General features: G+C 46.0%; 1 protein-coding gene across 2 annotated transcripts; it reads right to left on the bottom strand.

Moving 5' to 3' along the window:
* Positions 1-29,228: 29,228 nt before the first annotated feature.
* LOC132761864 (cytochrome P450 2C19-like) lies at positions 29,229-58,387 on the bottom strand. 2 transcript variants are annotated; one of them, XM_067463154.1, is made up of 9 exons: positions 58,130-58,387; positions 53,175-53,337; positions 49,223-49,372; positions 47,877-48,037; positions 43,653-43,829; positions 41,334-41,475; positions 39,522-39,709; positions 33,317-33,458; positions 29,229-29,541 (listed from the first exon to the last, which is right to left on the bottom strand). In XM_067463154.1, the coding sequence occupies exons 1-9, from the start codon at positions 58,310-58,312 to the stop codon at positions 29,360-29,362; spliced, it is 1,488 nt and encodes a 495-aa protein (XP_067319255.1). In that variant the 5' UTR covers positions 58,313-58,387; the 3' UTR covers positions 29,229-29,359. The 2 variants fall into 2 exon arrangements, with proteins under 2 accessions (XP_067319255.1, XP_067319256.1); XM_067463155.1 differs by lacking the exon at positions 43,653-43,829.
* Between the last annotated feature and the right edge of the window lie 4,167 nt (positions 58,388-62,554).

Here is a 62,554-nt window from a genome sequence, read left to right on the forward strand (position 1 = left end):
CCTCATCCCCACCAGACGCGTTTGAGACGCTGGTGGGACTGAGAGCAGGGCCCCCCCCAATAGATCTTAAATTACGAGGTGGAATGTAGAGAGAGATACGTTCGGATGAGTAAGCTGGGCCAGAGCCATCTAGGGTTTTATAGGCCAAGACCAGCACTTTGAATTTTGCTCGGAGGTGGTCCGGCAGCCAGTGGAGCTGACGCAGCAGCGGGGTGGTATGCTCCCCGTATGGCGCTCCGGTGAGTAATCTGGCTGCTGCCCGTTGGACTAGTTGAAGTCTCTGAACAGTCTTCAAAGGCAACCCCACATAGAGTGAATTGCAGTAATCTATTTGGGATGTAACCAGAGCATGGACCACTGTGGCCAAGTCAGACTTCCCAAGGTACGGGTGCAACTGGCACACAAGCTTTAACTGTACGAAAGCTCTCCCAGCCACCGCTGAGACCTGGGGTTCCAGGCTGAGCGATGAGTCCAGGGTCACACCCAAGCTGTGAACCTGCGTCTTCAGGGGGAGTGTGACCCCGTCTAACACAGGCTGTCACCCTATGCCCTGTTCGGCCTTACAACTGACCAGCAGGACCTCTGTCTTGTCTGGATTCAATTTCAATTTGTTCGCCCTCATCCAGTCCGACACAGCAGCCGACACAATCTGTTCTGTAAACTGGGGACTTTCACCTTGGGGGGTGGGGGGGGGGGTGAACAGCAGGGATAGCCTGAATTCTATTGTAAGTCCTGATTGGAGAAGACACACTGAAGCAACTTAGAGTGACCTATGTACTCACCAACCATTCAGTCATGAAGTCACTGGGTTTGAACTGCTCTGTTGGGCTCCAGCCATTATGTTCAACCCAGTTCATGCCTTGTGTTTTTCCTCTTTATTTCAGAATATTTTTGCAAAATCCTTAGCTTTGCATCCATCTTATGCTTGGCCTGAACTTGGTATTTTATACGGTTTTAATCTGTTTGATTGACTGCTATGTGTTTGGATTGCTTATATATTGAGATTGTTTATATTTTGATGAGATGTGTTTTATTGTTTTCCTGAATTTTTTGCATTGAATTTTTGCCAAATTTGTTAGCTGCCTTGAGTCCCCATGTGGTCCACAAAGACTCCAAGATGCCTTTCACATGTCACTCAGTTGTGGGGCCAAGTTTCACCCATTCTGTTTCTTTCCATTTCATTTTTTTTCTGCTTAAGTGTAGTACCTTCAATTTTCCAGTTCATGTGTGGGATATGACGCACATTCCATGCATTTCCCACATGCTTAGGTTTCCCTTGTGGGCTATTGATGTGGAGAGCATCTGGGAGCTCCTCCTTGGTCCTCAGCTGAAAAGAGTGTTTGGCCTGTGTCCTTCCTGCATCATCATCATCATCATCATTGTCATCATCGTTGCTGTTGAGCTGAACCTGTATCTTCACTGCATCATCATCATCATAATCGTTGTTGAGCTGAATTTGTATCCTTACTGCATCATTGTCATCATCGTCATCATCATTGTTGAGCTGAACCTGTATCCTCCCATCATCATCATCATCGTCATCGTCGTCGTCATCATAGTTGTTGATGAGTTGAACCTGTGTCCTCCCTACATCATCATCATCGTCGTCATCATCGTCATTGTTGAGCTAAATCAGTGTCCTCCCTGCATCACCATCGTCGTCTTTGTCATTGTCGTTGTTGAGCTGAACCTGTATCCTCCCTGCAGCATCATCATCATCCTCATCGTCGTTGTTGAGCTGAACCTGTATCATCCTTGTGCATTATCATCATCATCCTCATTGTTGTTGAGCTGAACCTGTGTCCTCCCTGCATCATCATCATCATCGAGCTGAACCTGTGTCCTCGCTGCATCATCATCATCATCATCATCATCATCATCATCGAGCTGAACCTGTGTCCTCCCCGCAACATCATCATCATCATCATCATCATCATCATCATCATCATCATCATCCTCATCCTCATAGTTGTTGTTGAGCTGAACCTGTGTCCTCCCTGCATCATCATCATCATCATTGAGCTGAACCTGTGTCCTACCTGCATCATCATCATCATCATCCTCATCGTTGTTGTTGAGCTGAACCTGTGCCCTCCCTGCATCATCATCATCATCATCATCATCATCATCATCATCGTTGAGCTGAACCTGTGTCCTCCCTGCATCATCATCATCATCATCATCATCATCATCATCATCATCAATGTTTATTTAAACCCCACTTTTTGTTTCCATGAGGAAACTCAATACCATGAGGCTGGTGGTCCCCATCTGTGAGGGAGTGAGCTGAACCTTTTTTTCCCAGGAATTGTGGAAGCCTTCAGAACAACAACCAATAGACATTTACTTGACTAAAAGTCTGCACGACAACCACCCTGAATGTGATTCTTTTTGGTTTCTGCTTCCTTCTTCACTCAAACCATTGCTTTCTTCCACCAAGCAAGCCCCCTGTGGAACTGGGATCTGTAGTGCAAAAAGGGCACGAGGGGAGAGGGATCCATGCTCTTCCTTTGGATGAAAGGGTCTGTCTGGGGAGGTGTTCCTCTTGAGATGTGAAGCGACTTGAGATGCCAAGAGAAGGACAGCTGCCGGCCATGAAATATTTCGTGGCCAGTGAATAATGCAGAGCCGGTGGGTGACCCTGGCATTTCCCATTCCTATTGATGAGCGCTTCAGAGCGGAAGGCATCCCTTATGCACATATTTCATAAGAGCAGCGCATGGAAAGAGAACAGGAACCACCAGAGAAAGTGAATCCTTGGCCTCCGCCCGCAGGCACCTCCAAAGCACTGGCCTGGCATCTATTTACACGGCAGAATGAATGCAGGTCGACAACACTTTCACTGCCCTGGGAGTTATAGTTTTGCAAGGTCTCTAACCTTTTCTAACCTCATTGAGCTCCAACTTCCAGGATTCCATAGCATTGATCCATGGCCTTCAAGTGGTGCCAAGCTGCATTCACTCTACAGTGTCTAGGCTTCCAACCTGCAACTATTCTGGGACAAGGGAGAAATGGATCTTGAGTACTGATGCAGTTTTCTTGGTGGCAGGGTTATATCCATTATTATGTCTGATCCCACAGCAAGCTGGCTTCAGGAAAGGCAAAAGCTGCACATCGCAAGTGCTGAACCTGACTCAGCACATAGAAGATGGCTTTGAAAGGCAGCAGATCACAGGAGCGGTCTTCATAGACTTGTCAGCAGCCTATGAGACTGTGAACCACCACTGCCTCCTCCTGAGGAAAATGTATAATATCACAAAGGACGACCACCTCACTCGCCTCATAGGAATCCTGCTACAAAACAGGAGCTTTTTTGTTGAGTTCCAGGGCCAGAGAAGCAGAAGAACGGCCTGCCTCAGGGGAGCGTGCTTGCTCCATCCATGTTCAACATCTACACAGATGACCAGCCACTGCCAGAAGGGACAGAGAGCTTCATCTATGCTGATGATCATGCAGGGAGCTTTGAGATGGTTGAACAGAAGCTTTCCAAAGCTCTAGGTGCTCTTACTGCCTATTACAGGGAAAACCAGCTGATTCCCAACCCATCTAAAACACAGACATGTGCCTTTCACCTTAAGAACAGACAAGCATCCCGAGCTCTGAGGATTATTACCTGGGAAGGAAGGAATCCCACGGGAGCATTGCAGCGCACCCAAATCCCTGGGAGGAGTCACTCTGGACCGTGCTCTGACCTACAAGAAGCACTGCCTGAATATTAAGCAAAAGATGGGTCCTAGAAACAATATCATACGAAAGCTGACTGGCACAACCTGGGGATCACAACCAGACACAGTGAAGACATCTGCCCTTGCGCTGTGCTACTCTGCTGCTGAGTACGCATGCCCAGTGTGGAACACATCTCACCACGCTAAAACAGTGGATGTGTCTCTTAATGAGACATGCCACATTATCACAGGGTGTCTGCACCCTACACCACTGGAGAAATGACACTGCTTAGCCAGCATTGCACCACCTGACATCCGCCGAGAAGTGGCAGCCAATACTGAAAGGACCAAGGCAGAGACATCTCCAGCTCATCCCTTGTTTGGGTATCAGCCAGCATGTCAATGACTTAAATCAAGAAATAGTTTTCTAAGATCTACAGAGACACTCGCTGGAACACCTCAGCAAGCGAGAGTCCAAAAGTGGCAGGCTGAAACCCAGAACCTCAACCAATGGCTGATACCAGATGAGAGACTCCCCCCTGGGCACACAGAGGACTGGGCGACTTGGAAGGCGCTGAACAGACTGCGCTAAGGCACCGTGAGATGCAGAGCCAACCTCAAGAAATGGGGCCACAAAGTGGAATCCACGACATGCGAGTGGGGAGAAGAGCCAACCACTGACCACCTGCTGCAATGCACCCTGAGCCCTGCCACATGATGCACAAGGGAGGACCTCCTTGCGGCAACACCAGAGGCACTCCAAGGGGCCAGAGACTGGCCAAAGGACATCTAATCAACTACCAAACTCACAAATTTTGTATTTTGCCTGTTTGTTTGCTTTGTTCTGTTAGAAATGTAATATAATTTGACTGGTTGTCCTGACACGACAAATAAATAAAATCCATTATTTATTATTATTATTATTATTTATTATTATTATTTGATACGCAACAAGATGAGTACACAGCAAACAAGATGACTCTGCTGGCTTTTGTATTGGATTACATGTCTGACACTTCCAAGTGTCTAGGACTATGTGATGTATCAGCAAATAATACATGCAGATCCAAGTAAGGTTGAGTGCGATGTGGTTTATATGTGGGTCTCAGTGGAGAGCATTAAGAGGCTTACTTCAGATTTCCCCCAACTTTGTTTGATCTACTTTAATTGTCAAGATTTGGAAATTACCTGGTATTTTCGAAGTGATAGCACAATGTCTCTGGCCTGATTATATGTAAAAGAGTTAAGCCACTGTAATAATGTGTGTGTGTTGGTTTGTGCAATGGGAGTAGCACAGGTTGTACTTATCCTGAGTAGGGTTGATGGAAGTTGTTAAGGGACAGATGGTGGTTGGAGAGTGTGTTGGAGATTTGCTGCTGTGAGTAGTGAGGGAGAAGATGCTGCAAAGTTTGCATATTTTGCTTATATTTTGTATACTATTGCAACAAAGGAGAAAGAAAAGACTTCCTGCTTATTTGGGAAAGAACAAAAGTCTCTGTGAGTTTTGTTGTTTGAGTAGAAGGCCACGAAAACAGTGCTTTTGGAGACCTGGTTCCTTAACCGGAACTAAGAGAGTCACTTCTGCAAGAACAGGAGTTCGATGACTGCATCGTCCCCTGGACCTTAACCTCTTTGATGGTTGATGGTGACATCAACCTCTGTCCATGGCATTCATTGACCTTGCAAAGGCATTCGACACAGTAAATCGCAGCGTTCTCTGGACCATCCTCCAAAAAATCGGGCGCCCTGACAAATTTGTAAACACAATTGCTGTTCATGATGGCAACAGTCTTGGACAGCAATGGCTCCCAAAGTGACCCATTTAAGGTGGAATCGGGCGTCAAACAGGGATGTGTTATTGCCCCAACTTTATTCTCCATCTTCATCCCTATGATACTTCACCTTGTTGATGGGAAGCTTCCCAGCGGAGTGGAAATCATCTATCGGACAGATGGCAAGCTGTTTAACCTCAGCAGACTGAAAGCCAAAACCAAGGTTACAACATCTGTTATAGAACTCCAGTATGCTGATGACAACGTCGTCTGTGCACATTCAGAAGAAGACCTACAAGCCACTCTAAACGCCTTCACAGAAGCATACGAGGTGCTCGGCCTGTCATTGAACATTGGGAAAACCAAAGTGCTCTTCCAGCAATCACAAACCAATCCCTCTCTAATGCCAGAGATACAGCTTAATGGTGTGACATTAGAAAATGTTGACCATTTCCACTCCCTTGGCAGCCACCTCTCCACAAAGCCAACATTGACACCAAAATACAACACCGCCTGAGCTCTGCGAGTGCAGCATTTTTCCGAATAAAGCAGAGAGTGTTTGAGGACCGGGACATCTGTAGGGAGACCAAGGTGCTTGTTTATTGTCCTCCCAACCCTGCTCTATGCCTGCAAAACGTGGTCTACAGACATCACATGCAACTCCTGGAACGATTCCATCAGAGCTGCCTCCGGAAAATCCTGCAAATATCTTGGGAAGACAGGCAGGGAAATGTCAGCGTGCTGGAAGAAGCAAAGACCACCAGCATTGAAGCGATGGTCCTCCACCATCAACTCCACTGGACTGGCCATGTTGTCTGGATGCCTGACCACCGTCTCCCAAAGCAGGTGCTTTATTCCAAACTCAAGAACAGAAAACAGAATGTTGGTTGGCAGGAAAAGAGATTTAAAGATGGGATCAAAGCCAACCTTAAAAGCTCTGGCATAGACACCGAGAACTGGGAAGCCCTGGCCCTTGAGCGCTCCAGCTGGATGTCAGCTGTGACCAGCAGTGCTGCAGAATTTGAAGAGACACGAATGGAGGGCAAAGGAGAGAAATGTGCCAAGAAGATGGCGCATCAAGCCAACCCTGACTGAGAGCGCCTTTCACCTGGAAACTAATGCCCTCACTGCGGGAGAACATGCGGGTCAAGAATAGGGCTCCACAGTCACCTACAGACCCACCACCAGTACACTGATCCTGGAATACTATCCTACTTGGACAATGAGGGATTGCCTAAGTAAGTAAGTAAGTAAGTAAGTAAATAAGTAAGTAAGTAAGTAAAGTAAGGTGACATTCATTTTGTAGCCAATGTGGTCTGAAGTTGTCTTCAAGCAGCATTAGATCACCAGTGTAGATGATGCACATGAAGGACTCAGTTTCAGAGTAGTCCCAATTTTGCTGGTATCAATGATCAGATTTAGAGTGCTCTGCATGTCTTCTCATATTGTGCATTGTCTAGCTGCCATGTTTTTGAAGATAGCTTGAAACTGCATTAAGTGCCCATTGTTACAGTATATGATTTTGTAAGTCTTGACAAGAATCATAGAATCAAAGAGTTGGAAGAGACCTCATGGGACATCCAGTCCAACCCCATTCTGCCAAGAAGCAGGAATATTGCATTCAAATCACTCCTGACAAATGGCCATCCAGCCTCTGCTTAAAAGCTTCCAAAGAAGGAGCCTCCACCACACTCCGGGGCAGAGAGTTCCACTGCTGAACGGCTCTCACAGTCAGGAAGTTCTTCCTCATGTTCAGATGGAATCTCCTTTCTTGTAGTTTGAAGCCATTCCTCCATTGCGTCCTAGTCTCCAAGGAAGCAGAAAACAAGCTTGCTCCCTCCTCCTCCCTGTGGCTTCCTCTCACATATTTATACATGGCTATCATATCTCCTCTCAGCCTTCTCATCTGTTGCTTATATGTGTGTTGAGGAAGAACCACTCCCTGATTAGGATGTATATCAGGTGAAGTTTTCTTGATGCAGGAAGTGAGTGAAATGAAGTAATCAGAGATGGAACTACACTACAAGGTTTGCTGGAAAGAAGCAGATTAATGCATTGTTTTGTAAGTTTTTTTTCCTTCTGCGATGGACAATGTGGACAATGTGTTTCCAAGGCTACTGTATGTTTCTTTATAAAATACATGTGTTGACTACTCAAGAGTAAAGACATTTTTCTTTTATACTCTGTGTATTTTCAACTTGGTGCCTGGAGCTGGGAAGACTACTGTGTATTTTCAATATAAACTAACAAACCGCAACACCCATGGCCCAGATTCGAGGCAGATTGGCATCAGTGTCGATGAGCCTGGAGCCTGCGAAGGAGAGGCTTAGGCGGAACCAGTGCGCCCCAGTCCTCTTCCTTGTGATTTATGGCTTCTGGCAGACCAGGGCCGGCCTGCGCTCTCCTCTCCTTCGGCTCCTTGTTTGAAATTGACTTTTGCGCAGGAAGGAGCTCTTCCGCCGGCGCTCCCACCTTATTCCAACTGACAGGTTAATCTTCCAAGGCGTCACCACAGCCGTGCGGGGTGTAAATACCTGAGATTTCTCCCATCCCACGCTCATCCCCTTTGGTACAAGGTAATTCCCAAAGCTGTTAATCCCAGCAAGAGCAGAAGGCTACAGGAAGCCAATTTGCCAGTGTGACATAAATCCCACGGCTACAGAATTGGGTTATTTCTGGCCCAGAGATGCTTTCCTCTTGGCCGCGATCCCATGGAGGTCACATGCCGCAAAACACCTGCTCAAGAGCACAACCTGGAGAGCAAAGGCACCTAGAGACCCAGAAAACTCCCTTCAGAAGTTGCCCATGACACATTGAAATGTGATCCAGATGCAAATGTCACAAAAATATCATTGCAGATTTGATCAATGTGAATTTAATATGATGTGTGGGCATGAATGGCAGGTGTATGGATGGAGCTAATAATTTTGGAGACACCAGTAGAATATTAAGACCTGCTTGCTGGACTGTAATTAAAAGTTGCTAATTAGAGCTGAAAAGTAAACTCTGATAAGAATTGGGACAGGGATAACAGAAATGTTTGCAACATTCCTTATTTTAAGAAGGAAGTCAACATAAGATCAACACCAATCAAGAATAGTCAACATCTGGCCAGGAAACTGAGATGGATCCAGGATGGAAGATGTCTATCATTCATTTACAACTTTGGGATGACGTCAGCAGAATATTCCTATACAAGACTCAGTCTAATAATGCTCAAAGTGTGGCAGACCTGAGGAGTCTGGTTCACCCGCCATGCTCTGCTCCATGGCAAGGAGAGAGATAGTGTACCTATGGAGAGTGGCAGATTTGCACTGGAGCAATCTGGTCACTTTTGGGCTTCTTTCTTAAGGGAAGAGGAAGAACTGCTGTTCTGTCGCGCGCTGGGCCTGTAAAGAATTGTCTTTAGATCAGGACGTGCGACCTTTGCCCAGCGGGAAGCCAGCCCCCCCCCCCCCCCGAAAGAGCAGCTCTCAGGGATTTTCCACCACAAACAGTCTTTAGATGGCTTGTGAAGAATAACAAAGTCCTTTATGAATGAACAATCAAACAAAAACCTTTCTTGTCTTCAATAAAGTTAAACAAATGCTTCCAGGCATGCAATTGGTGACTTTCTAATCTTGTCCTCAAAGGACAGTCAATTGTCATCAGCGGTGGTCAGGGGAGCTTTTGCACAATTAAAACTTGTGCGCCAGCTGCGCCCGTACCTTGGGAAGTCTGACTTGGCCACGGTGGTCCACGCTTTGGTTACATCCCGTTTAGATTACTGCAACGCTCTCTACATGGGGTTGCCTCTGAAGACTGCCGGGAAGCTTCAATTAGTCCAACGTGCGGCAGCCAGACTACTAACGGGAGCGGGGTACAGGGAGCATACGACTCCTCTGTTGCGCCAGCTCCACTGGCTGCCAGTCAGCTTCCGAGAACAATTCAAAGTGCTGGCCTTAACCTATAAAGCCCTAAACGACTCCGGCCCAATTTACCTGTCCGAACGTATCCTCCCCTATGAGCCATCAAGATTGCTAAGATCATCTGGAGGGGCCCTGCTCTCGATCCCACCGGCCTCACAGGTGCGGCTGGTGGGGACGAGAGACAGGGCCTTCTCGGTGGTGGCCCCTCGACTCTGGAACTCCCTTCCACTGGAGATCAGAACTGCCCCTTCGATCTTAACGTTCAGGAAACAGGTGAAAACCTGGCTTTGGGGATTGGCATTCGACGAATGAGCCATGATCCTGTGATATGGATGGATTATGACAAATAATGACTTTGATGACGACTGACCACTGTAATCATATGATTGTATTTTTGCCATTTTATTTGTTTCAATGTTTTAATGTTTTAGTGTGATTTAGAAATATGATGTTTTAATGATGGTCTGTAATATTGATGTTGGAAACTGGCCCGAGTCCCTCGAATGGAGGTGAGAAGACCGGGATACAAAACTACCCAATAAATAAATAAATTCAGTAACTGTTTCTTTTACTTTAAAGGAAAATCCTTTTTTAACTTCTCCCAGGCTGACTGTAATCTAACCCTTACTGATGTGGGCTCCGCTACCGGGTCGATGTGCATCTTGAACACCGAATGGACCTACCAGTAAGGCTAGTAGATTCTCCAGCTGGAGTTTTGTGGTCTTCCAAATTGTTTTCCCTCTGAGATTCCTCAAGGCTTTAGAGCTGTTTCCCTGGAAATCTTCGGAGATCTTTGGATGCTCTTAAGACTGTTCTCCCCTGGAAAGTCTTAAGGGTTGAAGCTTTTGTAAGGGGAAGCTTGCACACATCCTCTACATTAGCTTTCCTTGCTGAGACTAACTAAAAATGGCTTCCTTCCCTTCCCAACTGCCCTGAGCAAGGGGCGGGACCAAAACTTAACGATGATGGACAGGTGACTTGCCCTATGACTGCAACCAAAAGAAGCCACCTATCTGCAGAGTCCCTGAAACCTTGGACTGCAAGCAAACATTGAATACAAAGCAAATAAAATTGGAGCTCCTGGTACAGCCATACCAGAACAAGTGTGCTTTTGGAGTCTTTTGTGCAGGGAGTCAGGTTCTGCTGTATGGAAAACACAGATCTGATTCTTGGCATTGTGCTTAGGGAAAGGATGCATTTTGGCATTTTGAAGTTATGAAAGTTTTGGAACTGTATGTTGACAGGCTGCAGGGAAGAAGGATCTTGTTGGGGTTCAGCCTGAGTTTGAACTTGAACCTGATTCTCTGTTTGTTCCTCCTGATGCTAATGAAAATGTACCTTTTGATGCCAATGCTCCTGAAATTAGTGAGGAAGAAACTTCTGTAGATTTAGAAAATGAAAGTACCAGTGTTCATGAGAATGTTTCAGAGGGAAGCCATGACCTTTCACTCGCTTCTGCACCTGGGAACCCTAATGAGAACAGAAGGGGCCAAATTTGGGAAGACAGAAGTAAATCACTCAGCTTGCGTCGGTCTTCCCGATTAAGAGAAATACAAACAATGGCTTCAAAGCAGAGGGGCGGTTCATGGAACCAATTCTTTGGCTTGAAGTGCCTTCCGCCGGGCTGACTTTCTCAGTTCAGGCATCGTTTCAGATTGATGAAGACGTTGTCAGTTCTCCCGGTTTTCCTGGCCATTGTCTTGAAAGATTTCTAGGATATCAAGTACGGTTAGTGGATTGCTAACAGGTTCCAGTATTTTACAGTGTGGTTTTGGGTTTTGTTTTTGTCCATTTAAATTCATGTTTGCTGATTTTGCTGTGGCTTTTGACTTGCATTTTTCCTTTATTTTGTAACCATTTTTCTTCAATAAAAAAGGATTTTTTTCACAGTCAAGTGTGGTGGAGAGTTATCTTAGGGCCTCGTTTCCTGCTCTGGGTTGCAACAGTTCTGGCCTAAGAGGTGCTTCTCCAAGGAGGGAGAAAAGGATATGGTAATATCTGGATGCCTGAGGATGAATGTGTGTACGTGTGGCGTGAACGCTCAGTGAAAATGCATTCCCCTTTGTCTCTTTGTTAGCCATGTCATTGTGAATCCAATGTAGTTGCATAGAATCTGTATGCCTGTATGCCTAAATGTTTTTCTATAATCTGAAATACCTTCTCACACTGGAAATTGCAATAAAAAGAACCTATGCTTTAAAATCATTGAAAAGTCATTCATGACACAAAAGGTGTTAATGAGGAACAACAGAGAGGCGAAGAATAGCTGCAGCGCTTTGCTTTTGCCTGAGCCGATTGGGAACGGAGAGATCCCGCCTCCTTCGCTCTCCCGATGGCTGAGCTAATTGCAAGCAAGCTCCTTTTTCACGAGGGAAGAAACCCCTTCAAATGTTTACTGTGTCTTATAATTATGCCTTTTTTAATATAAAAAAGTAATCATTTCTGAAATGTTACAGGTGTCTCGCTTGAGGACATTTCTGGGATGCAGCACATTTTCATATAGATTGCACCCCCCATAAAACGTGGAAAGTTTAAGCAGAAAATGGAATACTCCGCTTCCGTATGAAGACACGATCTCTATTCTACCCACATTTTGCAGAATATGGAATGAATGGTAGCATCTGTAATTTTCATAAGAGTTCCAAAACTTTGTGTTTTCGAAGGCTTTCATTTATTTTATTTATGTATATATTTATTATTCGAACTTATATGCCACCACTCCCCTGGGGCTCGGAGCGGCTTCCGGATGTCTGGAATCATTAGGTTGTTGTAGGGTTTTCAGGCTATATGGCCATGTTCTAGAAGCATTCTCTCCTGACGTTTCGCCTGCATCTATAGCAAGCATCCTCAGAGTACAAGGTCCAACAAATTCCTCGCTTGCCTTGCAGACAATTTCATGGTCCAGAAGGTAGAAGAGGCAACAAGGGGATTGGCTACTCTTGATCTCCTCCTAACAAATGCGGAGGACCTGATCGATGCGGTCGAAGTGGTAGGATCCTTAGGGGCAAGTGACCATGTGCTCCTGCAATTTGAGGTACAAAGGAAGGCCGAAACTAAGACAAGTCAAACCCGCATTTTGGACTTTAGGAGAGCTGATTTCCAAAAAATGAAGGAAACGCTGAGCAGCATTCAGTGGACACAGATACTAAAAGACAAGGGAGCTACGGATGGATGGGAATTTCTCAAGAGTGAAATACTCAAGGCGCAATTGCAAACCGTGCCAACAAAGAGAAAAAATAGGACAAGTGCAAAGAAGCCAGAATGGATGTCCAAAGAACTTCTAACTGTGCTCAGACACAAAAGAGACATGCACAAGAAGTGGAAAAAGGGAGAAATCACCAAAGAAGAATTCAAACAAATAGCCAACACCTGTAGGGAAAAGGTCCGCAAGGCTAAAGCAAAAAACGAGCTCAGACTTGCCAGGGACATTAAAAACAATAAAAAGGGCTTCTATTCTTATGTCAGTAGAAAAAGGAAAAACAAGGAGGCGATAGGACCTCTTCGAGGAGAAGATGGGGCAATGCTGACAGGGGATAGGGAAAAGGCAGAACTACTTAATGCCTTCTTTGCCTCGGTCTTCTCACAAAAAGAGAGTCTTCAACCTCAGCAAGATGGAGTGGATGAGGGATTGGAGGACATCCAACCCCAAATTGGGAAAGAAGTCGTCCAGGAATACCTGGCCGCTCTTAATGAGTTCAAGTCCCCAGGGCCAGATCAACTACACCCCAGAGTATTGAAGGAACTAGCAGAAGTCATTTCGGAACCATTGGCAACCATCTTTGAGAGTTCTTGGAGAACGGGAGAAGTTCCAGCAGATTGGAGGAGGGCCAATGTGGTCCCAATCTTCAAGAAGGGAAAAAAGGACGACCCAAACAACTACCGTCCGGTCAGCCTCACGTCGATACCGGGCAAGATTCTGGAAAAGATTGTTAAGGAAGTGGTCTGCAAACACTTAGAAACAAATGCAGTCATCGCTAATAGTCAACATGGATTTATCAAAAACAAGTCATGCCAGACTAATCTGATCTCTTTCTTCGATAGAGCTACAAGCTGGGTAGATGCGGGGAATGCCGTGGATGTAGCGTACCTGGATTTCAGTAAGGCCTTCGACAAGGTCCCCCATGACTTTCTGGCAAGGAAACTAGTCCAATGTGGGCTAGGCAAAACTACGGTGAGGTGGATCTGTAATTGGTTAAGTGGACGAACACAGAGAGTGCTCACTAATGCTTCCTCTTCATCTTGGAAAGAAGTGACGAGCGGAGTGCCGCAGGGTTCCCCCCTGGGCCCGGTCCTGTTCAACATCTTTATTAATGACTTAGATGAAGGGCTAGAAGGCATGATCATCAAGTTTGCAGACGACACCAAATTGGGAGGGAGAGCCAATAGTCCAGAGGACAGGAGCAGAATTCAAAACGATCTTGACAGATTAGAGAGATGGGCCAAAACTAACAAAATGAAGTTCAACAGTGACAAATGCAAGATACTCCACTTTGGCAGAAAAAATGAAATGCAAAGATACAGAATGGGGGATGCCTGGCTCAAGAGCAGTACGTGTGAAAAAGATCTTGGAGTCCTCGTGGACAACAAGTTAAACATGAGCCAACAATGTGATGTGGCGGCAAAAAAAGCCAATGGGATTTTGGCCTGCATCAATAGAAGCATAGTGTCTAGATCTAAGGAAGTAATGCTACCCCTCTATTCTGCTTTGGTTAGACCACATCTGGAATATTGTGTCCAATTCTGGGCACCACAATTCAAGAGAGATGTTGACAAGCTGGAAAGTGTCCAGAGGAGGGCGACTAAAATGATCAAGGGTCTGGAGAACAAGCCCTATGAGGAGCGGCTTAGGGAACTGGGCATGTTTAGCCTGAAGAAGAGAAGGCTGAGAGGAGATATGATAGCCATGTATAAATATGTGAGAGGAAGCCACAGGGAGGAGGGAGCAAGCTTGTTTTCTGCTTCCTTGGAGACTAGGACGCGGAACAATGGCTTCAAACTACAAGAGAGGAGATTCCATCTGAACATTAGGAAGAACTTCCTGACTGTGAGAGCCGTTCAGCAGTGGAACTCTCTGCCCCGGAGTGTGGTGGAGGCTCCTTCTTTGGAAGCTTTTAAGCAGAGGCTGGATGGCCATTTGTCGGGGGTGATTTGAATGCAATATTCCTGCTTCTTGGCAGGGGGTTGGACTGGATGGCCCATGGGGTCTCTTCCAACTCTATGATTCTATGATTCTATGATTCTATGATTCTATGATTCAGAGGTTGACAGTAGGGCTGTCCAACCACGGAAAAATTTGTTTCTAAATTCGATTCGTTTTTAGGGGGTTTTTGCGTTTCGTTATTTAAAAGAATTCCGAAATTTTTCTTTTAAAAAGTTCGATATTTACGAAATTTCGGAAATTACGAAACAATAACGAGTCGATTCGTTAATGGCGGACGCAATTGCGCAATACGCTAAAAAACCCTCCAAATGGGACGGGGGAACTTCTGAAGTTTCCCTCTCCCTCTGTTGTTGATGGTTGGTGTGATAATTTTTTTTATCACTGATAAAACAAACAACGACTATAAAACTTGCACCAGACATACGGAAATAATAACAAAATAATAACAAAACAATTTCGAAACAATTACGAAACAATTTCGAAACAATTACGAAACGAATTGGAAAAATTCGTTTCGTTTTTCAGTTGCTCCTGAATGGTTCAATGTCGCTTCGTTATCAAAAAAATAACGAATTTATAACGAATTATGAAATTAATGAACGAAACCGCCCAGCCCTAGTAGACAGCCTCAGGCCCCTTCCTTTTTCCTCTCAGCCACTTAAGTTTGTCCTTAAGATTGTCCTTCTCTGGACCCCTTCCATTTTGCCCCTCACGTTCTTGAATCGCTTTGCCCTGAACTGGACACAAGTTACTGGGCTGTGGCACAGCTACTTCGTAGCCAGTTGCATTAAATCACTACTGACAGAGAGTCATGAGTACGAATCCAGCTCGGGTTGGAGTGATTTCATGAACAAACACAGAGAAGCCATTGAAATCCACAAGAAGCATGTGAACAATTTCAACAGAAAGGAGGAGACCATGAAAATGAACAAAATCTGGCTACCAGTCTTAAAAAACTCTAACATTGCAACAGCAAAACAGCAGAGAGGAAACAACCAGGCACATCTTAACACCTCCCAACAGAACATTTTCCCAGGCTCAGCCAGGCCTTCAAATGCTAATGAAGGTGGTCAGCTGAAACATTCACACCTAGCTCCAGCAGGGAAGCGCTCCTTGCCCCACCCCAGTCATTCCACAGATATATAAACCCATTTTCCTATTTCTAACAGACCTCACTACCTCTGAGGATGCTTGCCATAGATGCAGGTGAAACGTCAGAAGAGAATGCCTCTAGAACATGGCCCTATAGCCCGAAAAAAACCTACAAGAACCTACTGTTTGCATTATTTATATGTAATGGCATCGAACTGTGACGGATATAAGCTGAATGAATTCTTCTCCTTTGTGGGCCCAATGCATCTTCAAACTGGTAGACAATTCCGAGCCCAAGTGGCTCTTTTCCCAGGAAAGCGTTGATCTAAGGAAGTCATGCTCCCCATGCTCTATTCTGCTTTGGTTAGACCACATCTGGAATATTGTGTCCAATTCTGGGCACCACAATTCAAGAGAGATCTTGACAAGCTGGAATGTGTCCAGAGGAGGGCGACTAAAATGATCAAGGGTCTGGAGAACAAGCCCTATGAGGAGCGACTAAAGGAGCTGGGCATGTTTAGCCTGAAGAAGAGAAGGCTGAGAGGAGATATGATAGCCATGTATAAATATGTGAGAGGAAATCAAAGGGAGGAGGGAGGAAGCTTCCTTTCTGCTTCCCTGGAGACTAGGACGCAATGGAACAATGGCTTCAAACTACAAGAGAGGAGATTCCATCTGAACATGAGGAAGAACTTCCTGACTGGGAGAGCCATTCAGCAGTGGAACTCTCTGCCCCGGAGTCTGGTGGAGGCTCCTTCTTTGGAAGCTTTGAAACAGAGGCTGGATGGCCATCTGTCAGGGGTGCTTTGAATGCAATACTCCTGCTTCTTGGCAGAATGGGGTTGGACTGGATGGCCCATGAGGTCTCTTCCAACTCTTTGATTCTATGATTCTATGATTCTATGAATGCGTCATTTCTTACAGAGCGGTTGCTTCTTTTCGTGATTGAGAGAGGGAGAGGGGGACAAAACCCACTCCAGGCTGTCAATTTGCTCAACTTTGGCTCCTCTTGCATTGTCCCCGCTTTTTAATGAACTGGAGTCCATTTGCGAGAGCTAATGCACCTCTTCTTCCCTTGAATGTAGATTCAGATGAGTTCACTTGCAGCAAACAGCAATTAACAGAGACGTGAGGTCACTCCAACGGTCCTCCGAGTCTCAATGCGGCCCCAAATCTACTTCTCTTGCCTTAGAAATGGGATTGTTATTGGGCTGTTTTGCAGTGGGATCTGTGCACCCACACTTTGGATTGAATGCCATTTGACACCACTTTAACTGCCCTGGTTCAATGCTATGGGATTCTGGGAGTTGTAGTTTGGTGAAGCACCAGCACTTTGACATAGGAGGTGAAAGATCTTGAAAAACTGCAGCTCCCAAGATTTGATAGCATTGAACCATGGCAGTTAAAGTGCTATTGAACTGGGTTGTTGCGGGGTTTTTTTGGCTATATGGCCATGTTCTAGAGGCATTTCTCCTGACGTTTCACCTGCATCTATGGCAAGTATCCTCAGAGGTAGTGAGGTCTGTTGGAAGTAGGAAAAATGGGTTTATATATCTGTGGAATGATGTCCAGGGTGGGACAAAGGACTCTTGCCTGCTGGAGCTAGGTGTGAAGGTTTCAACTGACCACCTTGATTAGCATACAATAGCCTGACTGTGCCTGGAGCAATCTTTTGTTGAGAGTGATTAGATGTCCTTGTTTGTTTCCTCTCTGTTGTTGTGCTGTTGTAATTGTAGAGTTTTTTTAATACTGGTAGCCAGATGTTGTTCATTTTCATGGTCTCCTCCTTTCTGTTGAAATTGTCCACCTGCTTCTTGTGGATTTCAATGGCTTCTCTGTGTAGCCTGACATGGTGGTTGTGAGAGTGGTCCAGCATTTCTGTATTCTCTAATGCTATGCTGTGTCCAGGTTGGTTCCTCAGGTGCTCTGCTATGGCTGACTTCTCTGGTTGAAGGAGTCTGCCATGCCTTCCATGTTCCTTGATGCGTGTTTGGGCAATGCTGCTGCGTTTGGTGGTCCCTATGCTATCGAACTGCATTAATTTACAGGGAAGATACATAGAATCATGCACTAGACTCCGAGGCAGTGAGTTCTAGTATTAAACATTGTTGGCTCTCTCTGCCTTTGTCTCCTTTCCAGTGAGGATGCATTTTGCCTTTCTCTAGGCAAAATGTAGCTGCATGGATACTTTTGATATTTTATCCTTTTACTTTCCTTAGAAAGTTAGTGAGCTCTAAGACCTTTTCTAGCTAGAATGCATTTCTTTTTACTTCAATACATATTTTGAACCTAAACTTCTGTCTCTGCAATGCTCTTTCATCCTGTTGAATGGAAGAGAAAACCAAAGTGTTCTTCCAGCAGACAGCAGCCAATCCCTCTCCAATGCCAGAAATACACCTTAATGGTGTCACATTAGACAATGTGGACCATTTCCACTCCCTTGGCAGCCACCTCTCCACAAAAGTCAACATTGACACTGAAATACAACACCGCCTGAGCTCTGCGAGTGCAGCATTTTTCCAAATAAAGCAGAGAGTGTTTGAGGACCAGGACATCCTTAGGGATACCAAGGGGCTTGTTCATAAAGCCATTGTCCTCCCAGTCCTGCTATATGCCTGTGAGACGTGGACAGTCTACAGACATCAACATGAACACTGAAATACAACACTGCCTGAGCTCTGCGAGTGCAGCAGTTTTCCGAATGAAGCAGAGAGTGTTTGAGGACCAGGACATCCTTAGGGATACCAAGGGGCTTGTTCATAAAGCCATTGTCCTCCCAGTCCTGCTATATGCCTGTGAGACGTGGACAGTCTACAGACATCAACATGAACACTGAAATACAACACTGCCTGAGCTCTGCGAGTGCAGCAGTTTTCCGAATGAAGCAGAGAGTGTTTGAGGACCGGGACATCCTTAGGGATACCAAGGGGCTTGTTCATAAAGCCATTGTCCTCCCAGTCCTGCTATATGCCTGTGAGACGTGGACAGTCTACAGACATCAACATGAACACTGAAATACAACACTGCCTGAGCTCTGCGAGTGCAGCAGTTTTCCGAATGAAGCAGAGAGTGTTTGAGGACCAGGACATCCGTAGGGAGACCAAGGGGCTTGTTCATAAAGCTATTGTCCTCCCAACCCTGATATATGCCTGCACAACGTGGACTGTCTACAGATGTCACATGTAACTCCCGGAATGATTTCATCAGCGCTGCCTCCGAAAAATCCTGCAAATCTCTTGGGAAGACAAGTGGACAAATGTCAGCATGCTGGAAGAAGCAAAGACCACCAGCATTGAAGCGATGGTCCTCCACCATCAACTCCGCTGGACCGACCATGTTGTCCGGATCTCCTCAGTTTAAGTGGCTGAGGGGGAAAAGGAAGGGGCCTGAGACCAGGAATGGTGGGAGTTGAAGTCCAAAACACCTGGAGGGATGAGGTTTGCCCATGCCTGGTCTAGACGCAGCATAATCCCCTTTAGTCAGGCAGGCAATCTCACGAAAAGGCAGAGAGATCTCCCTATAAGCAAACCCTCCTGAGCCGCTTCCGAGCCTCGAGTGCGGTCCTTGACCCATCAATGCAACATCTCTTCAGACGTTCGGGGTTTAATCCTCGCAGCGAGAGATGATTTCCTGTAATCTCCGCCCTACAAAATGCTAAATGCTTTTCAGCAGGAGCGCTTCCTTGAAGATATTCAGAGTCGGGAGGTGCTCTTTTACGCTCTGCTCTTGGAAGTCTCACCTTCTCTGTCTCTTTCTCTATTGTTCTCTCTATATAAAAGCAACATCATCAACAACATAAAATAACATCAACAACAGGCAATAGCCTGACATAGTAATCAAATACTGACCTTAAGCAGGCAGGGGTTGGTCTAAGGGAAGGTCAGTTAGAAAAAGTGCAGGAGCCGGATGATAAATAGGGCTAGGACAATATCCCTTAGACCAGTGTTTCTCAAACTGGGGGTTAGGACCCCTGAGGGGGTCACAAGGGGGGGTCAGGGGGGGTCACCAAGGACCATCAGAAAACACAGTATTTTGGGTTGATCATGGGAGCTCTGCATGGGAAGTTTTGCCCAATTCTGCTGTTAGTGGGGTTCAGAATGCTCTTGGGTTGTAGATGAACTATAAGTCACAGCAACTACAACTCCCAAGTGTCAAAGTCTATTTTTCCCAAACTCCACCAGTGTTCACATTTGGGCATATTGAGTATTGGTGTCAAGTTTGGTCCAGATCCATCATTGTTTGAGTCCACAGCAGTCTCTGGATGTAGGTGAACTGCAACTCCAAACTCAAGGTCAATGCCCACCAAACTCTTCCCAAATTTTTGGTTGGCAATGGGAGTTCTGTGTGCCAGGTTTGGTTCAATTCCATCGATGGTGGAGTTCAGCATGCTCTTTGGTTGTAGGTGAACTATAAATCTCAGCAAACTACAACTCCCAAGTGTTAAGATTTATTTTCCCCAAACTCCACCAGTGTTTACATGTGGGCATATTGAGTATTTGTGTAGAGTTTGGTCCAGATCCATCATTGTTTGAATCCACAGCGCTCTCTGGATGTAGGTGAACTACAACTCCAAAACCAAAGGAAACTGCCCACCAAACCCTTCCAGTATTTTCTGTTGGTCGTGGGAGTTCTGTGCGCCAAGTTTGGTTCAGTTCCATCGTTGGTGGAGTTCAGAATGCTCTTTGATTGTAGGTGAATTATAAATCCCAGCAACTACAACTCCCAAATGACAAAATCAACACCCCACCCCCCAACCCTACCAGTATCCAAATTTGGGCATATCGAGTATTTGTGCCAAATTTGGTCCAGTGAAAGAAAATCCATCCTGCAGATCAGATACTGACATGACTATTCAAAACAGTAGCAAAATGACAGTTATGAAGTAGCAACAAAAACAATGTTATGGTTGGGGGTCACCACAACATGAGGAACTGGATTCATTCTTGACAATAGAAGGTGTCACCCCAAAGGAGATTCATCAGAGAATGCAAGCTGTTTATGGTGATTGTGTTGATGTGAGTAATGTGCATCGTTGGGCGAGTAAGTTTAAAGATGTTGAGATTACACTTTCTGCTGTCAAGAATTCAATGACTGCACGTTGCTTAAGTCGCATTGACTGACCGTCTGCTCAAGGTTCCATACTTTGCACTTTAACAACACAACCGTTCAATGCTAAGGCTTCCCACCGAAATGGAACTGTAGGGGAGAGTCTACTGAACAAGCAAGTACCTGCCACATACCAATACTGCCACGTGTTGAGGAGTTACGAAGGTGGAGGCATTACTTTTTATTCCACCCTCGTATCATAGAATCATAGAATCCTAGAATCCTAGAGTTGGAAGAGACCTCCTGGGCCATCCAGTCCAACCCCATTCCGCCAAGAAGCAGGAATATTGCATTCAAATCACCCCTGACAGATGGCCATCCAGCCTCTGTTTACAAGCTTCCAAAGAAGGAGCCTTCACCACACTCCGGGGCAGAGAGTTCCACTGCTGAACGGCTCTCACAGTCAGGAAGTTCTTCCTCGTGTTCAGATGGAATCTCCTCTCTTGTAGTTTGAAGCCATTGTTCCTCCATTGCGTCCTAGTCTCCAGGGAAGCAGAAAGGAAGCTTGCTCCCTCCTCCTCCCTGTGGCTTCCTCTCACATATTTATACATGGCTCTCATCATATCTCCTCTCATCCTTCTCTTCTTCAGGCTAAACATGCCCAGCTCCTCAAGCCACTCCTCATAGGGCTTGTTCTCCAGACCCTTGATCCTTTTAGTAGCCCTCCTCTGGACACATTCCAGCTTGTCAATATCTCTCTTGAGTTGTGGTGCCCAGAATTGGACACAATGTTCCAGGTGTGGTCTCACCAAAGCGGAATAGAGCATGGGGAGCATTACTTCCCTAGATCTAGACACTATGCTCCTCTTGATGCAGGCCAAAATCCCATTGGCTTTTTTTGCCGCCACATCACATTCCTGGCTCATGTTTAACTTGTTGTCCACGAGGACTCCAAGATCTTTTTCACATGTACTGCTCTCGAGCCAGGCATTGTCCCCCATTCTGTCTCTTTGCATTACGTTTTTCCTGCCAAAGTGGAGTATCTTGCATTTGTCACTGTTGAACTTCATTTTGTTAGTTTTGGCCCATCATCTCTCTAATCTGTCAAGATCACTTTGAGTCCATCTCCTGTCCTCTGGAGTCTTGGCTCTCCCTCCCAATTTGGTGTCGTCTGCAAACTTGATGATCATGCCTTCTAGCCCTTCATCTACGTCATTAATAAAGATGTTGAACAGGACCGGGCCCAGGACGGAACCCTGCGGCACTCCACTCGTCCCTTCTTTCCAGGATGAAGAGGAGGAAGCCTTGGGGAGAATCACCCTCTGGGTTCGTCCATTTAACCAATTACAGATCCACCTCACCGTAGTTTTGCCTCGCCCACATTGGACTCGTTTCCTTGCCAGAAGGTCATGGGGGACCTTGTCAAAGAAGGCCTTACTGAAATCCAGACACGCTACATCCACGGCATTCCCCGCATCTACCCAGCTTGTAGCTCTATCGAAAAAAGAGATCAGATGAGTCTGGCATGACTTGTTTTGGATAAATCCATGTTGACTATTAGCAATGACCACATTCCTTTCTGAGTGTTTGCAGACCACTTCCTTCACAATCTTTTCCAGAATCTTGCCTGGTATTGACGTGAGGCTGACCAGACGGTAAGGATTGTTAAGGAAGTATGTTCGGACAGGTAGCTTAGGCCAGAACCGTTTAGGGCTTTATAGGCTATAGCCAACTCTTTGAATTGTTCTTGGTAGCAGACTGGTAGCCTGTGAAGCTGACGCAACATGGGAGTTGTATGCTCCCTGAGCTGTCACCTTAGACCCCGATTGGCCACACAACTGACCAGGGTGACCTAAGAAATCATGGCAATACTCAGGAATAGTCAGGGTTTTGCCTACACTGTTGAATTAATGCAGTCTGCTGTCACTTTAACTGCCATTGCTCAATGCTATGGCATCTTGGGAGCTGTAGTTTGGGGAGGCATTAGCATTCTTTTGCAAATCAATCTTTGCAAACCTACAGCTCCCAGGACTCCATAGCATTGAACCATGGCTGTCAAAGGGGCCTCCATTTGTATTAATTCTGCAGCAGGGATGCACCTGATGTTCAGGTAAACTGTTATTGAAAGGCAAGAGGGTCTAAATCGAATCCTGGAGCCCTGTTAGCTTGGATTACGAGCCGTAAAACTATCCCTTGCAATTTGTGATCAGAATACTAAATATCAGAGCGGCAGCGAAATCAAAGAAAATGACGACAAAGAAGAAGAAGAAGTTGCCAAGAAGCTTTCAGCTATTAAAGAGGAAGAAGAGATAAGTGTGTCTCTTTCCATCTCCTGTACCTTTGGGTCTCATTTCGACGTGATATTTTACCAGCGCCAGTCATTTCGTGCAATTATGAAGTATTGCAAAAAATAGCGGCAACAAATCAGTGGGTGTCTTTTGTCACTTGGCAACAGTCAAGGAGGTTGACAAGCGGGAAAGTCCTCCCAAGATGGGACCAGAGGAGCCAGAGAACATGGCTTGATCTCCTCTTTATCCCCTCCTTCCTCTGCCCTTGGCACCTCTCCCACCACAAGGAAATGACCAGGAAATCGATAAGGAGAAATGGTGAGGTCAGGATGGTGTCTTTTCCCAGGCAGGAGGCTTAATTTTGAGACCAATTTGCTGGAGGTTGAGTAGAACTGGCAGCAAATTAATTAATTAAATCCAACATAAGAGTGGAGGACAGGCAGAGGGACCGGGGACCCCCCCTTGAGGGTCTCCCTATGGGCACCCGGCTCTCCACCAACTTGCTCCACCAACTCACCAACAGGGAGAAATGTGCACTATGACACCAGCCACTTCATAATAGAATCATAGAATCAAAGAGTTGGAAGAGACCTCCTGGGCCATCATCCAGTCCAACCCCATTCTGCCAAGAAGCAGGAATATTGCATTCAAATCACCCCTGACAAATGGCCATCCAGCCTCTGCTTAAAAGCTTCCAAAGAAGGAGCCTCCATCACACTCCCTCCGGGGCAGAGAGTTCCACTGCTGAACGGCTCTCACAGTCAGGAAGTTCTTCCTCATGTTCAGATGGAATCTCCTCTCTTGTAGTTTGAAGCCATTGTTCCATTGCGTCCTAGTCTCCAGGGAAGCAGAAAACAAGCTTTCTCCCTCCTCCTCCTCCCTGTGGCTTCCTCTCACATATTTATACATGGCTATCATATCTCCTCTCAGCCTTCTCTTCTTCAGGCTAAACATGCCCAGTTCCCTAAGCCGCTCCTCATAGGGCTTGTTCTCCAGACCCTTGATCATTTCAGTCGCCCTCCTCTGGACACATTCCAGCTTAGTGTCAATATCTCTCTTGAACTGTGGTGCCCAGAATTGGACACAATATTCCAGATGTGGTCTAACCAAAGCAGAATAGAGCATGGGGAGCATTACTTCCTTAGATCTAGACACTATGCATTAAATACTACTGAGCCACCCACTTAAGAAACACCAACCTACTGTATTCGAGTGTAGGGTAGAGAAAGGGGTTGCAAATGGTTATTGCACCTTGGGAGTGATCTTGGACTCATCGCTGAGCCTGGAGACCCAGGTTTCGGTAGTGGTCAGGGCAGCATTTGCACAGTTAAAGCTTGTGTGCCCATACCTTGGGAAGCCTGACTTGGCCACAGTAGTCCACGCTCTGGTTACATCCTGTATAGACTACTGCAATGTGCTTGACATAGGATAGCCTTTGAAGACTGTTCTGAAGCTTCAAATGGTCCAACGAGAGGCAACCAGGTTGCTAACTGGAGCAGCGCTCAGGGAGCACACAACTCTGGGTTATTGCTATTGTTTTAATGTTTATTGCTTGTTTTAGGAGTTTTATTGTTGTATTTGTTATGCTGTTGTTTTATTGATGTGTTGGGCCTTGGCCTCTTGTAAGCCGCAATGAGTCCTAAAGAAATGTTAGCGGGGTATAAATAAAGGATTGTTGTTGTTCATTCGTTCAGTCGTCTCCGACTCTTCGTGACCTCATGGACCAGCCCACGCCAGAGCTCCCTGTCGGCCGTCACCACCCCCAGCTCCTTCAAGGTCAGTCCAGTCACTTCAAGGATGCCATCCATCCCTCTTGCCCTTGGTCGGCCCCTCTTCCTTTTACCTTCCCCTTTCCCCAGCATCATTCCCTTCTCTAGGCTTTCCTGTCTCCTCATGATGTGGCCAAAGGACTTCCACTTTGTCTCTAGTCTCCTTCCCTCCAGTGAGCAGCCGGGCTTTCTTTCCTGGAGGATGGACTGGTTGGATCTTCTCGCAGTCCAAGGCACTCTCAGCACTTTCCTCCAACACCACAGCTCAAAAGCATCGATCTTCCTTCGCTCAGCCTTCCCGAAGGTCCAGCTCTCACATCCGTAGGTGACTACGGGGAAGACCATGGCTTGGACTAGGCAATGGATCTTGGTTGCCAGTCTGATGTCTCTACTCTTTACTATTTTATCGAGACTGGACATTGCTCTCCTCCCAAGAAGGAAGCGTCTCCTGATTTCCTGGCTACAGTCTGCATCTGCAGTCATCTTCCCACCTAGAGATACAAAGTCTGCAAATGGTCCAACAAATGGCAGCCAGGTTGCTAACAGGAGTGGCCCTCAGGGAGCACACAACCCCTTTGTTGCGCCAGCTCCACTGATAATAATAAAGGATTATTATTATTATTATTATTATTATTATTATTATCTCCCTGGGGAGGGTGTTCCATAGCCGAGGGGCCACCACTGAGAAGACACTGTCTCTCATCCCTGCCAGACGTACTTGTAACCAAGGCAGGACCAAGAGCAGGGCCTCCCCAGATGATCTCAAAGTCCTCAATGGTTCATGAGGGGAGATGTGTTTGGACAGGTAAGTTGAGCCAGAACTGTTTAGGGCTTTAAAGGCCTAAGCCAGCACTTTGAATTGTGGCCGGTAGCAAACCGGCAGCCAGTGGAGCTGGCACAACAAGTGGGTTGTGTGCTCCCTGAGGGCCACTCCTGTTAGCAACCTGGCTGCCATTTGTTGGACCATTTGCAGCTTCTGAACAGTCTTCAAAGGCAACCCCACGTAGAGTGCGTTGCAGTAGTCTATACGAGATGTAACCAGAGCGTGGACCACCATGGCCAAGTCAGACTTCGCAAGGTATGGGCACAGCTGGCGCACAAGTTTTAACTGTGTGGGGCTCCAGGTTTAGTCATGAGTCCAAGATCACACCCCTGCTGCTAACCTGTGTCTTCAGGGGGAGCGTAACCCCATCCAACACAGGCTGTAACCCTATATCCTGTTAGGTCTTTTGACTGACCAGGAGGACCTCTGTCTTGTCTGGATTCAGTTTCAATCTGTTTGCTCTCATCCAGACTGTCACAGCGGCCAAGCACCGGTTCAGGACATGGACAGCCTCCTTAGTAACAGGTGGGAAGGAGTGACAGAGTTGGATGCCATCTATGTACAGATGACACCATACCCTAAAATATCAGATGATCTCCCCAGTGGCTTCATGTAGATGTTGAACAACATGAGGGAGAGAATTGAACCCTCTTAGGAACCCCACAAAACAATGGTTGTGGTGTTGAGCAGGTGTCCCCCAGTGGCATCACCTGAGTGCTTAGATGGGCTCTAAGATCTGTCATGGAGACCCTCCTCTTGGTCCCACCTCCATCACAAGTGTGGTTGGCCCCTGGAGCCCCCTCCAACTTGATGACTCTATGCTCTTTCCTCTACCCTTCGGCTCCGCAAAGAATTTTGCAAAAGCATTTGTTTTCCTTCCTGCTGCAAGAAAGAAATCAAACATGACACGGACAATTACCAGGAGGTGTATTTGGGGTGGGGGGTGGAGGCACCCTTAAAATGCAAACATAAAAATAAATTAAGATTCAACCGTGGGCTCCCTCTCCGTGCGACGTGCAATTTCATTCACTGAGAGAGGAGGCCAAGGGGCGAAGCAATGGCGGGGCTGCGCTCCATCTTGGAGGGTCCCCCGGCTACGCCAGTCACTTCGTTTTAAGGCCGCAATTATAATTAGCTCCCATTTTAAATAAATAAATAAACTGGGGTATAAATTGTCTGGAGGCAATGTTCTAACCCAGAGTTGCAAGCGGCTGTGGTTAAACAGTTTCAATCTGTCGGAAGCCGCCAACTGTTCCAGGCGGTGGTGGAGTCTGGCAGGCTGTTTGTCAAATCCAAGGGACTTGGGATAAACAAAGGGCAATTATGATAATGGAGAAGGAAAGGACAAGAGCACGGCCCAAGACACCCGTCCAGCAAACTCTGGACCTGCGGGCAAAGCAATCCCTCCGCAAACGCATACTTTCCGCCTCCCGGTCTTCCAGGGCTTGTTGCTGTTGACCGCTCTTAAGTTGGCTTCAACTTGTGACCGCTCCATAGATATGGAAATCTATCGAGTGCCCACAAGCTGGAGCCAACTCATGTTGTAATCATGAATTTTAAACCCATGCCTTGTGTTCACGACATCTTCATCTTGTTCTGTGGATTTTGATATTTGTTTGTAGAAATACGTTTTCATATGTGTATTTTATATAATGTCCATGTGTTTCATAGAATCATAGAATCATAGAATCAAACAGTTGGAAGAGACCTCATGGGCCATCCAGCCCAACCCCATTCTGCCAAGAAGCAGGAATATTGCATTCAAAGCACCCCTGACAGATGGCCATCCAGCCTCTGCTTAAAAGCTTCCAAAGAAGGAGCCTCCACCACACTCCGGGGCAGAGAGTTCCACTGCTGAACGGCTCTCACAGTCAGGAAGTTCTTCCTCATGTTCAGATGGAATCTCCTCTCTTGGAGTTTGAAGCCATTGTTCCATTGTTTTTAGTAGGGCTGGGCGGTTTCGTTCGTTAATTTCGTAATTCATTATTAATTCGTTATTTTTTTTGATAACGAAGCGATATTGAACCATTCAGCAGCAACTAAAAAATGAAACGAATTTTTCAATTCGTTTCGTAATTGTTTCGAAATCGTTTCGAAATCGTTTCGTTATTATTTCCGCATGTCTGGTGCAAGTTTTATAGTTGTTGTTTGTTTTATCAGTGAAAAAAATATATAATTATCACACCAACAGTCAACAACAGAGGGAGAGGGAAGCTTCAGAAGTTCCCCTTGTCCCATTTGGAGGGTTTTTTAGCGCGGTCGCGTCCGCCATTAACGAATCAATTCAGGAGCAGGATTCAAAACGATCTTGACAGATTAGAGAGATGGGTCAAAACTAACAAAATGAAGTTCAACAGTGACAAATGTAAGATACTCCACTTTGGCAGAAAAAATGAAATGCAAAGATACAGAATGGGTGATGCCCGGCTCAAGAGCAGTACGTGTGAAAAAGATCTTGGAGTCCTCGTGGACAACAAGTTAAACATGAGCCAGGAATGTGATGTGGCGGCAAAAAAAGCCAATGGGATTTTGGCCTGCATCAAGAGGAGCCTAGTGTCTAGATCCAGGGAAGTCATGCTCCCCATGCTCTATTCTGTTTTGGTTAGACCACTTTACCTGGAATACTGTGTCCAATTCTGGGCACCACAATTCAAGAGAGATATTGACAAGCTGGAATGTGTCCAGAGGAGGGCGACTCAAACGATCAAGGGTCTCGAGAACAAGCCCTATGAGGAGCGGCTTAGGGAACTGGGCATGTTTAGCCTGAAGAAGAGAAGGCTGAGAGGAGACATGATGAGAGCCATGTATAAATATGTGAGAGGAAGCCACAGGGAGGAGGAGGGAGCAAGCTTGTTTTCTGCTTCCTTGGAGACTAGGACGCGGAACAATGGCTTCAAACTCCAAGAGAGGAGATTCCATCTGAACATGAGGAAGAACTTCCTGGCTGTGAGAGCCGTTCAGCAGTGGAACTCTCTGCCCCGGAGGGAGTGTGGTGGAGGCTCCTTCTTTGGAAGCTTTTAAGCAGAGGCTGGATGGCCATCTGTCAGGGGTGATTTGAATGTAATATTCCTGCTTCTTGGCAGAATGGGGTTGGACTGGATGATGGCCCTTGAGGTCTCTTCCAACTCTTTGATTCTAGGATTCTATGTTTTGGCCTTCAACTCCCAGAAATCGTAACAGCTGGTAAACTGGCTGGGATTTCTGGGAGTCATAGGCCAAAACACCTGTAGACCCACAGGTTGACAACCACTGATCTAGAGATTCCAAGAGAGATCCTCCAGCTCAATTCTCTACTCAAAACCTTCCTAGCTGCTTAGAGCTTCCTAAAAAGATCACACCAACTTAATCTGCAGAAGTTAAGCCTGGAATAGTTGCCTTTAGGGGCTCCTTTAGGTTTTCCTGCTTCTTGGCAGAATGCGGTTGGACTGGGTGGCCCACAAGGTCTCTTCTAACTCAATTTTTAAATTTTATTTATCATGTCAGGAGCAACCAAACAGTTTTATTGCATTTTTAATAAACAAACTCAATGATTCTATGATTCTATTATTGGGTTTTGATGAGCAAAGGTTCAAGGACTCAAAAAAAGGCCCAGAAAAGCAAGCATCAGGAGGCCAAACCAAGAAGTCCAGGTGAGAAGACTTGAAAGACACAGCCTTCTCAGTCTGGAATATCCGCATGCAAAATCAGTTGAAAACAATACAGAATGGGAGTCAAAGAACATTTAATAACAAGCAAGTTAAGCCCTCCCACGGGTGCAGATTTGGAGGAGACCCATTGGAGCTTGTCTGGTCACCCTGGACTTTGCTAGAGCTTCCGTTCTCCATACATGTGTTTTTCAGCGTGGGATAACACGGAACTTGTACGGCTGAGGGCAATTGTCCATTCTTCCTTCCAAGGGGGAGAGGTCGATGTCCTGGGGGTCCATGAGAGGCTTCAGCTTGAAGTTCTGGAGGATGGAGGTGAAGAACAGGAAGAGCTCCATGCGGGCCAAACCTTCTCCTGCGCAGTTCCGTTTGCCTGCAAGGAGACCCAGGAAGGAAGGAAGGAAGGAAGGAAGGAAGGAAGGAAGGAAGGAAGGAAGGAAGGAAGGGAGGGAGGGAGGGAGGGGAGAAACAGGGAAGGGGGTCACCAAGGGAGTGTAGGAGACACTCAGCAGAATCCAGTCTGAAGAGCAAGGGAAGCAGAAGCCTCACTCTGTTCTGTTTTGGTGAGGCCTCCTCATCTGGAAACCCCTCTCCAGTTCAGGAACTCTGACAAGAAGGTACGTGACTAAAGAAGAGTGACCAAGATGCCCAGAGGTCTTGAAACCAAGCCAAAGAAGGAGACTCCATCACACTCTGAGGGTCTTGAAACTAAGTCAAATAAGGCAATACGTCCCACTGTTGAACAGCTCTTACCGTAAGGATGAATTCCCTTTTATGGTTTCAACCAAATGGGGGTGTGTGTGTATGTGTGTGTATGTATTCACACACATACACACACTAGCTGTACCCGCCAAGCGTTGCTGTGGCCAACCTTCCCTCCCTCTTTATCTCTTTTTTTCTCTCCTTCCTACCTTCCCTCTTTCTTTCCCTTCTTTCTTCCCCCTCTTTCTACCTGTTTCTTTTCCCACTTCCTTTGGTCTTTGGTTCCATCCTTCCTTGTCTCTTTTCTTCCTTTCTTCCCTCCCTCTTTCTCTCTTTTGTTCCTTCCTTCCTTCCTTCTTTCTCTCTTTCACTTTATTTCCTTCTCTCCTTCCCTCCTTCTCTCCCTCCCCCCCTTTCTCTCCCTTCCTTCCTTCCTTCCCTCCCTCCCTCCCTCCCTCCCTCCTTCCTTCCTTCCTTCCTTCCTTCCTTCTCTCCTTCCTTCCTTCCTTCCTTCCTTCTCTCCTTCTCTCCCTCCCTCCCTCCCTCCCTCCTTCCTTCCTTCCTTCCTTCCTTCCCTCCCTCCTTCTCTCCTTCCTTCCTTCTCTCCTTCCTTCCTTCTCTCCTTCCTTCCTTCTCTCCTTCCTTCCTTCCTTCCTTCCTTCCTTCCTTCCTTCCCTCCCTCCCTCCCTCCCTCCCTCCCTCCCTCCTTCCTTCCTTCCTTCCTTCCTTCCTTCCTTCCTTCCTTCCCTCCTTCTCTCCGTCTCTCCTTCCTTCCTTCTCTCCTTCCTTCCTTCCTTCCTTCCTTCCTTCCTTCCTTCCTTCCTTCCTTCCTTCCCCTTTCTGTGTATGTGTTTTGTGTGTGCATATATGTGTGTATATATTTCTGTATATATTTGTGTACATGTGTATATATGTGTATTTGTGTACATATGTGGTTTTGTGTGTGCATTGTCATATATATATTGGGTTTTTTTTGCTTTTTAAGTCCCTTCCACTGTGTTTTCCAGTGTTTTTATGAGTGATGGTCACTCGTTGGCCTGAGAGGTGTCTTGTCTCCAAATTTGGTGTCAATTCGTCCAGTGGTTTTTGTGTTATGTTAATTCCACAAACGAACATTACATTTTTGTTTATATAGACTAGCTGTCCTCTGCCACACGTTGCTGTGGCCCAGTCTGTATATATATATCTTTTGTGTGTGTGTGTGTGTATGAGTATATGTGTGTGTATATGTTTGTGTACTTATGTGGTTTTGCGCATGCGTTGTAATGTATTCTTTTATTTTTTGGATTTTAAGTCTCTTATGCTATGCTATTCAGTGTTTTTATGAATGATGGTCACTCATTGTCCTAATAGGTGTATTGTGTCCAAATTTGGTGTCAATTCGTCCAGCGGTTTTTGAGTTATGTTAATCCCACAAATGAACATTACACACACACACACACATATCTCAGTTTTATGCCTCCCATTGACCTGTATGACATGATTTCTGTCAGGTTTTACAATGTATTGTAATGTAATATAGCTGAGTCATGCACTGCTAATGAACTTCTATTGGAAATGCTGAGTCATGCATTAACTGTATATAGGACATCATTTGGGGAATGTGTTCTGGCCTAGTCCAGGTGATTGTGAATCATGTAATCTTGGGTCAATGAGTTGGGAACCAATCAGTGATTGCTATGTGTAAATGAATTGTATATAAGGAAGTCATGTACAGTGTGTATTTCTCTCCTTGTGCTGTGATGTTGTTCGTCGAAGGCTCTATGTAATTGATTAAAAGAACCTGTTTGCTAAGACAAGATATAACTGTAATGTCATCTAGACTGGGGGAAGGATAATGGTAAAACTGACAATGGCCGGGCATGTGCTCAAGTGTCTATAAAAGGTTCCAGAGTGGCTGCAGGCTGTGGGAGCAGTTGACTGAAAATACTGTGCAGGAAGAAGCTACTGGAAAGCACTGAAGTTGTGCAACTGATCTGCTGCTGAATCGTGAAGTTAATCTCAACAATTTCAAAGGGGTCATGACACATGGATGTCAAGATCCAGTTTCCAGGCCCTTGGTGTTGGTGTCGTAAGACATTGATAAGAAGTCTGCAGCTGTTGACCTTGGAAGACAACGGCTTACAGTGTTGCGGGAATATTGACCGGGGTTTTGACTTGGCGGGAATTGTCCTTTCAAATGAGGGGGAGTGTATATAAGGAGCGACCAGCGGCTGCTGGTCAATCTCGGCTTTTCATATGTCCATGTATCCAGTAGTAAAGATTGTCTTTGATACCAGAGTGCAGTCCTGTGTTTTCATTGGGAACAACTGCTGTGAGCTGATACCTCAAGACTGGTAGGATGGGGACAAGGGTCCTGTGAGAACCTTTTCATTTTCCAGTGGGAAAAAAAATCCATCAAGTGGGTTTTTTTTTGGGGGGGGGGGCATTAATTATATATTGTTTAATATCCTTTGATTGCCACTCTGGCCATCATGGGTGCACAACATTGTGGCCAATAGCTCAAGGCTAGTGTTAAGGGCTCTCTTTGGTCTGCATGGGACAAGTGGGTCTGGTTGTCCCTTGTGGTTTCTTCCAATGGTATGTTTCTATGGTTCAATATCTACCTCCCAACCATGTGAGGGACAAGTGGGACAAGTGGGTCTGGAGATTCCATCTGAACATTGGGAAGAACTTCCTGACTGTGAGAGCCGTTCAGCAGTGGAACTCTCTGCCCCGGAGTGTGGTGGAGGCTCCTTCTTTGGAAGCTTTTAAGCAGAGGCTGGATGGCCATCTGTCAGGGGTGATTTGAATGGAATATTCCTGCTTCTTGGCAGAATGGGGTTGGACTGGATGGCCCATGAGGTCTCTTCCAACTCTTTGATTCTATGATTCTATGATTCTATGATTCTATGATTCTATGATCATGGGTGCACAACATTGTGGCCAATAGCTCAAGGCTAGTGTTGAGGGCTCTCTTTGGTATGTATGGGACAAGTGGGTCTGGTTGTCCCTTGTGGTTTCTTCCAATGGTATGTTTCTATGGTTCAATATCTACCTCCCAACCATTCTGCTTCCTTGGAGACTAGGATGCAATGGAACAATGGCTTCAAACTACAAGAGAGGAGATTCCATCTGAATATTAGGAAGAACTTTCTGACTGCGAGAGCCATTCAGCAGTGGAACTCTCTGCCCCGGAGTGTGGTGGAGGCTCCTTCTTTGGAAGCTTTTAAGCAGAGGCTGGATGGCCATTTGTCAGGGGTGATTTAAATGCAATATTCCTGCTTCTTGGCAGAATGGGGTTGGACTGGATGGCCCATGAGGTCTCTTCCAACTCTAGGATTCTAGGATTCTATGATTCTATGTGAGGGTTCATTCCCAGCAATGGGCAACTCAGAAGACATAAAGGAGCTTCTCAGCCATAGGATTCCCCAGCCCACTGCCCAATGGGAGAAGGAGAAACTTACCTGCTGAGAAGGGCACGAAGTAGTTGCTCTTCCTGAAGGTCCCGTCCTTGTTGAGGAAATGTCCTGGGTCAAACTCAGTGGGGTTGGGAAATTCCTTGCCATCGTACAACACCGAGATCAGAGCAGGCATGACGGTGGTGCCCTGCAAAGAGTACAGGAATTGGTGAAATAACAACACTATGTAACGTAACTTTGGATTTTTTTATGTTCCTGGTTTGAAAGTGTTATTTCCTGTTTAACTGTGTGGTCATTACTTGGAAAGTAGTTGTTGGTTGAATTGGTTGTTGGTTGAATTGCTTGAGACTCAATGAAAAACCAGAGCAAAATGTATTGCAGGATGGACCACAAAAACAGTAGAACCAATTAGGAGATGACATTGTTAACCCAGGAACAAAAATTGTGCTGCATTGGAAATTTCAATACTTTTATTTATTTATTTATTTATTCATTTATTCATTTATTTTATTATTCAAACGTATATGCGGCCACTCCCCTTGGGCTCGGAGAGGCTTGCAAGAATGGCTAAAATCTAACACAATTTAAAAACAGCAATATCAGAGATCAAAGGCCTGTTGAAACAGGTATGTCTTACATGCCCTGCGGAAAGCGGATAAGTCCCGCAAGGCACAGACTTCAGGCGGCAGAGTGTTCCAGAGTGATGGTGCCACTGCTGTGAAGGCTCTGCGTCTGGTTGCTGTTAGACGCAAGGTCTTGACACTGGGAATTTCCAACAAATCTTGGTCCTCAGAGCGGAGGGATCTCTGGGGTTGGGAGGGGGTGAGGCGGTCCCTCAGATACATCGGCCCCAGACCATGCCAGACCTTCAAGGTGAGTACCATCCCTTTGAAAGTGATCCGGTGCTCAATGGGTAACCAATGCAGCTGCAGTCAGATTGGGGTGATGTGGCATCTCATCAGAATTCCCACAAGAAGCCGAGCAGCTGCGTTTTGTACCAACTTTTTTAACCATTGTCTTGTGGGGTCCCGCAGGGCTCAATATTGTCCCCCATGTTATTTAACATCTACATGAAGCCGTTGGGAGAGATCATCCGGAGTTTCGGGGTGCGGTGTTATCTGTACGCAGATGACGTCCAACTCTGTCACTCCTTCCCACCCACTACTAAGGAGGCTGTCCAGGTCCTGAACCGCTGCTTGGCCGCTGTGTCGGACTGGATGAGGGCTAGCAAATTGAAACTGAATCCAGATAAGACAGAGGCACTCCTGGTCAGTCGAAAGGCCGAACAGGGCATAGGGTTACAGCCTGTGTTAGACGGGGTTACACTCCCCCTGAAGACGCAGGTACGCAGCTTGGGTGTGATCCTGGACTCTTCGCTAAGCTTGGAACCCCAAGTTTCGGCGGTGTCCAGGGGAGCATTTGCACAACTCAAACTGGTGCGCCAGTTGCGCCTGTACCTTGGGAAGTCTGACTTGGTCACGCTCTGGTTACATCCCGGATTGATTACTGCAACGCGCTCTACGTGGGGTTGCCCTTGAAGACTGCCCGGAAGCTTCAGATGGTCCAGCGCTCGGCGGCCAGGTTGCTAATGGGAGCGGCACTCAGGGAGCATACCTCTCCTCTGTTGAGCCAGCTCCACTGGCTGCCAATCTGCTACCGGGCACAATTCAAGGTACTGGCTTTAGCCTATAAAGCCCTAAACGGTTCTGGCCCTGCTTACCTCTCCGAACGCATCTCCACCTATGAACCAACCAGAACATTAAGATCGTCTGGGGAGGCCCTGCTCTCGGTCCCGCCTGCGTCACAGGAGCGCTTGGCGGGGACGAGAGACAGGGCCTTCTCAGTGGTGGCCCCTCGGCTATGGAATGCCCTACCAGCAGACATCAGACAGGCACCTTCGCTGCTGATGTTTCGGAGAATGGTTAAGACCTGGCTTTATGAACAAGCGTTTGGTTAAGCAGTGCAACCAATCATAGGAAGACAGTAAATGGAACATAGGAATGGCACAAGGATTATGAGAACGGATCTGATTTCAACTGAGGCGTTATGTTATGTCTGTTTTGTTGATCTGTCTTGTTGATTGTTAACTGTTGTGGATTGAGGCTGTTGATCCTGTTTGTTGCATTGTTATGTTTTAATTGCACTGACACTGCTTGATAATTGTACCATGTAAACCACATTGAGTCGCCTGTTAAGGGCTGAAAAATGCGGTATAGAAATAAAGCAAATAAATAAATAAATAAATAAACTTGAGCTTCCAGATCACCGACAGAGGAAGGCCAATGTAGAGGGCGTTACAGTAGTCCAGTCTTATTTATTTATTTATTTATTTACTTCAATTGTATACCGCTATTCTCAGCCTTTTAGGCGACTCATAGCGGTTAGCAACAATCAAACAAAGCAAAAACAAAGCAAAGCAATCAAAGCAAAATTTAATGCGACATCAACAAGGTACTTAAAAACAATTGTCACAGTAGCAGACTAAACAATTAAACAGTAGTAAACATTCAAGTGGCGTCTCATAACTAGAATCATGATCTAAACTCGTCATCCGTAGTTCCATTCCTAAATTCATTGCACTGCCTATTCAAACGCCTGTTCAAATTAACCAGGTTTTCACTTTTCTTCGGAATACCATCAATGAGGGAGCCAATCTAATGTCCGTGGGAAGGGCGTTCCACAGCAGAGAGGCCACCATCGAGAAGACCCTGTCTCTCGTCCTCGCCAGCCGTGCCTGTGTTGCAAGCGGGATCGAGAGCAGGGCCTCCCCGGAAGATCTCAAAGTCCTAGTGGGTTCGTAGGCAGAGATGCGGTCGGATAGGTAACTTAGGCCAAAACCGTTTAGGGCTTTATAGGCCAAAGCCAGCACTTTGAATTGAGCCCGGTAGCAAATTGGTAGCCAGTGGAGTTGGCGCAACAGAGGAGTTGTGTGCTCCCTGAGTGCCGCTCCTGTTAGTATCATGGCTGCCACACGTTGGACCAGTTGAAGCTTCCAAGCCGTCTTCAAAGGCAACCCCACATAGAGAGTGTTGCAGTAGTCTAAACGGGATGTAACCAGAGCGTGGACTACCGTGGCCAAGTCAGACTTCCCAAGGTACGGGCGCAGCTGGCGCACAAGCTTTAACTGTGCGAATGCTCTCCTGGTCACCGCCGAAACCTGAGGTTCCAGACTCAGCGATGAATCCAAGATCACACCCAAGCTGCGAACCTGTGTCTTCAGGGGGAGTGCGACCCCTTCCAACACAGGCTGTAACCCTATGCCCTGTTCGGCCTTGCGACTGACCAGGAGTACCTCTGTCTTGTCTGGATTCAATTTCAATTTGTTCGCCCTCATCCAGACCGTCACAGCAGCCAGACATCGGTTCAGGACCTCGACAGTCTCCTTAGTAGCAAGTGGGAAGGAGTGACAGAGTTGGACATCATCCGCGTACAGATGGTACCGTACTCTGAAACTCCGGATGATCTCTCCTAGCGGCTTCATGTAGATGTTGAACAACATGGGAGACAGTATTGAGCCCTGAGGAACCCCACAAGACAAAGGTTGTGGGGTTGAACAGGAGTCTCCCAGTAACACCTTCTGAGATCGACCCTCTAGGAATGACCGGAGCCACTGTAAAACAGTCCCTCCAAGACCCATCCCCATGAGGCGTCCCAGAAGGATACCGTGGTCGATGGTATCGAAGGCCGCTGAGAGGTCCAGCAGCACCAACAGGGACACACTCCCCCTGTCGAGCTCCCGGCGCAGATCGTCCACTAAGGCGACCAAGACTGTCTCAGTTCCATGCCCCGGTCTGAAACCAGACTGTGCCGAATCCAGATAATCCGTGTCTTCCAAGAATACCTGGAGTTGTGAGGCCACCACACGTTCCAGGACTTTGCCCAAAAAGGGGAAATTGGAAACTGGCTGATAGTTGTTGAATTTAGTGGGGTCCAGTGATGGTTTTTTCAACAGCGGTTTTATTATAGCTTGTTTTAAGCTCGCTGGAATCTTGCCTTCCTAAAGGGAGGCATTAACCACCACCGTAATCCACTCAGCCAATCCCCCTCTGGCCTCCTTTAGAAGCCAGGATAGGCAGGGGTCTAGGATGCATGTGGTAGGCCTCATTCCTCCAAGTATCTTGTCCTCATCGTCGGGTTTCACCCATTGAAATGAATCCAACAAAACTTGACAAGCAGGTGCTTGTGTTACATCCTCAGAGACTGCCATTAACATGGTATCCAGACCAGAATGGATCAAAGCAACTTTGTCTGCAAAGAACCGAGTAAAAGCTTCACAGTGAGTAGCCGAATTGTCAGGGCTCCCACCCTGGATGGTGGGATTTAAAAGACTTGAAACAGCTCAGCCGGACGGTTCTTTGCAGACGCAATAGTGGCCACAAAGAAAGAAAGACCGTGTTCGATTTGGCTCGCTCGGATCCGAACGCCACACGCTCTCTAGTTCCCTCTTCCTTAGCTTCATCGCTGCCAACTCCTCGGTAAACCAAGGGGCTGGTTTAGCTCAGCTACTTGAGAGGGGACGTTCTGGAGCGATCGTGTCTATTGCCCTAGTCATTTCCCCATTCCAGAGAGTGACTAGGGCATCGACAGGATCACCTACCGAGGAGGCGGGAAACTCCCCAAGAGCCGTCAGGAATCCATCCGGATCCATAAGCCTCCTGGGGCGGACCAACTTAATGGGCCCACCACCTCTGCAGAGGTTAGGGGCTGAGTAAGCCTAAATCTGACCAGGTTGTGGTCGGTCCATGGCAACGGAGAGATGGTCAGCTCCTCAACACTGCCACCTTCCTCCCATCCCTGACAGAAAACCAAGACCAATGTGTGTCCTGCACTGTGAGTGGGGCCAGATACCTGTTGGGACAGTCCCATGGTTGCCATGGTAGACATGAAGTCCTGAGCCACCCCCGATAGCGCAGCCTCGGCATGGACATTGAAGTCCCCCAGCACAAGGAGCCGCTGGGACTCCAATGCCAAGCCCGAGACCACCCCCGCTAGCTCAGGTAGGGAGACTGTAGTGCAGCGAGGTGGACGGTACACTAGCAGAATCCCTATTCTGTCCCGGTCACCCACCCTCAGGTGGACGCATTCAAAATTTGTTGACTGCGGGATGGGGCCCCTGGTCAGAGGGATGGAATCTCTATAGACCACTGCAACCCTGCCTCCCCGCCCTCCGGATCTCGGTTGGTGCTGCACGGAAAAACCTGGCGGGCAAAGCTGGGTCAAATTCACGCCTCCAGCTTCATCCAACCAGGTCTCCGTAATGCACGCCAGATCTGCCCATTCATCCAGGATTAGATCCTGGATGAAAGTTGTTTTTCCATTGACAGATCTGGCATTCAGCAGCACCACCTTCAATCCAGAGGGACCGCCCTCCTGGTTACACCAGTTTACCGTATCAGGAGACTGATTTGGAATTACTAATGTTGTTACAGTCTTGAGATGACCGTGGCCTGGATCACCGTAGCTAGGTCGTCCCTGGACAGGGAGGGGGCCAGCCGTCTAGCCTACTACAGGTGAAAGAAGGCGGTTCTGCTCACGGCGGAGACCTGGGCCTCCATCGTCAGCAGAGGGTCCAAAAGGACTCCTAGACTCTTGACCAACGATGACGGGCATAGTGCCTCGCCATCCAGGGTAGGCAGCTGGATGTCCCCACTGCCCGGTCAACCCAGCCTTAGGATCTCCGTCTTTGCTGGATTCACCCTCAACCTGCTGGCACGCAGCCACCCAGTCACGGCCTCGAGGCACTGATGGAAACAATCGGGTACAGAGTCCGGTCAGCCTTCCATCTTCAGCACCAGCTGAGTGTCATCAGCATACTCGAACCAGCTGAGCAAGTGGTCGCATATAGGTGTTAAACAACAGAGGGGAGAGAATGGCCCCTGAGGAACCCCACAAGAGAGAGGAGGGGGACCTCTCAGAGAACAGGCCTCCCCTCTCCACTCGCTGTCCACGGTTGTGAAGAAAAGAGGACAGCCAATTTAAAGCTGCCCCCCTGACTCCAACAGCAGCAAGGCTGTGATCAAAAGATTGTGGTCAACTGTGTCAAATGCTGCTGAGGTGCTGGGGTGCAGGTAGGGTTGGGGATGTGGATTTTTCAGGTCAGACAGTGACTAAATTGTCAAGATAAAAATAGGAAATAGGATTTCTAGTCCTACTGGATGCCAAGTAGAGCAATGCCCTTTGAGGACCCTTCCCAATGTTATGATTCTGCTGTGGAAGTGTCTTCTTCTGGGAGGAGAAGCAGAGAACTCACTTTTGGAATGACGTATCCTCTGAATGACGTGTCTTTGACCACGGAATGTGGCACGGACATTGGAGAAAGAGAGACGAACCTCTGGATCTCATGGATGACGGCATCGGTATAAGGCATCTGTCCACGGTCAGCCATGCTGGGCATTCGGGAGCGGCCAACCACCCGGTCAATCTCTTCCTGCACTTTCTCTGCCAGGAGATGCATGAGGCTCAATGTCAAGAAAGAAGCATCCAGAAAACATCAGAGAAATCATGCAAACTCTGGCTCATGACAAGAGAGCAAGAAATGCCCAGGAAGCCTCCAAAGAAGGAGCCTCCACCACACTCTGGAACTCTCTGCCCCGGAATGTGGTGGAGGCTCCTTCTTTGGAGGCTTTTCAACAGAGCCTGGATGGCCATCTGTCAGGGGTACTTTGAATGTGATTTTCCTGCTACTTGGCAGAATGGGGTTGGACTGGATGATGGCCCACCAGGTCTCTCCCAAGTCTAGAGAGTGGCTGCACTATCTAGAGTTTCTAAGTTTGCATCCCAGATCAGTGTGAATTTTCCCTTCATATATAGTAAGCCACGAGCTTCCATGTTTTGTATGAATGGCCATCAAAAGAGACATACCATCCAAAAGTAGAATCACACCATCCACAAATGTGGGTGTCTGTCTACACCTTTATGTCCATCAAAACTACCTAAGCTGATCTTCGAGGCTGCAACATTTGAGTCCCCAAGTGTGACGGACAGTCTTGGATCTTTTCCAAAGTTGTTTTTTGTTGGCCATTTTGGTGGATGTGTTCTGGATTTCTATATGTTTGGTCTGAACATGAGGAAGAACTTCCTGACTGTGAGAGCCGTTCAGCAGTGGAACTCCCTGCCCTGGAGTGTGGTGAAGGCTCCTTCTTTGGAAGCTTTTAAGCGGAGGCTGGATGGCCATCTGTCAGGGGTGATTTGAATGCAATATTCCTGCTTCTTGGCAGAATGGGGTTGGACTGGATGGCCCATGAGGTCTCTTCCAACTCTATGATTCTATGTTTCTTTTGATCATTTGCACTAAAGTTCCCCATGTAACTTGATTTAACTAAGAAATCCAAGTGATAGTGGGCGGTGATTTGTCCCTCAAGACACTATCAATCTCAGAATGCCTTAGATATTGGTTCTGTTTATTTCAGATATATAGGTTCTGTCTCTTTTGGGCGGATGTCAAACTGAGCTAGCTTTGTAGTGAAGACATGGCCAGTTCTATGCGAAGTCAACAAAGCCACCTGCCTTCCCGGAAAGAGCCTGGACTCCCTCCAATCAGCTGAATTAGTTGGTTCCAAAATTCCCTTAGTTGGTCACAAAGCAGTCGCCTATAAACACCTTCTTCTTAATGTCTTACACAACTTCAAAATCAGCTGAACAATCCAGAGATCGGAAACCTGGAATTAGAAGTGCAGCCACTACCTGGACCTCTTTTCACTCCAAATGTGTTGGACCAGAATTATGGAATCATAGACTCATAGGGTTGGAAGAGACCACGTGGGCCATTGAGTCCAATCCCCTACCATGCAGGAAAAGGATAATCAAAGTATCCCTGACAGATGGCCATCCAGCCTCTGTTCAAAAGTTTCCAAGGAAGTAGAAAGCAAGAGTTGGAAACTTGGTGAAAGCAGCTGGCCTGGATCATCTCCATCTCTTTTGCCTTCAACCAGAACTAGAAATCCAACAACTTCCAGGACCTATTTTCAACCTAATGGTGACTCCAGGTTCTGATCACAGTTAATCTGCAGAAGCTAAGATTGTGGTGGAACCTGTTGTGCTGAAGTCTCCACATCTTTCTTACCTTCTATCTCTGGGTACTTCTGGAGGATCAAGAACCCATATCGAAGCGTTGTGCTGGTCGTTTCAGTTCCTGCACCAAACAATTCCAGGCTGCAGGCGACCATGTTCTCCATGGTGAGCTCAAAGGTCTCATTCTGCTTCTCCTGGTGATACACACAACACAACCAGTTGACTCAGCCCAACTGTGCTTAGTGAAGTCTAGGAAATACCAATGGAGGTCTTTCTGTGGCTGAGTCTTTAGAATAAAAGGAGCTCTCTCTTCCTTCCAGGTCCAGTGCCCTGGTCTCCGAGAGAGAAAAGAAGAGGCAGGCACAGCTCCACAAGGTCTGGTCTTCTACTGGCTTTGACCCCATGACCTTGACACACACACAAGCATATTCTCAGAGCCGAGCATCCCTCAGGTCATTTCAGGAGGTGTGGATGTGGCCTTCAAGTTACTTACAAATTTTTGTGGCCTCATAAATCCAGGTTTTCAAAGCAGAAAATGCTCAGAAATGTCTGTGGGTCATTTCTCTGAAATTTAGCTTTCAGCTTTGGTACTTATTGGTGGCCTCCCATCCAATTATTCAACAGGCATAGCCCTGCTTGGCTTTTAGAATCAAATGGGAGATGGTACTTGAACCTGACGTATATTGTGGTGTGTGTGTGTGTGTGTGTCAGAGAGAGAGAGAGAGGGGGGGGATCTATCTATCTATCTATCTATCTATCTATCTATCTAAGTATCTATCTATTAGGGCTGGGCAACCACGGAAAAAATTGTTTCTAAACTCGATTCGTTTTTAGGGGGTTTTTGCGTTTCGATTTTTAAAAGAATTCCGAAATTTTCCTTAAATTTTTTTTGTTATTTACGAAATTTCGTAAATTACGAATCAATTACGAATCAATTTCGAAACAATTACGAATCGATTCGTTAATGGCGGGCGCGATCGCGCAATATGCTAAAAAAACCTCCAAATGAGACAGGAAGCTTCCCTCTCCCTCTGTTGTTGACTGTTGGCGTGATAATTTATTTTTTTTCACTGAGAAAACAAACAGCAACCCTAAAACTTGCACCAGACATGCGGAAATAATAACGAAACGATTTTGAATCAATTACGAATCGATTTCGAAACAATTACGAAACAATTACGAAACGAATTGAAAAATTCGTTTCGTTTTTTAGTTGCTCCTGAATGATTCAATATCGCTTCGTTATAAAAAAAATAACGAATTAATAACGAATTACGAAATTAACGAACGAAATCGCCCAGCCCTACTATCTATCTATCTATCTATCTATCAGAGTAAAATTATATGTACTCGTACGCACCAGGCAATGATGCTAATAAAGGGGAGAAAGAAGAATAAACCTCACAGACTCAGCAACTTGGGGTTCATACCATGAAATACATTATCTTTGTCTCTGTGTCACCTTTCTTATATTTGTTTGTTACAGGGTTCAATTATAAATGTCTATATATGTCTCTTTGTTGTATAACTCTGTAGTCAGTATGTAGCTTCAAAATAATCTCCAGTCAACTTTCAGGAATGTAACTTCAGTCTTGTAACCTGACACAAGACTTTAATATATTAGTTGGAACAAATAAATGTTTATTTATGGATTCTTGTGCACATAAAGCGTATTTGTTACCCAGTACTTCACTTCAGTTCCACCTTGATATTGTTACATCTGTCTTTGACTCTTACGAATACATAAAATTAGTCTCTTATTACTTCAGTACCGCAACTGAAGGCATAACACTATACAAGGATCTTCTTCCCTCTAGCTCACAGACTAGAGATTAATTCAAAATGATCCCTTTATTACTTTAATATCACGGCTGAAGACTCAAACCTAAACTAGGAACCTCTACACTTTAGCTCCCCTGGCTAGAGACTGGCTCATTCTTAAAATGTCCCCTCTTTTCTTCTTAGTTAGCTCTGCCCCTTTGCCTACTAGCCACTCTAAAATGGATACATTTCTACTGCAAAGGCTTCGCATATGCAGCCAACTCTTGGCTGCCTTTGTCATAATGTCAACATTAATAAACATAGGCAAAACCTCCATTATAATTAGTTGTTCTGTTACAATATCCTTTAAAGGGTTAATAGATGAAACAGATGAAGGAAAGGCTTTCCTAAAGGACCCTCCTCCCAAAAGAACCCCTCCATCCGGGGGTGGGATGTCTGCAAAGAGTCTCCCTATGGGGTTAGGCTCATTGCTTTGAAGCAGTCCTTGGAAATTCTCAACCGAAATGCAGAGCAAATATGTGACACTGCAGTGCTTGGAGGATGGCTCCGACTCAATCATCTGCTTGTGGATTCCGTAACTCTCCCTTACCTGGTCCATTCTGATAAAGAAGCAGTCAATGAAATCTCGAGGTGAGTTGGGGTCCAAAGTAGCCCTGTGTTCCTCGGCTTCCTCTAAAACAATATCTCTGCGTTTCATGGAGTTTTTTACCATGCGTTGAAAGGGTCCTGGGATCAAGTCCATCAGAACAGGGAAGGCATTGTAGAGCTGGAAGAGATGTGTGAAGAGGGGACATCACAGCCAGGTGGAAAGATGTGAAAGGATGTCAGGTGGAGGAGAGTCAAGGGGTTTTCTGTGACTCTAGAGCAGTGGTTCTCAACCTCCCTAATGCCGCGACCCCTTAATACAGTTCCTCATGTTGTGGTGACCCCTAACCATAACATTATTTTTGTTGCTACTTCACAACTGTAATTTTGCTGCTGTTATGAATTGTCATGTAAGTATCTGATATGCAGGATGTATTTTCATTCACTGGACCAAATTTGGCACAAATACCTGATACGCCCAAATTTGAATTCTATTGGGGTTGAAGGGGAGATTGATGCTGTCATTTGGGAGTTGTAGTTGCTGAGGTTTATAGTTCACATACAATCAAAGAGCATTCTGAACTCCACCAACGACTGAATTGAACCAGTCTTCGCACACAGAACTCCTATGACCAACAGTAAATACTGGAAGGGTTTGATAGGCATTGACCTTGAGTTTTGGAGTTCTAGTTCAACTACATCCAGAGAGCACTGTGGACTTAAGCAATGATGGATCTGGACCAAACTTGGCACAAATACTCAACATGCCTAAATGTGAATACTGGAGGAGGTTAAAGAAAATAGACCTTGACATTTGGGAGTTGTAGTTGCTGGGATTTATAGTTCACCTACAACCCAAGATCATTCTGAACTCCACAAATGATGGAATTGAACCAAACTTGGCACACAGAACTCTCATGACCAACAGAAAATACTGGAAGGGTCTGGTGGGCATTCTGAACTCCAACAATGAGAGAATTGGGCTAAACTTCATACACAGAACCCCCTGACCAATAGAAAATACTGTGTCTTCTGATGGTCTTTGGTGACCCCTCTGATACCCCCTCGTGACCCCCCCCCCCCAGGGGTCCCGACCCCCAGGTTGAGAAATACTGCTCTAGAGAGAGACTAAGCCACAACGGATCAAAGGATTCAAACAGCAGGGAAAGAGATCCCACCTCAACATTATGAAGAACCTCCTGAGGGCCAACAAAGACATGTGTGTGGGGAATGTCCTTGCTGGAGGTTTCTGTCAGTTATTGCATTTTGGGTTATGTAGTAGATTTCCAAAATGTATATGTCTTAATGTTAAGTGAGTTAGTTCCTGCTTCCTGTATGTGACGTATAATGCCTTGTGTGGAGTGTGAGTAGGCGTGTTCTACTGAGTATGAAGAAGAAGCCAAGTAGCCATTACTGAGTTGTCTTTTGCCACAGGCAGACGCAACCATGCAACTCTGCTATGTATATACTCTGTAAACAAAGCTAATTGGTTTATTGCTTTATGGCTGTGTGTCGGAGAAGTTTTATCACCTCGTCAACCAACAATCAACAGTTTCTAGGCACAGGCTTAAGAGTCATCTGTTTGGAGTGCTTTGATTGGGTCTTCCGGCATGGGAGAAGGGGGTTGGACTCTATGATCCTGGGCACTTCTTCTAACTCTAGGAGTCTGGGATCGGAAACCAAGAATGGCACTCCGGTCTGGGTGCAGAATCCCTTGTGGGATGAGAGCCCGGTGGCAATTCTTTGTAACCACATTAAGGTCTGGTTCCCTGGGAATGCATTGCATCTCTCTTTCCTACTTTTAATCCACGGATGCTATTTAGGTGGTAAATGCTAGGCCTGGGCGGTTTCGTTCGTTAATTTTGTAATTCGTTAAATATTCGTTAATTTTAGCAATTACAAAACGATTACAAAACTTATTTTTAAACCTGGAAGTGTTTTTAAATATCGAAACGGCAGGCGCCAAAAAATTTTGTATTTCCGTCCATTTCGGAAATACGTAAGATGGCTTGGCTAGATGCTTGCTGGGAGCTCTCCTCTCTCTCCTCTCTTAGCCAGTCAGAGGCAGAGCCTGAAAGAGGAGGAGGAGGAGGAGGAGGAGGAGGAGAGGGCGGGGAAGGCGCCGGCTGAGCAAGCGAGCGAGAGGGCAAGCAAGAGGGCGAGCGGCGAGCGAGAGGGCGAGCGAGAGGGCGAGCGGCGAGCGAGAGGGCGAGCGGCGAGCGAGAGGGCGAGCGGCGAGCAAGAGGGTGAGCGAGAGGGTGAGTGAGAGGGCGAGCGAGAGGGCGAGCGGCGAGCGAGAGGGCGAGCAGCGAGCGAGAGGGTCAGCGAGAGGGCGAGCAGCAAGCGAGAGGGCGAGCGAGAGGGCGAGCGGCGAACGAGAGGGCGAGCGAGAGGGCGAGCGGCTAGCGAGAGGGCGAGCGGCGAGCGAGAGGGCGAGCAAGAGGGCGAGTGGCGAGCGAGAGGGTGAGCGAGAGGGTGAGTGAGAGGGCGAGCGAGAGGGCGAGCGGCGAGCGAGAGGGCGAGCAGCGAGCGAGAGGGTCAGCGAGAGGGCGAGCCGCAAGCGAGAGGGCGAGCGAGAGGGCGAGCGGCGAACGAGAGGGCGAGCGAGAGGGCGAGCGGCTAGCGAGAGGGCGAGCGGCGAGCGAGAGGGCGAGTGGCGAGCGAGAGGGCCCGCCAGAGTGAGTGCCTGCCTTCCCTCCTTAATAATTTCTCCTCCCTATTCTACAAAATTAATAATTAAATTAAAAAAATATTTAAAAAATATTGAAAAAAAAAGGGCGCCATCTTTACAAAATGTTTTGTAAATATTAACGAAATTTCGTAAATACCGAACTTTTTTAAGGGAAAATTTTGTAATTATTTTAAATATCGAAACAAAAAAAAACCCCAAATACAAATCGATTTTAGAAACAAATTTTTGCGTTGTTACCCAGGCCTAGTAAATGCCCTGAATCACGGATCTGCCCTCCTCCATCCCTCTTATATCAGTGACATCTGTGGCCAAAGTGACAGAAACGGTGCAAACAGTGGGCCCATCTACACTGGCCAGTCCACCTAGATCAATTTGAAACAGATGTGCCTAGAGAATCATAGAATCATAGAATCCTAGAATCCTAGAGTTGGAAGAGACCTCCTGGGCCATCATCCAGTCCAACCCCATTCTGCCAAGAAGCAGGAACATTGCATTCAAATCACCCCTGACAGATGGCCATCCAGCCTCTGTTTCAAAACTTCCAAAGAAGGAGCCTCCACCACACTCCGGGGCAGAGAGTTCCACTGCTGAACGGCTCTCACAGTCAGGAAGTTCTTCCTCATGTTCAGATGGAATCCCCTTTCACAGAATCATAGAATCCTAGAATCAAAGAGTTGGAAGAGACCTCCAGCCCCTGTTTAAAAGCTTCCAAAGAAGGAGCCTCCACCACACTCCGAGGCAGAGAGTTCCACTGCTGAACGGCTCTCACAGTCAGGAAGTTCTTCCTCATGTTCAGATGGAATCTCCTCTCTTGTAGAAACTGGATTTCACTCTGTAATGATTAAACCCTGGAACCTGTTTGAGGTCCAGATGGAGATCACAGAGGCTGGTCTCTGAACCAGTTCCAGGTTCTGCAGTATCCATGGCTTGACAGTCTTGGAAAATGTATTTTTTCAACTTCCTTCACATGTGCAGGAATGGATATGATAGCCATGTATAAATATTGGAGACTAGGACGCAATGGAACAATGGCTTCAAACTACAAGAGAGGAGATTCCATCTGAACATTAGGAAGAACTTCCTGACTGTGAGAGCCGTTCAGCAGTGGAACTCTCTGCCCTGGAGGGAGTGTGGTGGAGGCTCCTTCTTTGGAAGCTTTGAAACAGAGGCTGGATGGCCATCTGTCAGGGGTGATTTGAATGCAATATTCCTGCTTCTTGGCAGAATGGGGTTGGACTGGATGGTGGCCCAAGACGTCTCTTCCAACTCGAGGATTCTATGATTCTATGCAGAGAGCATTCTGTGGAGGTAATGTCACCATGCAATGGGGTTTCTATCGGAGCCTGCTGATGAGCCTTAAGGGACACATTGCAGACTGTCCCCTGACTTTGCCTGTGTTGGGTTGACGGGTTCAAAGTGTACTTCAGTGGGCTTTCCCAGTGGGCATATTCTGGGTTACTTGAAGCTGCATGACATGCTCAGTGTAGATGGCTCCTAAATGGAAAATGTCACCAGCTATGAAGAAGAGTGGCCTACCTGTCCCCAAAAAGAGTTAAAAAGTTCATTGTCCTCATTTGTTGCAGTTATCAAGGTTTGAAACTTCTCGTCATTGTATTCGTAGCGCTTTCCGAAGACAATGGAGCAGATGACATTGGCGGTAGCACAGCCGAAGAGGTTGTGTGGGTCAAAGGGTTGCCCTGGAAGGAGAAAAGGAAAGGATCACCTCGTCTCAGTCCATCTCTTAGATCGCAGCTCGTTAAACTGTGAGCCCCAACCCCAAATGGGGTCCCTTTAGCTCAATACTGGGGGCCTGATACATTTGGCAACAGGAGGAGTTTTACTAATGTTAGTGGCTGTTTCAGATACTTGGCCAGATCTGTTGTGCAGCCTTTTTAGTAGACTCTGCAGAATATGCTTCAGGTGTACTTCATAAAAATGAAGAGTCATCTGTTTAGCAAGCCTTGCAAATGCTGACTGTTCTTGTTTGTTGTTTATTCGTTTAGTCACTTCCAACTCTTTCTGACCTCATGGACCATCCCATACTAGAGTTCCCTGTCATCCGTCATCACCCCCAGCTCCTTCAGAATCAAGCCTAACCCTAACCCTAACCCTCTTCTCTTTTCCTTCCACTTTCCCCAGCATCGTTGTCTTCTCTAAACTTTCCTGTCATAGAATCCTAGAATCCTAGAATCTAAGAGTTGGAAGAGACCTCCTGGGCCATCATCCAGTCCAACCCCATTCTGCCAAGAAGCAGGAATATTGCATTCAAATCACCCCTGACAGATGGCCATCCAGCCTCTGTTTCAAAGCTTCCAAAGAAGGAGCCTCCACCACACTCTGGGGCAGAGAGTTCCACTGCTGAACGGCTCTCATAGTCAGGAAGTTCTTCCTTGTGTTCAGATGGAATCTGTGGCTTCCTCTCACATATTTATACATGGCTATCATATCTCCTTTCAGCCTTCTCTTCTTCAGGCTAAACATGCCCAGCTCCTTAAGCCGCTCCTCATAGGGCTTGTTCTCCAGACCTTTTATCATTTTAGTTGCTCTCCTCTGGACACATTCCAGCTTAGAGTCAATATCTCTCTTGAATTGTGGTGCCCAGAACTGGACACAATATTCCAGGTGTGGTCTAACCAAAGCAGAATAGAGGGGTAGCATTACTTCCTTAGATCTGGACACTAGGCTCCTCTTGATGCAGGCCAAAATCCCATTGGCCTTTTTTGCCGCCACATCACATTCCTGGCTCATGTTTAACTTGTTGTCCACGAGGACTCCAAGATCTTTTTCACACATCCTGCTCTCGAGCCAGGCATTGTCCCCCATTCTGTATCTTTGCATTTCATTTTTCCTGCCAAAGTGGACTATCTTGCATTTGCACTTACCCTTTGTGTCGTGGAATTTTTCCAGGAGATACCTGGTTTCTTCCTGGATCCTCTCCTCGATGCTCTTCTTCCCCATCCCAAAGTTGCGGAGGGTGGACAAGATAAAGCGCCGGATCTGCTTCCAGTTCTCCCCATTGCTGAATACGATCCCTGGAACAGGTGAAAGAAGACCATGATGGGAGAGTAGGAAGGGTCAAGGTGAAGGAGAATGGCAACAAAACACGCGTGGATCTTATTTCGTGTACTTCTACCCCGCCCTTCTCAACCCCCGAGGGGGGACTCAGGGCGGCTTACAAAAAGGCACAATTCGATGCCTACACAGTAATACAGATAAAATATAGACAGCAATTAAAACAGTTTTAACAGGTAAAAACAATCAGTATATATCACAGTCAATAAAAACCAATCTTATGCTCAACTAGGTTCTTGTGGGTTTTTTCGGGCTATAGAGCCATGTTCTAGAGGCATTCTCTCCTGACGTTTTGCCTGCATCTATGGCAAGCATCCTCAGAGGTAGTGAGGTCTGTTGGGAAAGGTAGTCATCTGTGGAATGACCAGGGTGGGACAAAGGACTCTTCCCTGCTGGAGCTAGGTGTGAATGTTTCAGCTGACCACCTTCATTAGCATTTGAAGGCCTGGCTGAGCCTGGGAAAATGTTCTGTTGGGAGGTGTTAAGATGTGCCTGGTTGTTTCCTCTCTGTTATTTTGCTGTTGTAATTTTAGAGCAAAACAGCAAAACAGCAGAGAGGAAACAACCAGGCACAGATTAACACCTCCCAGCAAGAGATTTTCCCAGGCTCAGGCAGGCCTTCAAATGCTAATGAAGGTGATCAACTAAACATTCACACCTAACTGCAGCAGGGAAGAGCTCCTTGCCCCACCCCAGCCATTCCACAGATATATAAACCCATTTTCCTAGTTCCAACAGACCTCACTACCTCTGAGGATGCTTGCCACAGATGCAGGCGAAACGTCAGGAGAAATGCCTCTAGAACATGGCTCTATAGCCCGAAAAAACCCACAAGAACCTAGTGATTCCAGCCATGAAAGCCTTCGACAATACTTATGCTCAACGTTCACAACTCAGTCCATAACTTCATTCCACATTTTCCATTCCTATCAGTCGTCGTTGTCCTTTATTTATCTGCCAGATTGCCCAAACGCCTGGTCCCAAATCCAAGTTTTTAATTTCCTTCTAAAGGAAAGGAGGGATGGCGACGATCTAATTTCCCCGGGGAGTGAATTCCATAGGTGAGGGGCCACCACAGAGAAGGCCCTGCTCCTCATCCCCGCCAATCTCACTTTTGATAGAGGTGGGGCTGAGAGCAGGGCCTCCCCGGAGGATCTTAAACTCTGAGGTGGGACGTAGAGGGAGATGCGTTCGGACAGATACACTGGGCCGGAGCTGTATAGAGTTTTGTAGGTCAAAACCAGCACTTTGAATTGTATTGTCGAAGGCTTTCATGGCTGGAATCACTAGGTTCTTGTGGGTTTTTTCGGGCTATAAAGCCATGTTCTAGAGGCATTCTCTCCTGACGTTTCGCCTGCATCTATGGCAAGCATCCTCAGAGGTAGTAAGGTCTGTTGGAATTAGGACAATGGGTTTATATTAGGGCTGGGCGGTTTCGTTTCGTTAATTCGTAATTCGTTAAAAATTCGTTATTTTTTTTGTTAACGAAGCGATAACGAACCATTCTGGAGCAACTTAAAAATGAAAGAATTTTTCAATTCGTTTCGTATATGCTTCGTAATTCGTTATGTATTCGTTTCGTTATTGGTTTGAGGTCATTTCGTTATTATTTCCGCATCTCTGGGGCAAGTTTTATAGTTGTTTTTTTGTTTAATTAGTGAAAAAAAATTATAATATCACACCAACAGTCAACAACAGAGGGAGAGGGAAGCTTCAGAGGTTTTTTTAGCGTATTGCGCGATCGCGGCCGCCATTAACGAATCGATTCGTTATTGTTTCGTTATTGTTTTGTAATTTTTTTTACCATTTACGAAATTTCGTAAATATTGGACTTTTTTTAAGGAAAATTTCGGAATTCTTTTAAATATCGAAACGCAAAAAAACCCCAAAAAACGAATTGACTTTAGAAACAATTTTTTCCGTTGTTACCCAGGCCTAGTTTATATATCTGTGGAATGGCTGGGGTGGGGCAAAGAGCTCTTCTCTGCTGGAGCTAGGTGTGAATGTTTCAACTGATCACCCTCATTAGCATTTGAAGGCCTGCCTGAGCCTGGGAAAATCTCTTTGTGGGAGGTGTTAATATGTGCCTGGTTGTTTCCTCTCTGTTGTTTAGCTGTTGTAATTTTAGAGTTTTTTTAATACTGGTAGCCAGATTTTGTTCATTTTCATGGTCTCTTCCTTTCTGTTGAAATTGTCCACTTTGAATTGTGCTCGGAACTGGATTGGCAGCCAGTGGAGCTGACATAACAGAGGGGTGGTATGTTTCCTGTATGACGCTCCGGTGAGCAATCTGGCCGCCACCCGTTGGACTAGTTGAAGTTTCCAAACAGTCTTCAAAGGCAACCCCACATAGAGAGCGTTGCAGTAGTCTAGGCGGGATGTAACCAGAACGTGGACTACCGTGGCCAAGTCAGACTTCCCAAGGTACGGGCGCAGCTGGCGCACAAGCTTTAGCTGTGCAAATGCTCCCCTGGTCACCGCCGAAACCTGGGGTTCCAGGCTCAGTGATGAGTCCAAGATCACACCCAATTCTATGAGACAAAGGCGGGGTCGAGAGCAGGGTCTCCCCAGAAGATCTTAAACTCTGAGGTGGGACGTAGAGGGAGATGCGTTCGGACAGATACACTGGGCCGGAACCGTAGAGGGTTTTGTAGGTCAAAACCAGCACTTTGAATTGTGCTTGGAAATGGATCGGCAGCCAGTGGAGCTGATCTTCACTGTTATCTCTTCAGATTGAGGGGAAAGGGGTCAGTTTCTGTCTTTCAGTCAGTTTCCATGTATTTGGGGGTCTCTTTTACCACTTTCTGGTCACCTGTACTCCCAACTCAGGTACCATGATCCCATTCTGCACTCAGATCTACAACGGTGCACTCTTAAGTCTAGGAATCGGAGGTTATTTATAAAGGGGAGAACAAGATAGTCATCTTTATGGCCATGTTTTTTTGAAAACAGCAGCAGATATAAGAAGGAATAAGGACTTTTGGTCACAAGGCTCATTAGATCCATTACAATAAGGCAGGGGTCCCCAAACTTTTTGAACAGAGGGCCGGGTCGCAGTCCCGCAAACTGTTGGGGGGCCGGATTATAATTTGGAAAAAAAAACATGAATGAATTCCTATGCACTCTGCACATATATTATTTGCAGTGCAACCCCCCCCCCCAAAAAAAATCACAAAACAAAGACCCACACTTCTATATAAATAAAAATGTAATGTTCCTTTGTGGGATTAACAGAACTCAAAAACCACTGGACGAATTGACACCAAATTTGGACACAAGACACCTAACAACCCAATGTATGTCCTTCACACAAAAAATGATTTTGTCATTTGGGAGTTGTACTTGCTGGGATTTATAGTTCACCTACAATCAAAGAGCATTCTGAACCCCATCTAAGGTGGAATTGAACCAAACGTGGCACACAGGACTCCTGAATGGTTCAATATTGCTTCGTTATAAAAAAAATAACGAATTAATAATGAATTACGAAATTAACGAACGAAACCGCCCAGCCCTACTAAATATTATTTCCAATGGCATTTAAAATTAATATTGCAGGATCCTCCGGCTCTCTATCTATCTCTATATATCAGTGATCCATAAACATCCATTATATTCAAATGGGCATATATATTTATTTCGGTAGGACATGTGACTTGCCCAAGATAACACAGTGGGTTTGCATGATTAAGAGGGAATTGGAACCCTGGCCTCACCTGCAACCATTACATCAACCATTAAACCAGTAAATCAATCAATTACCTTTCTCTCCACCTGTTCTCTCTGTCAATGGCATTCTTGCCCTGCCAGCAAAATCATTGCCGTGGTCAATCAAGGCTTCTTTAATGGCCTCGTAGCCATACAGCACCACAGCGGGGTCCATCCCAAAATAAAGTGTAAACACCGGACCATACTGCTCACTTATCTGTGGGAAAACAAAGAGAAAGGCATATTTTCAGTGGTCACATGAGCAATAGGGTGCCATATTTGGAAAGGATGCATCATGCTGCAAGAAGATAACAGAGGAGGTGGACCTGCATATGTTGCTCTGCCCAGATGTGAATGCAGAAGTTCTCTTCCAGAAAAAGTGGTACATTTTTGATAAAATGAAAACAAATTTAAGACTATTTAAAACTATATAGCACGGAGAGATTTGAACTGAATCAAACAGGCCTCATCTAATAAGTCTTGGTTTTAATTGGAGCCAAAATGACAGTGATATCACCACTACTGAGACTCAGGGAACAATTCTTAGAGAATTGTTGGCATGAATTTTTGTAGATGTAGAGAAAGCCTTTGACAATGTTAACTGGGTTTTTGGGTACATTTTTATAAAATGCATTTCTTTCAAGTACCTTGAATTTGATCTAGAACAGTGGATCCCAACCCATGGTCCGCAAGAACTAAAATATGGTCCATGACCTCACTGTTATTACACTGTTGCAACGAGAGCGACTGGTCTCGTGAAACCCTCTTGTAGTGCTGAGGCTTATTCGGAAAAGATGCACCATGCTGCAAGAACATAATAAAGCCCCTTCCCCGGTTCCCTATAAAGGACAAACTCCACTGCTCTTCCCCCTCGGGCTCCTCTCTCCCAAATGCACTTTCATCCCCAATTCATCCAGGGTTTGAAGCTTTTAACATTTTATCTCATTTATTTATTTATTTATTTATTTATTTATTTCGAGGTTTTATATAGCGACCCTCTCACCTTCAAAGAGGGATTCGGACCGGTTCACAACATGTGTTAACATACAAAAATATACAATAACAACACAATGCAACATCATTACACGATTAAAATATAAGCACCATAAACATTAAAAACTTTATAATCACAGTTATAAGAGCCAAATCGTCCACACAATCGCAATCCCAAACTACCGTTCTCCTATCCTCCTTTCATGTGGGCAAAGAATTAAATCAGTTGTCAAATGCCGCGTTCCACAACCAGGTCTTTGTTAGTTTCCTGAACGTCATGAAGGAGGGGGCAGTTCTGATCTCTAATGGCAGGGAGTTCCAAAGTCGAGGGGCCACCATCGAGAAGGTCCTGTCCCTCGTCCCCACCAGCCGCGCGTGTGGGACCAGAGGGACCGAGAGCAGGGCCCCTCCAGACGATCTTAGTGGTCTTGATGGTTCGTAGGGGAGAATACGTTCGGAGAGGTAAACAGGGCCGGAGTCGTTTAGGGCTTTATAGGTTAACACCAGCACTTTGAATTGTGCTCGGAAGCTAATTGGCAGCCAGTGGAGTTCGAGTAACAGCGGAGTGGTGTGCTCCCTGGACCCAGAACCCGTTAGTAGTCTGGCTGCCGTGTGTTGTACTTGCTGCAGCTTCCGGGCAGTCTTCAGAGGCAACCCCACGTAGAGAGCGTTGCAGTAATCTAAACAGGATGTAACCAAAGTGTGTACTACTGTGGCCAAGTCAGACTTCCCAAGGTACGGACACAGTTGGCGCACAAGTTTTAGTTGTGCGAATGCTCCCCTGACCACGGCCGAAACCTGGAGTTCCAGGCTCAGCGATGAGTCCAGGAGAACTCCCAGACTGCGTACTTGAGCTTTTAGGGGGAGTGTGACCCCGTCTAGCACAGGCTGTAACCCCGTACCCTGTTCGGCCTTTCGACTGACCAGTAGGACCTCTGTCTTGTCTGGATTAAGTTTCAATCTGTTGTCCCTCATCCAGTCCGTGACAGCGGCCAAGCACTGGTTTAGGACTTGAACAGCCTCCTTAGTACATCTGGCCCGCCCTCGGTGTTTGATTTCATTATGTTGTTTTATATTGTTTTATTTATCTGCTATTTTATATATTTTGTTATGATGTATTTTCCTGTTATTTTGTGTCTAATGATGTTGCATTATTTGGGACTTGGCCTCATGATAGCCGCCCCGAGTCCCTTTTGGGGAGATGGAGGGGGATTATAAATAAAGATTATTATTATTATTATTATTATTATTATTATTATTATTATTATTATTGAGATGGACCTGCATATGTTGCTCTGCCCAGATATGAATGCAGAAGTTCTCTTCCAGAAAAAGTGGGACATTTTTGATAAAATGAAAACAAGATAGGATAAACAGTAGGCTTGGGCAGTTTCGTTCGTTAATTTCGTAATTCGTTATTAATTCGTATTTAAATTAGCTTACAATCCAATATTGAGCCATGCAGGAATAGTGTGAGGAGTAATTAAGATTCAAAACAATTTTTTCAATTTATTTCGTAATTATTTCGAAATTATTTCGTAATTAATTCGTAATTATTTCGTAATTATTTTCGCATGTGTGGTACAAGTTTTATAGCTGTTGTTTGTTTTATCACACCAACAGTCAACAAAAGACGGAGAGGGAAGCTTCAGAAGTTCCTCCTGTCCCATTTGGAGGTTTTTTTTAGCATATTGCACAATCTCGTCTGCCATTAACGAATCGATTCATAATTTTACGAAATTTTGTAAATTTCGAAATTTTTTAAAGGAAAATTTTGGAATTATTTTAAAAAAACGAAATGCTAAGGCCCCCTAAAAACAAAACGAGTTTAGAACCAAATTTTCCCATGGTTACCCAAGCCTAATAAACAGTTTAAGACATGGAGAGATCTGAATTGAGTCAAACAGGCCTCATCTAATAAGTCTTGCTTTTAATTGGAGCCAAAATGACAGTGATATCAGCACTACTGAGACTCAGGGAACAATTCTTAGAGAAACATAATGAAAACCAGTTGGCATGAATTTCTGTAGATGCCGAGAAAGCCTTTGATAATGTTAACTGGGTTTTGGATACATTTTTATAAAATGCATCTCTTTCAAGTACCTTGAATTTGGTCTAGAACAGTGGATCCCAACCCATGGTCCGTGGACCACCAATGGGCTAAAATATAGGCAGAACGATGCAGCTGAAAGAATGGGAAATAATATGGCCAAAACGATTAAAATATACTTAGAATCATAGAATCAAAGAGTTGGAAGAGACCTCCTGGGCCATCATCCAGTCCAACCCCATTCTGCCAAGAAACAGGAATATTGCATTCAAATCACCCCTGACAGATGGCCATCCAGCCTCTGTTTAAAAGCTTCCAAAGAAGGAGCCTCCAGCACACTCCAGGGCAGAGAGTTCCACTGCTGAACAGCTCTCACAGTCAGGAAGTTCTTCCTCATGTTCAGAGGAGGTTCAGATGGAATCTCCTCTCTTGTAGTTTGAAGCCATTGTTCTACGTCCTATTCTCCAGGGAAGCAGAAAACAAGCTTGCTCCCTCCTCCTCCATGTGGCTTCCTTTCACATATTTATATATGGCTATCATATCCCCTCTCAGCCTTCTCTTCTTCAGGCTAAACATGCCCAGCTCCTTAAGCCGCTCCTCATAGGGCTTGTTCTCCAGACCTTTTATCATTTTAGTCGCTCTCCTCTGGACACATTCCAACTTACGCATCTGATCTTAGGGAAAATTGGCTAAAGATGTTACATCGTTGGTACAGGAGTCCACAAAAATTGGCTAGAATGTATAAGAATTTGGATAATAATTGTTGGAAATGTAAATCTCAAGAAGGTTCTTTTTATCACATTGAATTTGGCCTAGAACAGTGGATCCCAACCCATGGTATGTGGACCACAAGTGGTCCGCAAGAGCTAAAATATGGTCCGCGCCCTCACCATTACTACACCGTTGCAACTAGAGCGACTGGTCTCGTGAAACCCTCTTGTAGTGGTAAGGCTTATTACATGGTTCTCTGTGAACAAGGAGATGGTCACTACTGGATGGCAAATGTTCTGTATCAACCCTACCCACAGACTTCAGCTTGCAGCATAGAAATGATCAGTAGGGCTGGGTAACCACGGAAAAATTTGTTTCTAAACTCGATTCGTTTCCAGGGAGCGCTAGCGTTTCCAAATTCTAAATACTTCCGAAATTTTGAGATTGCAAAGTTTCGTTATTTACGAAATTTCGTTAATTTCGAATCGATTCGTTAATGGCGGACGCGATTGCGCAATATGCTAAAAAACCCTCCAAATGGGACAGGGGGAACGTCTGAAGCTTCCCTCTCCCTCTGTTGTTGACTGTGGGTGTGATAATTATACTTTTTTTCACTGATAAAACAAACAGCAACTATAAAACTTGCACCAGACATGCGGAAATAGTAACGAAACGATTTTGTAACGATTTCGGAACAATTACGAAACAATTACGAAACGAATTGAAACATTCGTTTCGATTTTTAGTTGCTCCTGAATGGTTCAATATCGCTTCGTTATCAAAAAAAATAACGAATTTTTTTTTTTACGAAATTACGAAACCGCCCAGCCCTACTAAATATTATTTCTAATGGGCATGTTGGTGTGATAATTTATTTTTTATCACTGATAAAACAAACAACAACCCTAAAACTTGCACCAGACATACGGAAATAATTACGAAACAATTTCGAAACAATTTCGAAATAAATTGAAAAAATTGTTTCGATTTTTAATTACTCCTGCATGGCTCAATATCGGATCGTAAGCTAATTTAAATACGAATTAATAACGAATTACGAAATTAATGAACGAAACCGCCCAGCCCTAATGATCAGATATTCTTCCCCATCTTCCCTCCACCTTTCTGTGTGTTTCGTAGCCTGTGAAATCCCAGAAGTCCTGCAGTGGAATCCCTAGAGCCCCCCATGAAATGGAGCAGGGCAGCCATTGACCTCAAGTAGAGAGGAGGAGGTGGGCTTCCTTGTTCCACTGACCTTGCGGAGCGCCTGGTCCAAGGGCTTGCCCTTCAGCTGCAGGGCGTTCCCAATGAGGGGCAGCGGGGTGGGGCCGGGGGGCATCTTGCCCTTCCCCTGGGCCCCCCTCTTCCAGACGGCGGAAAGGAGAAGGCAGGAGATGCAGATGACCAGGAGGACGGTGGACATCCCCAAGGGCTCCATCCCAGTGGCAAAAATCAAGGCGCAAGAGTGGACGGAGGAGGTGAAGAGTCAATTCACTCCACTGCAAAGCACAAAGGAAGTTAACATTAACCGAAGGGCATGTTTCTGTTCTTTTTTTTTTGTAAATAATGTTCTTATCATCTGGCCATGCACACTCCTGTACTTTGCTCCTTGTTCTCCCTCACTCTCTCTTTTATGAGTGTTATTGACTCTTCGGGCAACGACACAGCCCTTCTGGCGCTCCACTTAGGAAGGAAAAATGAAAGGCAAAAGGAAGGAATGGGGAACACTACAGGAAAGAGATTCAAATTGATCTTGATAGATCAGAGAGATGATGGGCCAAAACTAACAAAATGAAGTTCAACAGGGACAAATGCAAGATACTCCACTTTGGCAGGAAAAACAAAATGCAAATATATAGATATATAGCGGACAATGCCTGGCTCGAGAGCAGGACGTGTGAAAAAGATCTTGGACTCCTCGTGGACATGTGCCAGGAATGTCATGCAGCAGCTAAAAATGCCAATGGGACTTTGGCCTGTATAGTGTCTAGATCCAGGGAAGTCATGCTCCCCATTCTCTATTTTGTTTTGGTTAGCCCACACCTGGAATATTGTGTCCAATTCTGGGCACCACAATTCAAGAGAGATATTGACTCTAAGCTGGAATGTGTCAGGAGGAGGGTGACTCAATGGATCAAGGGTCTGGAGAACAAGCCCTATGAGGAGCGGCTTAAAGAGCTGGGCATCTTTAGCCTGAAGAAGAGAAGGCTGAGAGGAGACATGATAGCCATGTATAAATATGTGAGAGGAAGTCCTAGGGAGGAAAGAGCAGGCTTCCTTTCTGCTTTCCTGGAGACTAGGACACAACGGAACAATGGCTTCAAACTACAAGAGAGGAGATTCCATCTGAACATGAGGAAGAACTTCCTGACGGTGAGAGCCGTTCAGCAGTGGAACTCTCTGCCCCGGAGTGTGGTGGAGGCTCCTTCTTTGGAGGCTTTTAAACAGAGGCTGGATGGCCATCTGTCAGGGGTGATTTGAATGCAATATTCCTGCTTCTTGACAGAATGAGGTTGGACTGGATGGCCCAGGAGGTCTCTTCCAACTCTTTGATTCTAGGATTCTATGATTCCACCTAAACATGAGGAAGAACTTCCTGACTGTGAGAGCTGTTCAGCAGTGGAACTGTCTACCCCGGAGTGTGGTGGAGGCTCCTTCTTTGGGGGCTTTTAAACATAGGCTGGATGGCCATCTGTCAAGGGTGATTTGAATGCAGTATTCCTGCTTCTTGGCAGAATGGGGTTGGACTGGATGGCCCACGAGGCCTCTTCCAACTCTAGGATTCTAGGGTTCTGAAGGGAAGGGACGGAGCAGGAAGGTGAACCTCTCACAGAAAAAGCAGCCAAGATCCCTCCCATGTCTCGAAGACACACAGATTTAGGAGCACTGTGAACAAAGAGAAAGGCAAACATGAACATGGGTAAACATTCTCTACCTGCCAAGTGTGCCCGGACATGCAGGAATGCACATGATGGATGGGGCGGAGGGGTTAGAAGTTGTGCCAAGGCCACATCTGGCCTGCCAAACCCAATCGTGCACCCTATGAGTCTTTCAGTGGAGAGCCAGTGACAGAGAAAGGCCCCATTAGACATCTATGATTAGGTTACGAACAAGGAGAGTTAAACTGGCTGGTAGGCTTCGCACTGCTTTAGTGACAGGAAGTCATGGTGAAGGGTGCACGGGTGTGAAGAATCAGAGAATCATAGAATCCGAGAGTTGGAAGAGACCTCCTGGGCCATCCAGACCAACCTCATTCTGCCAAGATGTAATAAGAAATTCAATGTGCAGATTTGAGAAATGTGAATGGGCCAAAACTAACAAAATGAAGTTCAACAGTGACAAATGCAAGATACTCCACTTTGGCAGAAAAAATGCAATGCAAAGATACAGAATGGGGGACGCCTGGCTCGAGAGCAGTACGTGTGAAAAAGATCTTGGAGTCCTCGTGGACAACAAGTTAAACATGAGCCAACAATGTGATGTGGCGGCAAGCTGGAATGTGTCCAGAGGAGGGCGACTAAAATGATCAAGGGTCTGGAGAACAAGCCCTATGAGGAGCGGCTTAGGGAACTGGGCATGTTTAGCCTGAAGAAGAGAAGGCTGAGAGGAGGTATGATGAGGGCCATGTATAAATATGTGAGAGGAAGCCACAGGGAGAAGGAGGAGGGAGCAAGCTTCCTTTCTGCTTCCCTGGAGACTAGGACGCAATGGAGCCATGGCTTCAAACTACAAGAGAGGAGATTCCATCTGAACATGAGGAAGAACTTCATGACTGTGAGAGCCGTTCAGCATTGGAACTCTCTGCCCCGGAGGGAGTGTGGTGGAGGCTCCTTCTTTGGAAGCTTTTAAACAGAGGCTGGATGGCCATCTGTCAGGGGTGATTTGAATGCAATGTTCCTGCTTCTTGGCAAAATGGGGTTGGACTGGATGGCCCACGAGGTCTCTTCCAACTCTTTGATTCTATGATTCTATGATTCTATGAATGTAATAATGATGTGCGGGAATCAATGGAAGAATGGAAGGATGTATGGATGGAGTTAATAATTTTGGAAGCACTAGTATAATATTAAGGCCTGCAATGACTAACTACCTGCTTGCTGGACTTGCTAATGAGATCTGAAGAGTAAACTCTGATAAGAACGGGACAGTGATAAAGGAAATGTTTGCAACCTTCCTTATGTTAAGAAGGAAGTCAACACAAGCCTTGTGTTTGTCAACACCAATCAAGAAATCGACAACCGGCCAGGAAACTGGGATGGATCCAGGAAGGAAGACGTCTATCATTCATTTACAACTTTGGGACGACATCAGAAGAATATTCCTATAAAAGACTCAGTCTAATAATGCTCAAAGTGTGGCAGACCTGAGGAGTCTGTTCCACCCGCCATGCTCTGCTCCATGGGAAGGAGAGAGGTGGTGTATTCGGAGAGTGTCAGATATGCTCTGGGAAAGCATGATTCTGGACACTTTGGGGCTTCTTTCTCAAGGGAAGAGGAAGAAGTGCGCTTTCGGAGTCTTGGATTTTGTGCAGGGAGTCAGGTTTCTTCTGTGTGGAAAACACAGATCTGGTCCTTGGCATTGCTCTTAGGGAAAGAAGTTTTGGCATCTCAGCGTTTTGAAGTTATGGCGTTATGGAAGTTATGGAATGATGCATTGGCAGGCTGCAGGAAAGCAGGGTCTGGCCTAAGAGGAGCTTCTCCAAGGAGGGAGAAAAGGGTATGGTAATATTCTGGATGCATGTGGATGAATCCATGTACATGTGGCGTGAATGCTGAGTGAAAATGTAATTCCCCTTTGTTTGTTTGTTAACCAATGTAATTGTGAACCCAATGTAGTTGCATAGAATCTGTCTGTCTGTCTGTCCAATGTCAATTCTTTGACTAAATGTTTTCTGTAATCTGATGTATCTTCTCACACTGGAAATTGCAATAAAAAGAACCTATGGTTTAAAATCATTGAAAAGTCATTCATGACAAAGAAGCAGGAATATTGCATTCAAAGCACCCCTGACAGATGGCCACCCAGCCTCTCTTTCCAAGCTTTCAATGAAGGCGCCTGCACCACACTCCGGGGCAGAGAGTTCCACTGCTGAACGGCTCTCACAGTCAGGAAGTTCTTCCTCATGTTCAGATGGAATCTCCTCTCTTGTAGTTTGAAGCCATTGTTCCCTTGCATCCTAGTCTCCAGGGAAGCAGAAAACAAGCTTGTTCCTTCCTCCTCCCTGTGGCTTCCTCTCACATATGTATACATGGCTATCATATCTCCTCTCAGCCTTCTCTTCTTCAAGCTAAACATGCCCAGCTCCTTAAGCCGCTCCTCATAGGGCTTGTTCTCCAGACCCCTGATCTGCTCCCTTCTCCCTGTGGCTTCCTCTCACATATGTATACATGGCTATCATATCTCCTCTCAGCCTTCTCTTCTTCAAGCTAAACATGCCCAGCTCCTTAAGCCGCTCCTCATAGGGCTTGTTCTCCAGACCCTTGATTATTTGAGTTGCCCTCCTCTGGACATTTCCCAGCTTCTCAACATCTCTCTGCTTTTATTTTGTGTGGACTTTGTTTTTGTGTTTGTGTATGGTTTGCAATATGTTGTGTTTTGTTGTTTGGGGTTTATGGTGAACTCCTGTATTAATAAAAAGTTTATACATCAAAAAACACCCTGCACTCCCCAAAAAAGAACA

This window comes from Anolis sagrei, chromosome 1, assembly GCF_037176765.1.
Source record: "Anolis sagrei isolate rAnoSag1 chromosome 1, rAnoSag1.mat, whole genome shotgun sequence".
Lineage (NCBI taxonomy): Eukaryota > Metazoa > Chordata > Lepidosauria > Squamata > Dactyloidae > Anolis > Anolis sagrei.

Excerpts from the sequence above, each read along its gene's own strand:
- LOC132761864 (XM_067463154.1), bottom strand. The coding sequence starts at position 58,312 with ATGGAGCCCTTGGGGATGTCCACCGTCCTCCTGGTCATCTGCATCTCC. Across the intron at positions 49,373-53,174 it reads GAGAACAGGTGGAGAGAAAG|GGATCGTATTCAGCAATGGG; the intron begins GTAATTGATTGA and ends CACCTGTTCCAG. Across the intron at positions 39,710-41,333 it reads GAAGTACCCAGAGATAGAAG|AGAAAGTGCAGGAAGAGATT; the intron begins GTAAGAAAGATG and ends ATCTCCTGGCAG.